This window comes from Lontra canadensis, unplaced genomic scaffold (genome assembly GCF_010015895.1).
Source record: "Lontra canadensis isolate GAN:19392208 unplaced genomic scaffold, GSC_riverotter_1.0 scaffold44, whole genome shotgun sequence".
In the NCBI taxonomy this organism is placed as follows: Eukaryota; Metazoa; Chordata; class Mammalia; order Carnivora; family Mustelidae; genus Lontra; species Lontra canadensis.
The window spans coordinates 191,918-256,759 of NW_022631038.1; the positions used below are offsets into that span (position 1 = coordinate 191,918).

General features: G+C 53.1%; 3 protein-coding genes across 4 annotated transcripts; 1 reads left to right on the forward strand and 2 right to left on the reverse strand.

The window, feature by feature from the left end:
* Positions 1-7,662: 7,662 nt before the first annotated feature.
* On the reverse strand, positions 7,663-19,739 carry RBFA (ribosome binding factor A). Its single transcript, XM_032872180.1, has 7 exons — positions 19,410-19,739; positions 17,206-17,248; positions 16,266-16,442; positions 15,673-15,785; positions 13,477-13,561; positions 9,269-9,342; positions 7,663-8,206 (listed from the first exon to the last, which is right to left on the reverse strand). The coding sequence occupies exons 1-7, from the start codon at positions 19,568-19,570 to the stop codon at positions 7,831-7,833; spliced, it is 1,029 nt and encodes a 342-aa protein (XP_032728071.1). The 5' UTR covers positions 19,571-19,739; the 3' UTR covers positions 7,663-7,830.
* A 9,944-nt stretch (positions 19,740-29,683) lies between these two features.
* Positions 29,684-43,351, forward strand: TXNL4A (thioredoxin like 4A). Its single transcript, XM_032872181.1, has 4 exons — positions 29,684-29,720; positions 29,997-30,181; positions 39,856-39,959; positions 42,989-43,351. The coding sequence occupies exons 2-4, from the start codon at positions 30,029-30,031 to the stop codon at positions 43,158-43,160; spliced, it is 429 nt and encodes a 142-aa protein (XP_032728072.1). The 5' UTR covers positions 29,684-29,720; positions 29,997-30,028; the 3' UTR covers positions 43,161-43,351.
* On the reverse strand, positions 42,032-59,415 carry HSBP1L1 (heat shock factor binding protein 1 like 1). Of its 2 annotated transcripts, none has more exons than XM_032872183.1 (4): positions 59,353-59,415; positions 58,346-58,412; positions 57,354-57,448; positions 42,032-42,241 (listed from the first exon to the last, which is right to left on the reverse strand). In XM_032872183.1, the coding sequence occupies exons 1-3, from the start codon at positions 59,401-59,403 to the stop codon at positions 57,357-57,359; spliced, it is 210 nt and encodes a 69-aa protein (XP_032728074.1). In that variant the 5' UTR covers positions 59,404-59,415; the 3' UTR covers positions 42,032-42,241; positions 57,354-57,356. The 2 variants fall into 2 exon arrangements, with proteins under 2 accessions (XP_032728074.1, XP_032728073.1); XM_032872182.1 differs by lacking the exon at positions 42,032-42,241 and adding an exon at positions 55,319-55,612.
* Between the last annotated feature and the right edge of the window lie 5,427 nt (positions 59,416-64,842).

A 64,842-nucleotide genomic window follows, 5' to 3' on the forward strand; every position in this document is an offset into this window, starting at 1 on the left:
ACCAGCTTAATTTCAGTAACACTCAAAAACTCTGCTCCTTTAACATCTCTGTCCCCAGCCCTTTCAGTTGCTGATGTCACAATACATAAAGTAACAATTATGTTAAATGCACTAGTCTCTCACATCCCGTAGAAAACAGAATGTGGAGATACCAACTGTTGTTACAATACTATGTTTTATGATCGGCTGTGTGCTTTTCTTTATGGAGATCTTTCTCCCCCACACAGCTTGCAGTTGCTGTCTACTGCCCCCCCTCAATCACCCTACAGGAGCCCTTCACGCACTTCCGGAAGGCAGGACTAGCGGTAAAAGCACTCCTCAGCTTTTATTTACTGACCAACGTCCTAACTTCTGCCTCACTTTGAAGGACATTTTGCTGAGTACAGAATTCTTGGTTGGACGTTTTTCTTTCTGCACTTTGCATGCATCAGCCCACTGCCTCCTGAGCTCCAGTTCAGATGGAAATCTGTTAACCTTACTTGTGACCCCTTGTATGTATTGACTTGCTTCTCTTGCTGCTTCAAGATTCCGTGCATTTGGCTTTTGTGTTTCTTACTGGGGGGTCTCTGAGTTCATCTTAACTTGGAGTTCATTGAGCTTCCTGGATGTTTCCTCAAACTGGGGAAACTTTCAGCCACTTCTTCAAATACTTGCTCTACCTCTCTCCTCCTTCTGGCACCCCCCATAATGCATAGATTGGTCGGCTTGGTGGAATCCCACAATCCCTTTGGTCCCATTTACTTTTAATTTTTTTTCTTTCTGTTCCTCTAACTCAAATTCCTTTGTCTTATATTACAATCCACTGTTTCCTTCTTGTGCTTAAAACCTGCCTCTGAATTCCTCTAGTGAGTTATTTCATTTCTGTTATTGTGCTTTTCAGCTCCAGAATTTCTTCATGGTTTCTTTTTGCTTTCTCTTAGTGGATGGTTCCATTTTGTTCATTGTTTTGTCGACTTTCTCCACATCTTTCGTTAATTGAGAGTCAAGGTAGTCGCTTTCAAGTCTTTGTCTAGTAGATCTGCCATCAGGTCTTTCTCAGGGACAGATTTTCTTTTCTTTTCAATGGGCCATACTTTCCTGTTTCTGTGTGCCTTGTGCCTTTTTGGTGAAAACTGCACGTCTGAATCTAACCATGAGGTAACTCTGGAAATCAGATTCTCCCCTTTCCCCAGAGTTTGTTTCTCCCTGTTGTAGGCAGTCTCTATGCCAAGGAGCAGCAAAATCTCTTCCCCAAGCCCTCTTTCAATTCTGACACCCTCATGGCCTCCATTTACCACAAATGCACAAAGACCCTGTAAGAGGAGCAGTGTTGTGACCCAGGGATCAGGAGAGACTCCAAACCCAACTTGTTACCACAGAGCCTGGGGAGGGGGAGGGGTGTCTAGACACTGCCGTGCATCAGAACATTTTCAACATTATTTCATTACAGAAAAGGGTTAGAACCCTCCGGTGTACTTCTACCCAAAAAGTACCACTTTTTAACAACAGAGGACCTGGTCTTCAAATCCTGCCTCCTCCCTAACCTTGATGGCTCTGAGACTTCTTAAAATGGAGCCAAAACCACAAGACAAATGGCAATGGCAATGGCCAGATAGCCCTGTTATGATGCTGTGCCTTAAGACCTCACAGCCTGGGACTCCTGGGTGGCTCAGTTAGTTAAGTGTCTGCCTTCAGCTCAGGTCATGATCTCAGGGTCCTGGGATCGAGTCCCATGTTGGGCTCCCTGCTCAGGCTCAGCGTGGGGTCTGCTTCTCCCTCTCCCTCTGCTGCTGCTCCCCCTGCTCACGCATGCTGTCTCTCAAATACTGGGGAGAAAAAAGACCTCCTAGCCTAATGGCTTGTGAACAGGCATTCACACATACATGCACTTGCACATGTGCAAAAAGAACTGCACACACAGGCCTTCAGACACGGGCACACTCACGCATGCACACACATTCAGTACAGTGCTGAGGCTGCATGTGGCACACTTCCCAGCTCTGCTGGTTTCTATCAACAGAATTCAGGCAAGAATCTGCCACAGACCTTCTGTCACTTCTCATTGACATTCCTAATGATTCTTCCTCTGCTCTTCTCCTGGTAACTAAAATACACTCAATTACTTTTGGCTTTGTGACCAAGACTAACATGCTCTAAGAACACCTGCTTTGAAGACCCAGGAGCTGAGCATGGGGGTAGAATGAGAGCCAACTGCCTCCTCACAAACCGTCCTGACCCTAATGACGCGTGTGTGATGCGGCCCGTGCACCAGTGTGCAAGCCCCAGGCCTGAGCAGGGACCAACCCCAAGAATTCAAAACAGAATCCGAACAGAAGGTCCAGCTCACAGAACGCGGACACCACCATCCCGTCAGGCACTCTGACTACTGGCTCATTTCTACAGAGCCTGCATTGGGCACCTTCCCAAACCCATGTGCGAGCCGCCTGCACACAGAATGGCGGCACGGAGGCAACTGTATGTTTGGGGCTGAGCCAAGAGGACTGACCGGACATCGGAGAGTTTCCTGCACACACTTTCTTCCCCAAACAGCCTACTTCAAAAGGCCGTGCCTCATCTCACGGCTCACGGTGAGAGATGCTATCCTAAGTGAACTTGAAGATACACAGAAAATGATGCTGCAGGGACACGAACTCTAAACAAAATGGTATAGGCTACAATGTTTTGTTCTGTCTTCGGTTACTGAAAACCTACTTTAAAAAATAGATGGAAGGACGACGCCTCAGTGGCTCAGTCAGTGAAGCGTCTGCCTTCGGTGCAGGTGGTGATCCCAGGGTCCTGGGATCGAGCCCCGCGTCGGGATGGGGGGGGGGGTCCTTGCTCAGCGGGGAGCCTGGTTCTCCCTCTCCTTCACTCGTTCTTTGTCTCTCATATACAATCTTAGAAACAAACGGAAACTAGACTGCTCCCCTATGCAGCAGGTACTCTGGGTTTGAGCTCAGTGGCGTCTGCGTCCAGACTGCGTGTCATCCCAGCTTATTCTGCATGAGACGATCACGTCCATCTCCCGGCACAGGCCGCGCTGAGCTGAGACAGGCAGTCGGATCCCGGACGCCGTCAGGGACCGTGTGCGCCCAGACAGGAGCAGAGTGAGACACTGGATGCTGGGAGCCACGTGTCTGCTGCGTGTGGTCATCCCAGCAGGTGCCTGGGTAGCAGAATTCGTCCTTTTCCAGGGAAAGCAGCAGCATGGAAGCTGTGGCTTTTAAGTTTCACGGGACAAGTCCTGGGGAACTGGGTGCACCCATGCCCAAGGGAGACAGAAAATCACTCCTGACATCTCACTTTGCCACAGTCTTGCCAGGAAACAGGCCTATTTGTAGGTTCCTGTTCAAGGATGGAAAAACCAAGACCCTGGCACTCGTCTCACCCAGATCCAAAGTTCCAGAAATCAAGGCTCAGTGGCAGGACGGCCATCAAGATTCCTGCAGAAACCACATAGACTGGCAGGGGCCGGGGGGGGGGGGGGGTGAAAAGGGAAGCTGCCCTGAGATGCAGGGAAGTCGGCTAGTGCAGACAGCTGGGGCGACCATGACTGCTGCAGAGGAGGGGCTCCCGGTGGGAGCCGCAAAGACCCAGCTCTGCGGTCAGGACCCGGAAGATCCAGCGTGCCCGTGTTCTCCCTGAATGCGTGAAACCTCTCGAAACCTTGACTTTCTGCTACAACCCCAGTGACCAATGGCTCCTTTGCAGTTCTGTTTCCGGCCCTGTGCTCTGCTTTGCCTCAGCTTTTCTCAGGCCCAGAGTGAAAAGGGGCCCCAGGCCGTGCCTTCGTTTGCTGTTCGTGTTCCCCCCTGAGCCAGCAAGAACACTTGGCCATGACCTTGGAGCAGACCCCAACAGTCCATTAGTCAGTAGAACAACACATGCCACATTCTGGCCTGGGAAACCTTGGGCGACAGGCAGGCAAGAGGCTGATTCAGCAGTCCGGCTGTGAGGCCTTAGCTGTGGGAACGCAGGGGGCTGAACCGAGACCTGGGGGTTCACAAAGACTTCCCCAGGTAAGGCAGGAAAGGGGAAGAGAATGTGCCAAGATCCAGTCCGAGGAACAGGACTGAGTGAGGCACGACACCAAGGAACGCCGTGGCACCTGTGGCGCCATCAGGGTCCCGAGAGAAGCTGGCTGGGAGGCTGGTGCGGCCGGGGGCTGGGGCTCGTGTCTGAAAGGGGAAGGGGCGTCAAGTGTGGAAGGGGAACGATTAGCAAGGAACCTCTGACTTGAACAGAAGAAACATCGCGACGCAAACGCACGGGGGCGAAGTGGACTCTGAGGGGGGGTAAGGGGTGTCCAGGCTGGGAGTTCGGGGGGGGCGGGCTGGGACTCTGCCCTGCGCTTGGCATCTGCGGCCTGGCCCCGGCTCCCTGCCAACACGGAGTAACCTCCCCACTGCGGGGGCCCTGCCTCCGCCTCCCCCACCAGCGCCCCCAGGGCAACCTTCCCCACTATGGGGTCTTCCGGGAATGCAGCTCCACAAACTGTGCATCGGGTGCCCGCCATGGGCACCTGAGTGCGGACTGGGACCAGGCCCCCAGCCACGCCCCTGCAGCCACACCTGCCCCCCCAGCCACGCCCCTGCAGCCACACCTGTCCCCCCAGCCACGCCCCTACAGCCACATCTGCCCCCAGCTCCGCCAGGACAGGTTTTAAGCCCCATCGCAGGAACTTACGCGGATCCTGTCAAACTTCACTTGGTTTTGGTTCTTCTCTCAATCTACCGAAAGGCAACTTGGAGTTCTACTTTGTCGTAGGACACGCTGTCCCCAGGGCTACACTTTACATAATTCCAGTGACTCTCAATTAAGAAACGAGCAAACTGGGGTGCCTGTTGGGGGGGTGGTTAAGGCCTCTGCCTTGGGCTTGGGTCATGATCCCGGGGTCCATATCGGGCTCTCGGCTGGGCGGGGAGCCTGCTTCCTCCTTCCCCCCTTCTGCCTGCTTCTCTGCCTACTTGTGACCTCTGTCAAATTAATAAAAAAATCTTAAAAAAAAAAAAAAGAAAAAAACGAGCGAACCCTGGGACACAGGATCTCAGCACCCAGTCCCCACGCCTCAACAGGCTGGTGCAGTGCCAGGAGGCCCGGGACCACACGGGGCAACTAGAGCCCTATTTCCCTCAAGAGCTCAGATGCGTCCCGTTTAGCTGCGGTGCCCTGAACTTGCTTTATGACAAATACTTTTTATGTTTTGAAAAATCCCATGGATCACAAACTCAACAGAAAAGATGCCATAAAAAAGCAGATTTCCAATTCTCCTGATAGGACCCAGAAGGCCAAGATGGCAGACGGAGACTGAGGAACTCCTGCTGGAGATCAGGGCGCTTCCAGAGGCAGACAAAGCTGTCCCTGAGGCCACCCTCCCATGGAAGCCTGTCACCTTTTCTCCCCATTAGGTGTTTCAGTTGCTTAACGGTCCATCATTTTCAGTTGCTCTCCCGCTACTCGGTCCTTTCTAGGATCTCCAGTCGCTCCGCAGCAGGTGGGAGGGTGGGGCTGTGGTCGTGGCCCGGAGCCCCCGTGCAGACCACTAGCTTCTTGTGGAGAGGAAACGGCCGAGACCAGCCAGAGGAAGGGCCGGGGAGGGCGCCGGGCAGCCACGCCCGCTCCCCAAACCTCTACACACACACCAACCCCGAACTCTGTGAACACATGTCAAGTAACGGGAACTCCAAGTCCTCTTAAAAGCATCAGAAGTGAGGGTCTCCTGGGGGGCTCAGTGGGTGCAGCGTCTGCCTTCGGCTGAGGTCATGATCCCGGCCGGGGTCCTGGGGTCGAGCCCTGACTCAGCGGGAAGCCTGCTCCGCCCTCTGCCTCTGCTCTTGCACTCGCGCTCTGTCGAGTAAGTGAAAGTGTTCTGAAACAACCGTGCAGAGGGCCGCATGCCAGCTACGTCCGAGTCCCTGCCCACCCCGTAAACCCAGTCCACGTGGCGCGCTGCTCCTGACAGGAAGTGCAGAGGCGGCCCTGCTGTCATGCTCCCTGGCCCTCAAGAACACAAGCGCTGGCACTGCAGGGTGAGGGTCTGTCCCTGGAGGGCGGGTCCCTAGAGGATGTGTCTGTGGAGGGCCAGTCCGTGGAGGACACCGGCGGGCTCGACACCGCCACAGGCTGCTCCTGGCCTGGAAGCTCTATTCCTTCCGTCTCTGCTCCAGCCCCGGCCCCCGACCCCGCGCACATGCTGCACTTACAGGGGACAAGGAAGAGTGTGGAGCTCGGCTTCCCACGTCTGAAAACGCACCTTCCAGCCACCAGTGACTTTTCAACAGAACTGAGCCCCAGCACGAGAGGGAAGAGAAAGACCATGCCAGCGCCCTGTGCCCCCTACCCTCCCTGTCCCCAGTTCTGAGATGTCGCAATGCCACCCTGACGTGTGCGCCACACAACTCACGACCTCACGATCCCGCTGGCCCTGGGGCCCGGGCACTTTGGGCAGCGTGGACACACAGCGGCCATCAGTAAGCAGGCTGCTGGGTGCCGCAGGGTCCTGGGTTAGTTTCTGATGCGCCGTGTTTGCGACGTTTTAACATCCTGGGGGCCTGCTGGTGGGAGATGCCCCGCCCTCCCAGAGCAAACTCCCAGGGACAGTGAACAGCTGACCCCAGAGCTCACCTTGGTATACGCGAACCCACCAACCCAGAGCCCACACTCCAGCCACCTCCTTTACCTGGTTCTTGCACACCAGAGAGCACTTCCTCTGCCCCGCGTCCCCCGGGCCCAGCACCCACCTCCACAGCCCAGAGCCTGCTGACGCTACGCTCCCCAGCCCACTCACTCCTGCAGAAGCCCCGGCTTCTCTCTGCATCCTGACCGGGCCTGGGTCTTCCCTGAGGAGCCCTGTGCGGTGCGGCACGTCTTCACCCCCAGGAAACACTGTGTGCGGCCCACTCTCCTCTCCAGGCAGCCGTCTCGAGGTCTGTCGCCCAGCACACCTGACTAGAGCCAAGCACACGTATTCTCAGACAGGTGCAGCTTCCTCTGCATGTTTCTTCTCAGGTCAGAACAGGAGCCAAGTCAGCAAGCGCACTCCCGAGTGAAATGCTCACTACGCGTGCCGTGGGACAGGTGGGCTCACGAAAAACCCACCCCTATACCACCATGCCCAGCGCTTCTGAGGTGGTCCTGCCTTTGACCTGTGATGTGTCCCTTCCACGGGGCCACTCTGCGGGCAAAGCCAGCACTTCTCGGTGCCACCTGCCTGTACACGGTGCACGGGGGGTGTGCCCGGACGGCTGGGGGACCGCACGGCTAGGGGGATGGCACAGAAGTGCAAGCTGTGCTCCCCAAGCAGCCAAGCCACCAGCGCCCTTGCCCCGTCTCACTCCCACGAGTCTGACTGTGTGAGCTCCGGGGACAACCCATCAGCATTTGACACTGAGGACACCTGGGAAAGGGAGGAGCCCCACACTCAGCTCAGACTCGGTAAGGATTTATTCTACATCCTTCCGACAGCACACATCTGACACGGCACGCCACGGGGCTCTTGCCCCGGGGAAACTGGACGTGGGGCCATCCTTCAGCAGACTGACCGTGAGGACAGCGTTTAGGGCATGAGCGGACACCCGTGCAAACACAGTGACGATGCTTGGCCGTCCCAACCACAAACCCATGTGTGGGGGGGCTGCATAACAGCCTTGAGTCCCCACGAGTCCCTCGCACATCCGTGCAGGGTGTGCATGTGCAGGCACTCGTGAGGAGGACCGACGGCGGCCGGCGTGCTGACGGACTGTCCCACGCTTCCCACGGCCACTGCCCTTCTCAATGCAAGGTCCAAGTGCACCTGTGTCGGGGGCAGCACAGCCCCCGAGGAGCCCTGGGTTCCGTCAGCACAGCTGACATTCAGGACCCACCCCCTCCCCACCTCCCGCTCTCTGCCCCTGGCCGCCGCCCGCCCTGCCGCTTGGGGCTGCTGTCCGCACCCCGGGGGCCCCCCAGGTCAGGGCTGGGGTTGCCGCCCGCCGCCCCCAGCAGGTGATTCCCGGGGCAGAGGTCCCCATCTGCACAGGGTGAGGCTGCCACCTTCCCCTCTCTCATCTCCGCCGTCAGATCAGCCGTCAGCCGCGACTCCTCGGGACTCACGGTCCTGTGCCCTTGCTTCCTCTTGTACTCCATGATTTGTTTGTTGAGCGCCTCATGATCGATCCCACACAGACTTGAGCATGTGGCAGAGGTCGGGGTGCCTCGCGGAGCAGGAGCGTCCCGGGCCCCGGGGCCGCTGGAGGGAGAAGAGGCACCCGGTGAAGCACGAGAGGCGTCAGGACCGTGAGGGCCTAGGGCCACTGCTCCTCCCCTTCCCCCTCCACTTGCCAGTGGGCTGCCCACGTCCGAGGAAGCTCCCCAGCCCAGTGCCCCTCTGCTGTGCTGCCGGAGCCCGCGGGCGGGGCAGGCCCACACCGTCCCACGCAGCCCTTCCGTGAGATGGGTCTTCCATCTCCTCCCCCAGTTAACCACAGCGAGTGTGCTGGGCCGGTTTCACAGAATTACCGCTGCGGCCCGTTTAGATCTACCAGGCCGGCTCCCCGAGAAACCAAAGGAAAATATCTGACCTGGTATGACCCTTTCAAAACCCAAATTTGGCCAAGTCATGCCTCTCACCCCTTTCCTGATCAGCTCCGGAAGGTCTCACCCCCACGGGCTGGGCTCCCCATGGCTTGGGGCCTTCACTCCTGCTCCATGCTCCTGAGGCTGGAGACTGGGAGCACCGCCCAAGGTCCTGACAGGACCCCGGACGCGGAGGCACCCGGCGTTAAGGAGCAGAGGCTGAGCGCCAGCTGGAGCTCTTCCCCCACCTGCGACGGCCCCCAACTCGATCGTCACGTCTCTTTCTCAGACCGTGAGGGCCTGACTGAAAACCAATGCTGCCCCCACCCACCCACCCACCGATCCGCCAACCAGACCTTCCAGACCCACGACCGTCTGTGGCTCCCTGGAGGCCTCGCCCAGCGGAATGCGAGCTCCGAAGAGCCCACTACGTGTTCTGTTCCCGGACGCTGGGTGCTAGGACAGGACATAGCGCACCCAAGAAAACCGTGCTGAGTGGACAGAGAGGCTGAGGGAGGGACAGCGGCCCTCCCTTGATGAGGCGCTGCGGCGACCACAAAGGCCTTCCCAGCCACCATGCTGAGGTGCCAGCAGCTGCTGCTACTGGGAACGGCCACAGGCCTCTGACAGGCTGGGGGCCTGGGCAGGGTCGGAGGGCATAATGCACCTGCCGCGGCAACCAGCAGCCCCACACCCGCACATCTATCCCAGGAACCAAAGTCCCGTCCCCACATACCTGATGTCCTCTTGCACAGAGTCTTCCTTCTCATCCCGGGGTCCCAGATCGGCCACAGCCAGCAACCGCTCAACCTGAGGAGGACGGACAGAGGGTGAGCCGGTGAGCCACACCGCCCCGCCCCGGGCATCAGAGCCCGGCTCCGGTGGGCCGTGTGCAGCCGCGCCGTGCTGACTCGGACCCGGGCCTCGGCCGACACCTCCCGGCGATGGTGCTTTCAAACACCGGCCACGTACAGTCACGTGTTCTCCGATGACCAACGGGTGCCTTCTTCCAACGGCACTTAAAGCCTGCGAACGTCGAACTTGTGAAAAAGTCAGGTAAGCGTTAGCTCAAATGCCTAATTCCTAAGGAAGCGCTGAAGAGTTCGATTTTGCACAGAATCTGTGTTTGCGGAAAGAAAGCCTCCCAGCCCAGCGACAAAGTCACAGTCACGCGACCCCCAGATCCACGGTGGCTGAGGGGACTCAGAGGAAATGAAAGCTCTCCTCAGTGGGGCAGCGCACAGAGCCCGGCTCCCTGGCCACGGAGGGCAGCTCACCCCTCACCCGCCGCCCTGCACGCCCAGGACGTGCGCCCGAGACCCCAGCCTGCGGCACGGCACGCCCAGGAGAGCCAGGGTCCGGGACCAGGGGCCGCCATTCCACGGCAGCCCAAAGCGCCATCACACACCGAGGACCAATAAAGCCCACAAATGTGGAAAAGCAGAACCAGGAGAAAACGTCAGTCCACAGAAAAGACCAGACACAGGTCCAACAAAGCCACAAAACGAGCACTAACTGGACGTCTCCTGGGCTACTGCTCGCACCTGCCAAGGGCCCTGCGCCGGACACACAGGCGTTCTGCACAACCCCACACGGCATACCTTCAAGAACTGCGCCAAGGCCTGGAACAGACCTCACAAAACAAAGAACAGCCGACAGGCGCGTGGCAAGACACTCCCCAGTGCGAGTCGTCACACACACGCACGTGTGGCCGCCAGAGGGGCCACCACAGACGCAGCAGGACTCCTGATGTCCGGCGGGAGCTCGCGGTGGCCCAGACAGTTCCGTCCGACCCACAGCTCCGAAAGTCAGACGCGCGCCGCTTCCACACACGGACCTAAACACGCAACGACGAACGCCGTGTACACACGGTTCCCAACACCTTTACTCACTGCCGCCAAAGACCAGAGAGACCAAGGTCCACGAAAGGTGAATGGGTCACTTAGCAGGAGGGAACCACTTACACGTGAATGACGCGACTCTCAGAAACAGCAGTAAAGCCCGATGTCTGCCTCTGTCTGCAGAGCTCCAGGAATCTGAACAGGAGAAACCACCTGACAGCCGCTGGCTGGGGGGCCCCCGCGGGCAGGGGTGTGGGGGCAGGGGCGGGGCAGGGCACAAAGGCACGCAGCCCCCATCCCTGCACATTGCCTGGAAATCAGGCGTCACTAAAGCTTCTCTTTGAAGCCTTTACCCAGCAGTCCATGTGAAAGCAACCAAATCCCGACGAGTCCCCTCAGGCTGTGGGGACAGGAGGCTCCGTGCGGACCTCTGAGACAGGACACGGGCTGCTGGGACGCCCTCTCCAGGGAAGGCTCAGGCCCGACGGAACAGGAGCTGGCAGCCCGCGTGGGCTCTCCTGATGGCTGCTTCTCAAGCCGGAAGACAAGCAAACGTGTAATAAATCACAAAGCCACTATCAGAGTTTACGTGTTTCAAGATTTTACGTTTTTCCCTTTGAAATCATGGTAAGATCAACCTTTTTTTTTTTTTTAAGATTTTTTATTTGACAAACAGAGATCACAAGTAGGCAGAGAGGCAGGCAGAGAGGGGGAAGCTGGCTCCCCGCTGAGCAGAGAGCCCGATGTGGGGCTCGATCCCAGGACCCTGGGATCATGACCTGAGCCGAAGGCAGAGGCTTAACCCACTGAGCCACCCAGGCGCCCCTAAGAACCTTTTGAAAACCCTCTGATTGGAATGAAAGACACGGGGAAGGACACCAGTCGTTACGTGCAGAGCCCAGTGACACTTCACCAGTGGACTGCACCCCCGGGCATCCCCAGCGTTCCAGAGACAAACCCCAGGAGCCTCTTCACGTCCCTCCCACTCACTCCCTTCCCCAGACGCGGCCACCAGTTTGACTCCCGTCACCAGAGATGAGCCACACTTGGCTCAACATCCTGGAAACAGAACTGCAGGGAACATGGCCTCTTCTCTGGCTCTGCATCACCTGCGAGGTGAGGGGAGCTCGTCCGCCCACCCACCTGCGCCCGGGGATCTGACTCGTACCCAGGGGTTCCGACACGCACCCGGGGATCTAACCTGCACCAGGGAGCCTGACGCATACCCGGGGCTCTGACTGAGGGACCCCGGCCGCCGGCACCCTGGGTGCGTCTCTGGGGCACACAGTTTAAGTGGCAGCGCGAGCGTGCCCTCGGCTCCCGCTACTAGCGGCTCGGCGCACAGCACGGACGGCGTCCCGCGGCGTCTCTCCGGCCTGCTGTCTGCTCACTAGTGGAGACGCCCCGGGGGAAGGGCGAGCCCAGCATCTGCGAGGTTTCCTGCTGGGCCGCTGCACGTGCTCGCCGGCACTGACACCGGCTCCGCTGAGGGCCTTGGGCCGAGCTCATCCCTGCTCTTCTCCCGAGAGTCCCAAGGAGGCAGAGTAAGCCGCCGCAACCACGGCCAGCCCGCGCCTCCGACCACCGGCAACTTTTCGACACGTGCAACCAACGCGAGACAGAAGCAAGCTGACAGGCACAGAACTCCAAGTTTCATCCAATACCCCCATTCCAACGGCACGTGTCTATGCAAACTTCTTTACTGCGGGCCGACTTTAATCCTTATTTCAAAACACGCTGCCCTGACTTATGCCAGAGCCGATCATGACTGTGCCCTCAGTGAACCACCTGCCCCGGTCAGAGACCCCCCACGCCCCTGACCAGCCTCTGCTTGCTTCTGACTACAGAACACAGACAACTGAGGACAAGACGAGCAGAAGGCCGCCTAACCTTCTCTGACCCCAGCACAGCGAGGACACGGGAGGACAGGCGCTGGGCAGGCCCAGGTGGCCTCCGTGGCAAACAGCCCACAGCACACTCTCTAGGGACAGAACGGCTCTGGGGTGCTCTGAGCACTCCCTGCACCTCCCTCCTTCCAACGACTTTTTCTACAAAGGGGCCCACAGAGCCAGACAGGCCCTACCTCCCCAGAGAGGGACCAGCCATGAGGGAGAGAACTCTCCTCGTCGCTGAGAGGTACCGCCTTTTGCCAGCTCCACCAACCGTGCCTGGGTGAGTCCCGTGCGCGTATGGACCCAGCGCACCCCGCAACCTGGATCCTGCCCGGCTCTCTGAAGCTGGCGCTGGCCACATCACTCTTCTCCTGAACAAAACCATGCCTCTGTCAAGGTCTTAACTTGTACGGTACCTTCAGTATTGGTTAAATAACGAATAACAAAAAATGAAAACATCCAGTTAGATTTGTTTTCCTCTGTGGATCTAAATACCACCTGGTCCTGGGGCGCCTGCGCACCTGACCCTCGGTTTCGGTCAGGTCGTCATCTTGGGGTCATGGGACTGAGCCCCGTGTCAGGCTCCGCGCTCAGCAGGCAGCCTGCTTAGGATTGTCTCTCTCCCTCCGCCCCGTCCCTCCCCACCCCAGCTCATATGCACCTGCCCTTTCTCTCAAATAAATCTTTAAGCTAAATAAAAAAGTAAAAACAAAGAAAAAGACACTATTTAGTCCTGTGGTGAGTAACCGCTACCTGGCCATACCATCACGACTGCTACTGACTGGGGTTTTCGTAAATTTTTTAAAAGTATAACACACCTTAGTAACTACCCAGTAACTACCACCCAGAAAGAAAGCACATGTCACCTTACAGCCTGTAACCTCATAATTAACTTACAGTTAACAGAGTGTAAATTCAGTGTAAGTAACGTAGCTCAAATCCGGAGAGAAAGGCAGTTTGTAAGTCAGGAAGCTGACACTTGGTTTCCTAGCTAGAGATTTAGTGGTAAACATTAAAGACCAGGAGGAGTGGTTATCGCTGCGGAGTCTGGCTGGGACAGGGGCCTGGGAGCCTCACTTTCCAGTTAGACTCCTGGAGACTGATCACTCCTTGTAACTACACCCATGATCGTTCCAGCATCTGAAGATGAACTACATCATCTGACTCGTCGGGTCAGCTTGTTACTCGCAGGGAGTTTCTCAGAGCCATACCTCCGCCAGAGCCGCGTTTCCTTTGTCCCGAATGAACACAATTGGCGGCACGCTCCTCAGGGTCTGCTGGGACATCAACAGGTGCCTGGAGAGAGACGGTGCAAGTGGTGCAGTTTAGCAGAGAAGAAAACACACGTTCACCTCGTGGAATAAAATAAGGGATCTGCTGTCACATTATTCAAACCCGAAAACGTCAGCACAAGACAGTCTTCCTTCGCCCACTGCCACACCACACCAGGAATACAGAACACATCATAACTGCTTCACTGCCCAAACGCAACTCCTGAGAGCCTTACGAGCACCTGATGTTGGCCTGGATGCCTCCTGGGCATCGCAGTGGCCATGGGCTGCGTGGTCTGGGCGCGGACAGCTGGCCCAGGCCTCATTCCTCCGCTTGGTGGACATTCCCTGGCAACAAGGCCAAGAAGTGCGCCAAGGACCTCAGGCTCCGAGGGGCACGCACAGCCCCGTGTGCACGGCCGCTCATGCAGGCAGACGGAGGCGAAGCAGCAGAATTAGCACCGGCGAGGACACTGCTGGGACAACCTCTCTGCAGTGCCCGCAGGTCCTGGAACGCAATTATAGCCAAGCCTTTAGTCTAAACCTCAGCTCAGCACAAGAGCCGGGAAAAGGGATGGTCTGTTCAGCTGGGTTTTCTGATGACCTAAAACTAATCAGAAAATAATACTGTTTTCACCAACACTTGGAAATCTTTCTCCTGTTACTGTTAACAAAGAAAAAAATCAAATGAGCACTCTTTGATGCAAGAGACTCCTCGGACCTCCTGGGATAGACGTCAGGAGAACTGAAGCAGACAGTACGTAAAAGAACACTGGTTCCACACAGGACTCATCCCCTTCTCTGAAAAACGGAGTACGATGGACAAAGGAGAGGTGAGAGGGGCAGAGAAAGGAGGGAAGCAGGGGGGAGAGCAGTAGTTCTGAGAGTGCTGGTTGGTTAGGTTTCTGCGTTTCCTCAAACTGAGGAGGAAACAGAGTAACCCTTTACTACCGCCCAGCTCCGAAGTTCTCCAGACGTTTGGTCTCAAGACCTCTTCATACCGTTAAAGATCACCGAGGACAGCAAGGGGTTTCTATGAACGTGCGTTGTATCTGTCCACGTCAAGCACACTATAAATTGAAACTCAGAATTTGAGGGACGCCTGGGTGGCTCAGTGGGTTAAGCCGCTGCCTTCGGCTCAGGGTCCTGGGATTGAGCCCCACATCAGGCTCCCTAGGGAGCCTGCTTCTCTCTGCCTCTGCCTGCCTCTCTGCCTGCTTGAGTGTGCTCGCTCTCTCTCACCAACAAATAAATAGAAACAAACAAAAAACTCAGAATTTGAAAAATATGCATTAGTTCATCTCAATAACAAGCTTACTAAGTGTTCACATGGATTTTTTTTAAAGATTTTATTTATTTATTTGACAGAGATCACAAGTAGGCAGAGCAGCAGGCAGAGGCAGTGGGAGAAGCAGGCTCCCCGCCGAGCAAGGAGCCCGACGCGGGACTCGATCCCAGGACCCTGGGATCATGACCTGAGCCGAAGGCAGCGGCTCAACCAACTGAGCCACCCAGGCGCCCCTCAAATAAGTAACTCTTAAAAAAAAGGGGGAGGGGGCTTGAATTTTATCACTGGCGACAAAACAGTCCATTGTTTTCCCTGAAGTGACAGCTTCACTTTGCTCATTTTAGAGGAAACGTCCGCCAGCTGCCCACATCTGAAACCACGCAGCGAGCTCACTTGCTTCCTCCAGCGAACGAGTGTCTGCTTCACTCAGGGCAACTGTGCCTTTTCCCGAGGCGACCGTGCCGTGCCAGCACAGGCTAGCTGGTGCTCGCTCTGCGTGACACAGGACACTGAGATGACATGTGCCCCACGGTCAGGACGGAAAGAATCCAGTCACTTCTGCTTATTCTCCAAGGATGTCCTTGCGAAAAACTGCGCCGCTTTTCCCCGCGAGCGGGTGGCAGGAAGCTACAAGGACCAAGGGGACATCGGCGGCCAGGAGCCCCTAGCGTCTGGGCCCACACCTTGAGAACCACTGTCCTAGGTTATGTCCCGCGTGAAGATGAAAATCACGCTTGGAAATTTAAGAGTACGCTTCCCAGAGTTTGCTCAAAAGCGCAAAGACTCGGGCACCACGGGGAGACTGGAGAGGCAAGCAGAAGCGAGCGGCTGAGGACACGGCGTCTCACCTCATGTGGGCGGCACTCCTCTGCAGGACGGCCTCCGTGCTTGCGTTCCGCTCGGCAGGGACCTCGGTCCTCCAGTACACGCGGCAGGCAGAGAAGTCTGCGGTCAGAGACACCTGAGCCCCCCCACCGCAGCCGCCGGTCACCTCCAGCTGCCGCGCCTGCCCACACCCGGCACGCGGGAGCGGAACAGCTTCAGGCACCCGGCAACCTCCGCCCCCCCGCAGGTGCTCCAGCCCGTCCCCTCGCCGCAGGCCACCGGCTCCTGCCGCCCGAATACAAACCCTCGGTGTCCCCGACCCGCTCCCACAGCGCACATCAGAAACGCCTGACCTGCGGCTGCTCCGCCTCCGTGGGTCCCTCTGGCTAAACTCCGAGCGCAGGAAGGCAGGCACGGAAGCAGCCACCCCACGCACCCAACAACACTGTGGGTGCCCGCACCCCACACCCGGACACGCGCACCCTGTCTACACTACGCTAAGTGGTGACACTTAACGGGGCTCCTGAGCTCTCAGACCTCAGGACCGACGTGGGGCCTCCTCCCCAGGCACCAGGCCGCAGCCTCGCCTGGTCCCCGCGCTCCGGCCCGAGTCTACCTTGGACAGCTGCACGTTCAGGTCACAGATCTCCTGGCTCACTTGCGGGGTGCACAGCAGATCCGTGAGCGCTTTGTAGAGGAGGCCGTTCAGAGCCCGCAGGCGCACGTGCTCGTCCCTCCTGGTCTTCTTCGAGGTGCTCTTCGTTAGGAACTCCAGCCGGGACGGCTTGTACATCTCCGCGCAGAAGAGAAAGGGCAGTGTCACGCCTGCGCACGAAATTTGCTCTGACAGGAAGGGGGCTGGGGAGGACTGCACACTGGCATCAACGACAAGCCGGCGTTACTCTCAGCCGTCTCAGCTCATTACGATGCAGTCTACAGACCTGGCTCCTAGACGTTACCTAGCGTCCCCCCAAGTTAAAAGTACTGTCAGTACGTGTATCTGCACCTAAAAAATCTTACATAGTAGGACATTCTCCTTCTTAAACAATTCAGGGTTAACACACAAAAGCCACTTAGTACATAAACTCCCACAGTCTATCCGCACGCACGGATGCTAACACCAAGCGGACATTTCCATGTTACTATTTGGTACCACAGACGACATTCCAGAATACTGCAGAATAATTTTCTTTAAAGGGCACCTGGTGACTTGGCTGAGCGTCCGACTCTTGGTTTTAGTTCTGGTCATGACTTCAGGGTTGACATGGAAACCTGAGTTGGGCTTGATGCGTAGCGGGGAGCCTATCTGGGATTCTCTCCCTGTCTCTCTCTCTGCCCCTGCCCCTGCTCACTCACACACTCTCCCTCTCTCTCAAATAAATAAACTCTTCTAAGAAGTAAAAATTTACACTGGCAGTGTCTCTAGTCCCACCCCTGCAGACCTGGAGTCCTCAGATGTGGAAATGGAAGGACTGCTAGGCTGGGGCTCTGCCCACTTCTGGAATCCTACACCCACCAGAGCCTGAAGCAGCCCCTCGAAGCCGCCCGGCACTTACCAAGTGAGAGCCCAAGGAAGGACCTTCGTACCAAAACTTCTTTCTATGGGGAGAAATAGAACGATGACACTGGTGGCAAATTGAGGAAAATAAGTCTCAACTCAAGAGTATGATACCACCATCCTTCCTAAAGGGCTAAACTTGGGCACAGAAATAGATGTTACCGGAGGACTAAGAAATTCCGAATTCTAATCAACAACAGGGGCTGTGGGGGAGATGATTTTAGAGATAATTTTAGTTCAACCTTCTAACGTTTACTCAAGGTCTACCTCCGATCCCAAAGGCGGAAAGAGCACCTCAGAACGCCTGCGAAACCACAGGCGAGCCCCATATGCGGGGTGTGCGGCCCCACACTGGCTGGGCTGCACGAGGACAGCGGGTGGTGATGGGGGAGCGGTCACTGCTTCGCTGAGAGATTACAGATAAGCAAGGAAAGCTAGCTGCGCGAGCCCTGGGGTATGGACTGGGGCTGGACATCAGTGTGGACTCCAGTGTCCCTGAGTATCTGACACATACAGAGACCTTTGCAGGGGAGAGTACGTGCAAAGTTAACAAAAAAGCAATTTCTGCTTTGTCAGCTGACAAGGCCTAAGGGACAGACACCGCAGCTCTCAGGTTATCATTTTTTTTTTATTTAAGATTTTATTTATTTATTTGACAGACAGAGATCGCAAATAGGCAGAGAGGCAGGCAGAGAGAGAAAGGGGGAAGCAGGCTCCAGGCTGAGCAGATGCGGGGCTCGATCCCAGGGCCCTGAGATCATGACCTGAGCCGAAGGCAGAGGATTAACCCACTGAGCCCGGCAGGCGCCCCCAGATGATCATTTCTGATGACATCCAGCAATAACAGAGCTTCTCACAGAACTGCTGACTGCAGGGCTGGGAGAGGAACTGGTAAAAAAAAGTTTTTAGGGGCGCCTGGGTGGCTCCGTCAGTGAAGCGTCTGCCTTGGGCTCAGGTCAGGATCCCCCGTCCTGGGGTGGAGCCCCCTCGGGCTGTCTGCTCAGCGGGGAGCCTGCTTCTGCCTCTGCCCCTCCCCACCGCTGCCGCTCGCTCTCTAACAAACCTTAAGGGAAAAAAAAGTTTTTAAACTTAAAAGCCACCACAAAACCCCGAAACGATGAGTGTGGCAGAGTAGAGACCCTAAACAGAGAGCTCCTAGAGGTCAAAGACAACCCCAGCGCAGCAGGATTACTGGCTGGACACGCGACGTCCACGCGCACGTAAGCACCCGCAGGACAAGACCCTCTCCGAGGTCGCAGACCCGCACACACGCCGGAGCACGACCCACCACCCTAGAGCAGACGGGGAGCCACGGGCTGGGGAGCTCGACAGCGACCGCCCGAAGCAGGCTCCGTGGCAGGGGCACGAGAAGTCCTGCAACCCCACGCGGCGCGCGCACAAGCCCCAGGGCCGCGGGGCACCGAAGCCGGGTCCAGAGGGCCTGACAGCCGGCTCGGCGGGACGCTCCCGGAGGGGCCCTGCGGCGGGAACAGGGCTCCAGGCACCAAGCGGGTGCGACCCCGGCTCGCCCCTGGGGCCAGCTGCCGCACAGCCCGCCACAGAGCGGGCGCGGGGCCCCGGGACGCTGCTCCCCGCGCCGCCGCGGCCACCGGGAAGCCGTCTCGGAAAACCGGTCTGCGGCGGGAGAGGCCGCAGACGGCAGCGCAGGGACCCTCTCCCTTGGGACCCCCGCGCCAGGCGCTCCGGCGCACAGAGCCGCTCCCGGGCTCCCCTACGACGAGCCCCCCTCCCCAGAACTGCTCTCGGGAAGCAGGCGGGCGGGAAACCGGACTCGCGTCCAACAGCGACGAGCGCCATTACTGGCAGCTCTTCGGCCACCGCGACCCAACGAGCAGGAGCGGGGCTGCCGACGTGCGGCCGAGCCGACGCCGCGACGGGGCTCCGGCGGGGCCGCACAGACCCCGCCCCCGCGGACCCGCCCCCCGCCCGCGGACCTGCTCCCCCCACCGGGAACCCCGTCCCCGCCCCTGGGCCCCACCCCTTACCGCGGGAACCCCGCCCCCGCCCCGCGGACCCCGCCCCTTACAGCAGGAACCCCGCCCCGCCCCGCGGAGCGTCCCCCTCCACAGTGGACAGATCCCCCGTAGCTGCGTCCTGCCCCCAACCTGAAGTTAGTCGCCTTCCGCCATAAGGGCACCGCCCCCACCCCCAGCGCCCCCGCGCGGACTGGGTGCGCATTACTTGGTTTTCGAAGCGAATTTCTTGAGTAGGTTCTTGCCGCAGGAGACCGGCGAGCCACGCAGGGCCCGCGCCCCGCCCGGAGGGAGAGCCGCGTGGCCACCGCGGAGGAACGCCCGGAGCCCCTCGCGAAACCCGCACCGGCGGGGCGTTACCGCCCACATGGCTGCGGCGGCAGAGCCGGCAGGGGCGACGCGGGGCGACGCGGGGCGACGCGGGGCGGGGCTGTGGGACCAGGCGGAAGCACGCGGCGGGAGGTGAATGCGGCGCGCCGGGTCATCCGGCACCGGGCGACCCGCGTACGCAGCGACGTCGGGGCGGGGCGACGTCCCCTCACGCGAGGTGCGCATAGGCCAGGGCGGGGCAGGGTCTAGAGGCCGGGGCCCGCGGGGCGACGTCGGGGGGCGGGGCCTGCAGGCCGGGAGGGCGGTGGGAGCTACGGCGGGTCCGTCCGACGCGCGGGGCGGGGCGGGGCAGGGCGGCTGCGGATGCGGAGGGCGGGGAGGGGAGGTGCGGGCGAGCCAGGGCTCCCGGAGCCTCAGCAGCCGCCCGTGCGCGCCGGAGGGAGGCAGCCCCGGGACTGCGGGGCCCCACCCGGCTCGACGCCCCGCGCCGCTGCAGCCCGCACCCCCGGGGCCGCAGGCCCGGCGCGAACGTGACGCGCGGACGCTGGCGCCGGCGGGTCGGAGGGTCAGGGAGCTGGCGCCCGCGGCAGGAGGGAAGGCGGCCCCGGGAGGTGCGGACCAGCCCGGGGTTCACCCAGCGGCGGGCGTGGGGACGGGACGCCGGCCGCCGGCTCTGCGGGGCGACCCCTCGGAGCCGCCCGGAGGCCGCCGCGGGAGCGAACGGCGCGCGGAGCAGGCTCTCGGCGGACCGCGCTCCCGTCCGCTTCCGTGACCCGCGCTCCCGCGGCGGCCGGCGTTACCGCCCTTTCCGTGACCCCCGACGGCCCCGACAGCCTCCGACCGAGCCCGCCGGGCCCCCGCGGCCTAAAAAAAACCTAACGGGGCTGCGCGCCGGCTCCAGTAATGGCGCAAAAAAAATTCTCCCCATCTGAGCCGACCGCGCACTGACCAGACCCGTAGAGCTTCGGCAGGCCCGGGAGGGCCACGGGGACGCTCTCGGCGCCCACGCGCGGCCCTCGGGGCGCGGTTTCACCGAAGGGCGCGTCCCTGGTTCCGGGTGTCTCGACTCCACGTTCTGGTCGGACGGGAGACTGTGGTGGTCTCAGGGCACCGCCCCTCCTCCAACCCCAGTACGTGGGGGCGCGGCCCGAGCGTCCCGGCCACACCCGGGCTCTCGGCACGCAACAGCTCGCCACGGGGCGGCTCCCACGACACCGGCCCGGCCAGCAGAAGGGGCCCTCGGGGTTCCGTGATGCAGGTGCTCGTCCCCGCAGCACGGGCCGGGCTCCCTGTGACGAGTAGCGGTGTTCCTGGAATCAGACCGCGGAGAAGGGAGAGGAGGGGACTCAGCCCAGAGAAAGAAGGAAGTGTTCGAAGGGCGGCAGGGGGGTCTCAAACACGGACGCTGACCCTAGCCACCAGCAACCTGACCCGGCAGAGCCTCTTGACTTTTTTTTAAGATTTTTAAAAATTTTATGTATTTGACAGAGAGGGAGAGATCACAAGTAGGCAGGGAGGCAGGCAGAGGGAGGGGGAAGCAGGCTCCCCGCTGAGCAGAGAGCCCGATGTGGGGCTCGATTCCGGGACCCTGGGATCATGACCTGAGCGAAGGCAGAGGCTTTAACCACTGAGCCCCCCAGGCGCCCCACCTCTTGACTGTTTGAATACAAAGGCCAAAGCCCTCACGCCACAGTCAGCCTCCATCCTCTAGGAATCTTAGGGACCCCAAACCTGCAGAAATTCTCTGGGGACACTTGTAATTTGTCAATGCGCCATGACTGTCCTTGCCCCCAGGCCTGACCCAAGTGAGGCAGAGCCTGTAACACCCTTAGCAAGGGTGGGAACTATTCAGAAGAACACTCCTGCCCTGCCCCTGCCAGCGAGGAGGTGGGCCCTACCATCCAGCAGCACTAGCGGGACACCAGTCTCAGCAGGAGGTGATCCCCACGACTCAGACTCAGAAACAGCAGAGTCCTGCAACAACCCCGCCCACAGAACTTGGTGTCCAGGCCAGACGAACCTGAACTGCACCAGCACAACATTGCAACAGCAGTGTTGTTGGTATTGAGGTAACAGGATGACACTGACGACCTTTGGGGTAGACCCCTGGACTTGCCCTGTGACTTGTTAGTGAAGCCACCAAAAAAGCTCACTCCGCAGCAGGTGAGCCCCGAGCTTCTAGGTTTCTGAGTAAGTTGACAACTGTCTAAAATGCTCGTGCTTCTTACTGGATACTGACACTCTTCTGTTCTACACTAGTGGTTCTCAAACATTTGGTCTCAGGTACACTCTTAGGTCAATCTTTTTTTGTTAAATTTTTTTTCCTTTTTTTTTAAAGTAGTCTGCATGCCCAGTGTGGGGCCTGAACTCAAAACCCTGAGGTCAAGAATTGCACATACTACCAACTGAGCCAGCCATGTACCCCAGGACTTCTTTACACCCTTCTTTAAGTTTTTTAAGATTTTATTTATTTGTTTGGGAGAGAGCAAGTAAGGGGGAAGAGGGAGTAGCAGACTCCCCACTGAGCAGGGAGCCCCACTGGGGCCCAATCCCAGGAGGCAGATGCTTAACTGACTGAGCCACCCAGGCACCCTTCTTTACACTCTTAAAACTGAGAACCACAAAAAACATTGTTTTTATGGGTTTTATCTGTCAACATTTATTGTATTGGAGATTAAAGAAATATTAGTACAGCAACACGCATTGCATTAGTTGTCAGCGACACTGCCCGCAGGTGCACTGAGCCATCCGTGAGGAGGTAGCACATACGTTCAGTGAAGATAACGTCGACTGTACAGACCCCTCAGAGGGTCTCCAGACCACATTCTGAGAAAGTATGTTAAATAAACTTTTTTTTCAGAAATGTAAGTTCTGTGGTCAGTCTTGGTAAAGTTAGATATTAAATTTGGTTGTAATGTCAGACTTCCAATGGACAGTAATTTGCTTACTAGACACAAAGCTGGAGGAATCAAACCTGGGAACCATCACCTTAATGAACGACACCAAGACTCAAGATAAACGACGTGACGAAGACCCCAGTCCCCGGATCGATGGGTCACAGAAACATGAGCGCCTGCGTGGCTCCGTCAGTGGGCCCTGTGTGTACGTGATGCTCCCTCTCTCTCCCTGAAAAAATAAACAGGGCGCCCGTGTGACTCAGTCAGTAAACTGTCTGCCTGCAGCTCCGGTCACAGTCCTGGGGTCCTGGGATCGAGCCCCGCGTCGGGCTCCCTGCTCAGCGGGGAGCCTGCTTCCCCCCTGCCCACCCCTTGCTTGTGCGTGCTCTCGCGCGCTCTCTCTCTCTCTCTGACAAATAACTAAAATCCTTAAATAAAAATAAAATGTCCTTAAAACAAGACACAGAAGCAAATTGGGCAGAAATAAATGTAAAATTCCACACATAAAAGACAATTGAGGGAATAATTTCGATTTTTTCTAACTAAAAACCCAACTAACACACTGCGCGTGAACCGGCCTGCCACCAGCGCAGGCCGCGGAACGCGCTCGCGGGCTCAGACCACAACACGGCCCGAGCGCGGGTCCTGCGGGCACGTCCTCAGAGGACCTCCCGAACCAGAACGCTGGAAGCCGGGCGGGGCAGGCGCCGGAAACGCTGCCGTTTGGGCTGTGACGGAAGGACCTGAGACAAGCTCAGACACACGGAGCGGGGGCGGCGGCTCTGAGGCTCCGGGAGGCAAACCAGGGCCACCGGGTAAGGCGAGGGTGCTCTGGCTGGACAGGAGCCAGGCCGGCCCGCCCCCCGCAGGGGCCGCCGCCCGAGAGCCGGGAGCCCCCCCACGCAGACGTCCGGCCTTCTGCAGAGCCCGACCGGCTGGCGGAGGCCTGCCTGGGCCCCTGCACGGCCCAGACCCCCCGGTCTGTGGCTTAACGGCTGCGAAGGGGCGGAGAGCAGTGACTGCGGAGCGGGCTGAGCCCCGAGAGAGACGGCCATCCTGCCCGCTCGCTCGCGGGGCAGGGGCTGCAGCGCGCCGCGTCCAGCGCCACCGCTTTGATGGCCCCTGTCTGGAGAGCTTCCACCAGCGCGTCCTGATGCACCGACAGACCTGAGTTAAGGGGACGAGGCCTCTGCATCACTACGGTCGGGCAGGACGGGAGGGACGCTGTGGTCACCGTCGCTGCTACTGCAGGCCCGTCTCGATCATGCCAGAGGCTGACCAGGAGCTTCATTCTGTGGGTTCCTCACCAGACGTGCGGAGCCGGCCCGGCCAGGCGGAGCGCTGAGCCCCGCGCACAGCGAGCCCCGCGCACAGCTCGCCCGCTGAACCCTCCAAGAAGCTGGCAAAGCCTGTGCGTCTCACACGGGAGGAACTGAGGCCTGACGCCAGGCCACACAGCTCCTAACCGATCAACCCAGGTTCATCTATCCTCAGGCCCGGCTGGTCTCACGCTACACAGCGCCTCCCCAGGTCAGGGACCCAGCCCCAGGCTGCCGCAAACACACTTTAAAAACGAAGCCACCACAATCCACAACTGTCATTTCAAATTCAGAAGGGCAGAAGCTGAGAAGAAAACCTTTCCTCGAGGCAGAGACCAGCAAGGAGCCTGACGACCGGCCGCTTGACGGCTGACCGTCGGGGCAGGCCCGAGGGTCAGGACACAGAGCATCCCTGGTGTGCGGGGGCTGCGGCTGGAGAAGCCGCGTCCTACACCCTTTTCTGGGCTGTTTTCCCGGCATCTTGAGCACACTCACCAGCCTCTGACGTTGCCGAAGCTGGTCCTTCCTGCTCGCCTAGAGGGTCTGAATTTTCATTGAACCCTCAAGCATATTAGCTCAGCCCTGTGCGGTCTTCTCATGTTCCAGCACCAGCTCTTTTAGGGTTCCCGGACCCAGTTCCTGCGTGGGGTAGAGAGAGAGAGATTCCCACATGTTCAAGGCTAAGCAGTCCTCAGGATACCAGCAGGGTGTCAGAGAATTCAACTCAGTTCTGACACTGTCTACCTTGGACACAGCATCTGATCCCACAGGTTAAGGACTCAGTCCCCTAAGACGGCCTCCTGCCCCCGAATTCAGACACTCTTCGGAAGTCCCCGGCTGGGACTCGGGCTTCTGACCGACCAGCTGCAGACTGGCTGTTCCAGTGACCTCCTCAGCGGCTCACAGAACGCAGGAAGGGCTCACGGTGACCTGCTGGTTAAAGGGTGAGAGTCAGCAGCCAGACGGAGAGGTGCCCGGGGACAGGTCCACGGGAAAGGGTGTGGCGTTTCCATGCCCTCTCCTGACAGCCGCTCATCCCGTCTCCGAGAGTTTGCCAGCCCAGAAGTTTCCAAACCCAGTCGTTTTGGGTTTTATGGAGGCTTCTTTGCATGGCCACGATGGATTAAATCATTGGCCACTGGCTGACTGAATGCCCAGGCCCTTTCCCCTCCCCAGAGGTCAGGCGTGGGGTGGAAAGTTCCGACCCTCTGATCACATGGTTGGACCTCCTGGTAGCAGCAGCCCCCGCCCTTGAGTGACGGGGTTCCAAAAGTCACCTTCATTAGCAAAAGACACCTTTGTCAGTCTCAACACTTGGGAAGTTTGGAGGGTTTGGGGAGCAGAGAGCCAGGAACTGTGGATGAAGACCACAAGTGAATGACCAAATACGTATTTCTTATAAATTACAATTTCAGGTGGCAAACACTGTTCTCCTCATTTTACGGATGAGATGTGGTGGCTCTTGGTAGCCCCAGGTGTCACGTGTCTTCTGGCCGAGAGCCCCACAGAGGCACCTGGCTTGCATGTCTGACAGCAGCACGGATCCTCGGTTCTTTACAAACACACACCTAACAACCTACAGCACATGCAACCACATCTTGTATGGAAGCACAAAGCGCTACATAAATGTCAAAAACCAAACTAAGTTACTTATTTTTTAAAGTGAAGGCTTAGAAAATTCATCTCCGTAAATCCTGCTTAATTACACCTGGAAAACCAAACTGTAATGCCTCTCCCCGGAGGTGCTGTCCAAAGCAGGCTGTGAAAGCCATGACTGTATCATTCTCATCCTCTTGTTACTAATTCGAGTTTCAAAATGATGTGGAAACAAAAATCAGAAATACCTCTGAACAGGAAGGAGACTCCCTCGCATTAGAACCCTCTCCGCCCCCACAGTGTACGTGGACTTTCGAACGCCGTGGCCATCAGGAGGAAAGCAGATCAGAGGTGCTGACAGCCAGGGTGTTTCTTCCCACATGACCGTCCAGCCCCGCGGCCCGTGCTCAGCAGAGACCTGTACCTTTGCCCACGCTGATGACAATGGCCATGGGCTTTATCAGACTCAGCTCCCTCTTCCTAACCAGCCTCTGGGGCTGGGATGTCAGGCTCATAGCCAACAGCACGGAGTCCAATCGCTGAAGCAGGTCATCCAGACTCTTGATAAGTGGCACCAACAGCTCCCTCCTCCTCTAATTTCCTATGAAGGGAACAAGGAAGAAAAACCATGTTCTCTAATCAGAAATTCATCACGTCGCCCCAGGAAGGAGTTTCTGAGAGAGCCAAGGATGCAGCCTGTCGCTGCTGGGTCCAGGATCCATGGGAACCCTGTGGGCATGTCTGGGTTCTCTGGGGGCAGGCCGCGGGGCCTGTGGAATTTCATACCACACTGGGGCTCCCTGAGGCCAGGAGCTGCTTGTCCCTTGAACCCCCAGAGCCTGGTACAAGTCCGATGGTCCATCAGACATATACTCGGTGACGACAGGACATCGATGAAGGGAAGTAGGTCCCAGTCCAAGTTAGAGCACAAGCACCTGCTTCTGGGACCACAGAGCACCCCAATATGGGCAAACGCATCTAGGTTTCCCAGAAAACATACCAACAGAACCGGAGGGTGCCTGAGAATGCTGCTTCTCACACAGGGAGCAAGGCCCCCAGGGTTTGATAGAGGGAACTTTTGTGTTTTGCTTTGGTTCAGTCCTAACCCTGCTCTGGTCCCCAAACAGCTGGCTGTTCAGAGGGATTCCAAGGCCCAGAGGTTATGGGTTCCCAGGCAGCTGCCACGGCGGTACAAACACAGAATTCCAAATTACCCAAATTCTCCCCTAACGTGTTTGGGTCAAGGGACAGCCCCGAGGAAGGATGGATACCGTGCCCACATCACACACTCCATCACATAAGAACCCTGGCGTCTCTCTCTGTGCCTGTGTTCATCGCCCCGAAGTCTCTTCACTGTCTGTGGTGCAAACGCTGGCTGGACACACCATCTCCCAGCTCACCAGGCCTCCACGACTTTCTCACCAGCTGGGAATGTGGTCCACAGGCAGTGGGAGGCCACTGAAAGGTTGTAAACAACGTCCATCATCTGGCTGGTTTGCAAGGGGGGCCAGAGGTTAAAGAGCAGCAGTGAGAAGCCCCATAGAATATGTATTTCAGGTGAGAAAGGACAAAGGACAGGGCCGGAACCAGCGGCATCGAAGAAGTGAGAGAGAGAACAAGCAGGTCTGCCGCTGTGTGGAGGCAATCGTAAGCCCGGGCATCGACCGAGGAAGGAGCCCGCACACGTCACGGAGGGCCGACACGACCTTCCGTACTAAAGGGATCAGGCAAGTTGCCCGGTGCTATGGACAGCTTCTCCCTTTCACTTCAGAAATTAAAGCCTCTTTTCTGATTAATGTTTTCAATTTAAAAAAAAAAAAAAAAAAGGTCTCAGCCACATTCCCAGGTAAGCACAGCCGCTTTCTCGACCATCATTCTTATTTTTTGGAGAGAAAGAGCAGGAGAGTCTTGTGACTGATGGGGGGATCCTATATCCAAGCCATAGGGAAGGCAGGGATGGTATGTTAATTTCAGGTCCATTTTCTGAATGTTTACCTGCATCTCCTGTTGCGGTAGAGAATCCTCGAGTCGAACGCTCTGGCTCTCTGAGTCATCTTACAGCCACTGCTGCCCACGCTGACGATTCCCAGAGTGGCCCCTGTCACCTCCTGACCCATCCAGTTTGTAGAAAATGTCTCTGTATCTGGTGCACTGCCCAACATATGACCTAAAATACACAGGGGACAGAATGAGCAGTGGGGACGGCACCACACACAGAAAGCCACCTTCCCACACCACAGACGAAGGCTTCTGCTAGGCTGAAGGGAGGGACAGATGGAAGTTTCCTCCTAACAGCACCGGAGCGTCCTGGTAGAGAGCTTTAAAACACCAACTTCTTTTACATTAAGGAAGGCCTCCTGGTAGAAATGTGTCAGTGTCGGCACGTGTGTGCACACAAAGAGCCTGGTTCTCGCTTCCTCTTTCCTCAAGCGCCTTCACACCCAAGCTCACCAGGAGGATGGGGCACCCTCCCAGAGATGGCCAGGGTGTGCAGAGGCCCGGTGCTGCCTTCTCACTTGGAGGCCTTCACCCCAGGGCAGCATGCTGATGGACCAAGGAATGACCCCAAGGGCATTTCCACAGAGATGCTGAAATTACTTCAGCTGTCAAGGGAACGCGTGGAAGCTTGTGGGGGGCGGACATGGTGGCTTTTGGAAAGACTGCCTGTGCCAGGTGCGGGCGAGCTGGGCTCGAGCCCCGAGTGGGCTGCCGAGAGTGGCTCCAGTTCCCAAGTGCAACAAAGCCCTGAGTTCGGTGTGAAGAAGTCAGGCCCCGCGCAGACTTGCAGTTTGAAGACAGGAGCACGTCATTGCGCCTGGTATGACGTGTCTGTCATGCGCACTCCTTGGAAAACCAGCAACTCCAGTGGCCGTTTCCCTGCCGCGACTCTGCGAGCTGCCCCCAGCAGTAAGGCCATCCCCATGTCCGCCGTGGGGCTGGACACGGCCAGTGGTGTGTCGGCCACCTTCACACCAAAGCTGGCCGCGAGCTTCAGGTCCAGGGGATCCAGACCTACCCCGTGCACTTCCGCCCCAGATATACAAAACTTGGATCTTTGGGCCAAACTGCATTTCATTTTCCAAAAATTCTTGCCCGGTAATGAGATTACAGTGTTTCTGCAGATGTCCAGCACGATCTTCATATACACCGTAGGGCCCTTCCAGTGCAGAGGGACAGGCCAAGCACGTCCTGACCCACCACGGCCTGCCAGAAGACAAGCGCACGTCTGCGTCCAGCGCGTCTTCAACAGAACAATCAGTGCTCCTCGACGGCCCTTTTCGGGTTCTGAGCGCCCAGTTCCCAACATGGTCTCCCCCCACCCCTCAATTCCACGCCGTCCTCAGGGTCCCAGCTGAGTGTCTGAGTGTCCAAGGGTTCAACTCAGTTGTGACACTCCCTGCCCAAAGAGGGCATCAGCTCCCGCCGAGGGCTGAGTCCTCCACGGCTGCCCCACCCCCACCTCCGTCGCCCCGCACAGGTCCCAGGCCGCTGCCTGGGCTTCCAACCAGCTCCTCCGCGGCTCTCGGAACTTGCGAGAGCCGCGCACAGAACTCAGGGACGCGGCCTCCCAGGTCCTCAGGGGCTGTGACAGCGCACAGCGAGACTGAGACGCCGACGACCGAGCTTCTGTCCCCGTGGAGCTTGGGGCCGGCTCCCCGAGGAAGAGTTCTGGTTCCCTAAGCGTGGAAGGTCTCCAGAAAGGACCCGAAAGCCGACCTCTTGGGGTTTTATGGAGGCTTCGCTGCGGAGCCGGGACTGATGAAATCACTGGCCCTCGGCTGAGTCCACCTCCAGCCTCTCCCCGGGGTCGGCGCGGCGGTCACGAGGGGCTTTACCCGACCTGTCGTCGGTCCCAGGCAGGCCCCGTCAGCCTCACCGCGGCGCCACGGTGCCCCGGCGGTGCGGAGGGTGCAGCTGGCTGGGCGGACCAAGGAGGTCCCCACCCCCGTCCCAGGGGTCCCCTCTGTCCAGTCCCCACCCCCGTCCCAGGGGTCCGGTGAGTTCGGACGCGAACCCCACCTCCTTGGTCCGCCCAGCCAGCTGCACCCTCCGCACCCCCCGGGACACCGTGGCGCCGCGCTGAGGCTGGGTCTGTACGACGGGGCCTGCCTGGGACTGACGACAGGTCGGGTAAAGCCGGGCCCCTCCTGCCCACCGCGGCGCCTCCGAAACGCGAGCCCGCGGGGTTCGCCCCCAGACCGCCTACCGCACGCGCGCCGCCTGGAGCCTGGGGCCTCGGGTGTCGCGCGCCTCCCAGCGTCGGGCGCGCGCCCCCACGTCGGCGCGCACGCGCACGCGCACGTCGGCGCGCACGCAGCGTCCGGCACGCGTCCACGCCCGGAAGGACTGCAGCGCGGGACGCTCTAGTCGGCAGAGGTGCGAGCGGCGGGAGCTGGGGGGCCGGGAGGGCGGTGGGGCGGGGAGGGAGGGGGCGGGAACCGAGGGGAGCAGCCCCCACGGGTTCTCCGCGCCGTGGCTGGGGTCCGCGGGGCGTCCGCGAGGTCCCGGCGGCCTTCCAGGGGTCGAGCTCGGGGGTCCCGGGGGGGAGCGGGGTCCCGGCCGCCCGCCGTGGGACCGAGGGCCGCGGGCGGCGTGTCGCGCGGCCCCACGCCCCCGTGCCCGGCAGCCCGCGGGAAGGAGCGGTGCGCGCAGTTCTCCTCGCAGGCCCCCGGACCCGCCCCGAGATGTCGTACATGCTCCCGCACCTGCACAACGGCTGGCAGGTGGACCAGGCCATCCTGTCGGAGGAGGACCGCGTGGTGGTCATCCGCTTCGGGCACGACTGGGACCCCACCTGCATGAAGATGGACGAGGTGCTCTACAGCATCGCCGAGAAGGTAGCGCGGCGCCCCGCGGTCGGCCTGGGACCCGGGCGCGGCCGGTCCCCCCGCTTGGCCCGCTGGCGGGGGTCTTGGAGGTGCGGTGGTCTCGTTCGCGCCCCAAGTTCGGGCGCGGTCGGCAGAGGGAGGAGGAGGTTCCTGGCCGCGTTCTTACCCTGCGGCCCCCGGGGGTGTCCTTATGAGCTTCTGCCTTTCCCGGGAGAAGCTTCGTGGTGTCCCGGTGTCGACGGGGTTGACGGGTCCTCGCCGCAGGGTCGCGAACAGGACACACCTGGGGACTAGTGAGCTGGGTAGCTTCGCGGACGAGGACTGTGCGTTCCTGGTACCTTGTTTCCTGGTGTGGGAGCCCCCGCCCTGCCGGAGCATGAACCCTGCCCCCTGCTCCTGGCCCTTCCGTCCACCCCAAGTGACGCTCTGCAAGTCGCTTGGCTTCTGTCTCCGAGCGAGCGCGTTGCAGGAGGTGACAGGAGAGGAGAGAATCGGGCTCCGGGTGTTTCGCATCAGGACTACGGCTCGTGGGTGGTGGCGACGGTGCCGGTGCCGGCCCGTTCTATAACCGGGGCTCCGTGCTTCTCTGTAGCTTCTTCATGGTGGTTTGGAGGTCACTTTAATTTGGGTTTTTGCAATTGTAGCAACAAGACAAAGAGCCAACATTAGGCTGTTAATGAGACACCTAACTTACCGATATTCCAAAAGTAATTTGAGAGGCCACTTGAACGAAGAGTGAAAGTGATGGAAACATTGAAGCCATGTTTTCTCTCAGAGGAAAAGGGGTTAGAGGAACGGATGTAAGAGCGCATCTTGCATTGAGGACAGGAAGACTGTCTGACCTTCTGGGACATCTGGTGGGCTCCGTCCGTAGAGTGTGAGATCCTTGCGGTACTGCATTCAAGCCCCACATTGGGTTAGTTTACTTAAAAACAAACAACTGACCTTCCACTGCTCATTTTTACTATCTCTTGCTCGGTAGGAGAGGCAGACCGCAGCAGGGGTGGTGGCACTGGGGACACTGGAGACTGTTCTGCGTCAGTCATCATGAGTGTCCCTTGGAATACTTGCTGAAGTGCGTCTCCAAGGTTCCCGTTCTGCTGGTCTGGGGTGAGGTCCAGAAACAGCCCTTTTCAGAAGCCGTCCTGGCAGTTCTGATGGGACTTTCAAAACCCCTCAGCGGCAGTCAGGATCAGAGTAGGTGTGCTGTGGTTGCCAGCCGCTCCCTTCCTCCTCCTCCAGCAGCTTGAGAGCGCACCCTGGGAACTCGGGAGAGCAGCAATTTCCTGACATGGGAATCCTCCCAGCTGGGGTCCGAAGTCATCAATGAGGTGATGCCAGGACATCTCTCTTATGCCTTTGCTTAGGTTGTGGTGATTAAGGGCAGACGCAGCCGAGGTGGTGCTGCCTGGGAGCACCTCTCTGAGGACCACATGGCTGTAGCCCGGCTGTGTGTTCTGAGTCCCGTGTTGCAGCTGCTGGTGTGAATACCAGGTGGTGACCAGCTCCTGCTGCCCTCAGCACAGGGTCAGGGTACTGAGAGATGGCAGGGTCGCTTCACGTCTGAGCAACACCAGCAAAATGCTCTTAGCTAGGAGACAGATTTTGTGTGTTAATATAAGCTTTTAGGGACTTCCACAGTTCTTTTCTCATCCCTTCCTGTCGGTTATAGACTGAATTCCTCTATCAGTGGACGCTCTCTTTTTTTGGTATTGAACCTATTGACAAGAATAGCTTAACTGGGCTCACTTTGAGTGTTTTTCTTTGTTTTTTTTAAGATTTTTCTTTTTTGTCCAAAAACTTGGATTTCTGTTTATATTAATAAAGTTTTAGTAAAATATTACATAGTACAGTTATTAAAAATGCAAACTTAAAACGTATCCCAAGATTATTGCTTTATTTTTTTCTTAGTATAAAGGCAGAATATGAGTTTATGATTCTGGAAGCCCTTTTTGGGGAAGCTCAAGGGGAATTTTTGAAATTTAAGGTTTTAGTACAAAGAACAACTTAACTCTCCATTTAAAAATCTCCCTCTGGGGGCGCCTGCCTGGCTCAGTGGGTTAAGCCTCTGCCTTTGGCTTGGGTCATGATCTCAGGGTCCTGGGATCGAGCCCTACATCGGGCTCTCTGCTCAGCGGGGAGCCTGCTTCCCCCTCCCCCTCTGCCTGCCTCTCTGCCTACTTGAGATCTCTCTCTCTGTGTCAAATAAATAAATAAATAAATCTTTAAAAAAAAAAAAATCTCCCTCTGCAGAAATGGTAGAGAGTGGGGGATCTTCCTCATCTTGTTACAAGCCCTGTTTGGATACCCCAGCTGTTGTAGAGTGAGTAAAAGTTCCACAGTTTAGGCTGGACTTGATGCGATCGTTTATCCTGGAACGTGGTGCGTTGACTTCCCGCCCCCCACCTCGTGCTGGGTGTTTTGAGCCACACTGAAAACACAAGAGATCTGTGTGACAGTTTCACAGACGCCTGGAGTTTGGTAGAGTGAGAATAACAAAGTTTCCTGTTCAGCTGGGGTTTTTTTTTCTTTAAGATTTTATTTACTTATTTATTTGTCAGAGCGCACAAGCAGGCAGAGAGAGAAGCAGGCTCCCTGCTGAGCAGAGAACCCGATGTAAGACTCGATCCAAGGACCCTGGGATCATGACCTGAGCCGAAGGCAGCCGCTTAAGCCACTGAACCACCCAGGCATCCCTGTTCAGCTGATTTTATGCACAGCCTCAAAGAGAGACTGTTTTGTATACCTCTGTGCTGTCTTGCCATTTTGTACTAACAGTTTGTCACAGCTCATCCCGTGATGGGAAAGAATAGTTGGGACATTTAGATTTTTTGTGTTAAAAAAACTCATACAGATGAGTTTAAAATATGCAAAACCTCAATGGTATCATTGATTCATGATCATACGTTCTCATGAAGTTGTAAATAATACAAATATATGTATGGAACTTTTAGAAATGATTTTAAAGGATCATTCTTAAGCCTTGCATAAAGTAAATTGAACCTTACTGGAAGTCGATGTTCAGTCAAATGAGATATCTTATGAGTCAGGAAGAAGCTTATGTTTGCTGTGGATTTGCATGTCTGGGTATTACAGCCTTGAAGCTGGCAGCAAGCTCTGAGGGGCGGTGTGGAGTCTGGTTAGGAGCAAGGACCAGGCTAGCTCCTGCTACTTACTCCCTGTGTGATCTTTAACTTGTCTCTGTGCCTCATTTTACTCGTCTGTAAGAAAGGGACAGTAGTGTCTAAGTAGGGTAGTTGTGAGGCTAGAATTACTAGAACGCGCTTCTGGAACACTTTGGTCACACAGCCAGTCACGTATTCAGTAATTATGCACCGCTCTTACGGCATCATCGTGCGCATCACAACATTTGCAGGAGTTGCTGTGATAGAGCTACTCAGGCAAATAGTTGGGGAAAGTAAAGTTATCATGCAGGTTTTTAATGGCTTCTACATGAATGACCTAAGAATTGGTTCCTCGGAAATAAAATACAGAGTGGCAATTGACAGTCTAGAACATGTTTTTCCAGCATTTTACGTGGGTTCTTAGCTGGAGGAGGAGCTCTCTTAGAAGGCTGGAAGGGTGGTTGGTCTCCTGTGCGGGCCTTCAGTCTCCCTGATTCTAACGAGTGACTTTCACTTGTAGACGCATCTTGTAGAAGGGCTGCTGGACAGCTGAGTCAGTGACCTGCTGGAGGAGAAGGAGATGTCCGGCAACAGGACAACTGTTACACATGATCAGCAGAATATATACATTAAGAAACAACTTGAGAGTAGAAATGAAATTTGTACATAGAGTTCTTAGCTTTTAAAAAATGCTAGTAACAACCAATTAAAATTATTGCAAACATAGCAGGCAAAATATTATTTCAGATCTAGAAGACTTATGCAAATAAGTTTGAAGTACCATTTGAAAAGATGACTCCCATGGGTAGAGAGGCAAAGAACTTTAAAAAGAGGAAATTCTAATGGTTAAGTGAACTTGAGAGCCATGCACGTGAAAATAGTACGCACTGCTACTTGGACTTCTCAGAGATGAGAAGGTATTTACTGTGGCATGGGGAATGTTAATACTGATGATATTCTTTTGGAAAGCAGCTTGGCCTTGTTTGAAAAGCCTTAAGAGCTCAGTCATCCTACTTCTTCAGTAGGCAAAGTTTTATGCTCCACAGGACTTTTGGTATCATTTCTAGCAAAACTGGGAGCAACAACCATGTCTAACGGTAGGAGAGCATGGTGATGACTATAATCTCTGGTTTTTGAACATTTAGACCAGTCACCTTGTCTGGTGGGAAACAGACCTCAGCGTAGTCGTTGTGACGACCCATGAAGTAGGTGTGCCAAGTAATTTGTCCAGACTCGGAAATGGAGAGTTGGGATTTGAACAGGGAATGTCCTCTTCACCAGGTGGAATATTATGTGGCCATTAAAAATGATTTTCTAAGCTTTTTAAATACCGTGGGTATTTGTTGATGACGTCAGCTCGAGAAAGCAGAACGTATGTGATTTCCTCATGAGTGAACATGTGGGTCTGGGGAAAGGGAAACACTTTTCACTGTAAGACACTCATACTCTGTTAATTTTATTTGTCATATATTTTTAAGTTACATAACTTGTTTGAAGAACACTGGGCTGGAGCACCTGGCTGGCTCAGTCAGAAGAGCACGCGGCTCTCAGTCTTGGGGTCGTGAGTTTGAGTCCCATGTTGGGGGTAGACTTCACTTAAAAAAAAAAAAAGTGGGCTGGTCACGTGGCAGTGGATTTTCCCTTCCTTTTGTATATTTCCAAAGTGAGCATTTTTTAAATGGAGAGAATATCCTAGCTCCTTTTCAGTTTTCTAAAAAATACACAGGGTTGTAGTTAAGCACGGATTCCTTAATGGGTGCGAAATGTTGAGTAGAAATAGTTCAGCTTTGACAAGCGGAGGCTTTTCCAGAGGAGGGAGACTGCAGGGAGGCAGAGGGTCGGCGGAAGGCCCCTGGGCGCCACCCGGCTGGGCCGTGGTCCCCGCACGGCGATTCCTCGCCCGCTTGTGTCAGGAGGAGGTGCCACCGCACCGGCTCTGAAGGCCAGTCTCTCCAAGCCCAGGGTTACATAGTTAAGCTCACGCTGTCCCAGAACACATTTTTAGTGACAATAATGTGTTCCTTGCATTTCAAAATACGAGTTTCTTGTTTGAAGTTCATGCAGCGAACATGACGTGCTTGTGAGTCAGGCTCTGCGTCTGAGGACACGTCGGTAAAGACAGACACGGTTCTGCAGGGCCATCGTGTAGTCCACACGGGGCAAAAGAAGAACTGAGTACCAGGGCACCACTTGGTTGTCTACTATTGTTTTGAGAGGGCCTGTGAGGGAGGGGAGGGACGGGGGCATTCTCAGGCAGACCCCGCTAAGCCCTGAGCCTGCCGCGGGGCTCACAGCCTGAGTGAGATCAAGAGTTGGAGGCTCAGCCCAACTGTGCCACCAAGGCATCCCCGTCCCTTTTACTTCAGACGGAGCTACAGTTTTCTTACTCATCATGGGAGGCAAGAGGAAATTGGGCCTCTCCTAAAGTCTCACTGTAAAGACCAGCATTTACAGTGTGAAAATTGTCTCATCGAGTTGGGGTCGCTGCGTGCCCTCATACGTAAAATAGAAGCGATGTATCTTGATCACTTTTAGGAGGATGTGGTTTCTGGTGTCAGTCTCTGCTCTAACTTGGGAGGTTTGGAGGTTCCAGGAACCAGAACCCATTGGCTGAAGAATCCACGTCGAGCCAGAAAGGCACCCGGGCAGGCGCTGGCTTGGCTACTGGTGCTGCAGGAGGCAGATGTGCGCTTGGTTACGCCGGAACGTGAATACTGTTCCCTGTAAGTTACGGTGCCGCAAGGAGCACGGCTGCCCCGGGGGCCACGGGGACGTGGCGGGAGCCATCTCGCACAGAGGCTGTTTGGACCAGTGCCGCACGGCGCACGTCACCGCACAGCCGCCTTCTCTTTCACCCGGAAACGCGGGAATTGGCAGTGGCAGGGGAGGACCTGCCTCTCCACCTGAGACCCTCGGTGACGTCCCTCTTTTCACAGCCAGGCTCTCTGCGGGGCCTGTCCGTCCTTCCTGCCTTGTGCGGGTTTTGCACGGTCACTGATGACCTTCCAGTAGCCAGAGTCGCAGAACCACAGGCTTCGTCTGACATGAGCTCTCTGGTCCCTGACCCAGCTCCCTCTTGGGTGGTCCCTTGACTTGGTTTGTGAGTGTGCCTCTCTGGCCACCCCTGCTGCCCTTGGCCCTCCCGTGGGGCGGCTGGACTGGCCGCTGTTGGATGCAGATGGCAGTGGTGCCCAGAGCACAGCCATGCCAGCGTTCCTTGTAAGTAAGCCCTCCTCCCTAGATGCTCCTCAGTTTTCCCAGGTCCCCAACCCCTCCTTGCTTGGAGACAAACAAGTAAATGACCTGAACTTGGGCCTCGAAGGGCCCTGTCTACGTTTCCAGGCTCACGTTCCACCTCTAACCCCGCATCCCGGGTGTTGCTGCTGCCCTTGCCTTGTCCTCTCCGGCATCTTCATCTCGCACACGCCGCCTTTCTAGCCTGGCCCATTCCCCGCCCCCCTCAGGGCCTCCTGCCTCCTTTGGGCAGTCGAGACTTGGGTAGGAATCCCATCTAGAAGTTGCGCTCTGGAGCCAGACGGGGTGAGTCTCAGCTTTGCCGCTTGCTTCCCGTGTAGCTTACAGTCTTTCTGACTCATTTCTTAGAGTCACTCTGTCTTCCTGAGTCTTAACTTTCATTAACTGCGTCTTCATTCGGGGGTTAGAGTTAGACGTAAGGAGTGAGGAGTACCTTGTAAGTGAACTGACATACTTTGCTTCTGCTAGAACTCAGAGTGGGGGTTTAGATAGATGAGATAGAAGGCAAAGGAGATTGAGACTTGTATCTTTTTTTTTTTTCTTTTTTAAGATTTTCATTTGTTTGATAGAGAGACACAGCGAGAGAGGAAACACAAGTGGGGGGAGTAGGAGAGGGAGAAGCAGGCTTCCCGCCAAGCAGGGAGCCCGATGCGGGGCTCGATCCCAGGACCCTGGGATATGACCTGAGCCGAAGGCAGAGGCTTAATGACTGAGCCCCCAGATGCCCCGAGACTTTTCTTAGTCACCTTCTGATTGTGGAATGTCCATTGCTGCGAGTCCTTATGTTTTTAGAGTTTTTTGCGCACAGCAGTTTGTTGTGGTTCCCGGATTTGCCTCAAGCCCTAAAACCTCGCCCAGCGCTTCGTGCGTCCTGAGTGCGTTGACGGATGCGTGAGGCAAGAGAACTTTGGAGTTTGCTGTAGTTTACGTCGTGACTCAGGAAGTCCATTGTGTCGCGGGCGGGACTTCAAGTCCACACACGATACTGGGAAGTCAGTGAAAACCAGGCAGTAGCCAAAGTTCCCATCCTCGGGTGCTTGTGTGCTGAGGCTGACAGACCCTGGAAATGCAGTTTGAGGCCTCTGGGAGGGGCAGGGAAGAGGACGCCTGAATTTGCAAAGTGGCAGAGCGAATCCGTGGGACACAGATGCCAGAGTCATCTTGGAGGGAAAGTTTTGGGGACTGTGAAGTGGACGGCAGTAATAATTTGTAAATTATTACTAATCTTTTGCGATTCTTGGTTTCTGGAGAATTATCAGTAAAGCAAAACAAAACAAGATTTTTTGCATACAATAAAAAGGACAAATTTATGATTTTACTTTTCTCTAAAGTACATAATTTATAGCCCTGCCCATCTGATTTTTAGACTAATTGAATATTTACATGGCGATTCCCTAAGTTAATATTTACTCACTGTTACTGGTATCTGTTTTGCGCATCAGTCAACAGAGCAAGGCATTGAAGGGATAAAAATGGGTCAGGGTTACTGTCTGACCACTTTGTGTATTTATACACACTGACTGTTTTATAGTCTGAACTTCTGTGCTGCAGTTTCTGTTTTATTTTTAAATAAAATCAGAATATAGTTGATGAGTTAACCCAGAAAGTAAAACTGGGTTCTGGTGACGTGACCAGCACGTTCCCACTGTTGGCACAGGAGACCAGAGTTGCAGGACGGGGCTCGGCCACAGGAAGGTGCTGCTTTAGGGCTTTCAGGACACAGTGTGTAGACCACAGCGCATGGCAGCGTCAGAGCCCTCGGGCAGAGAGCCGGGGCATGACGGTGTTCAGGGTCTCTCCCGACCAGCGCTGGGACCGAAAGCAGTCCTTGTGAGATGCCAGCTTTGTTTGGTGTCGGTAGCTTAATTTTTGGTGTTAACTATTAGTTAATAGTTCCAAAGCAGAGGAGGGTTGTAGTGACCCCTCTGAGCCTCTCGCTCAGGTCCAGCAGTCCCCAGTACCTTTCAGTCTTCCGACGGCCCCGGCCATTTTTTACACTGCAGTATTTAAAGCAAATCCCAGATACCACATCATTTCATCTGCAAATTTTAGAATTAGTTTTATATGCATTTCCTGGGGCTGCAGTAACAGAGCCCACAAACTGGGCAGAGAAACGAATAGAAGTCTGTCATCTCACAGTCTGGGGGCCGAGAGTCCCAAGCCAGGGTGTCCACAGGTGCAGCCTCTGAAACCTTCTAGGGAGACCGCCTGGCGTGTCTTCCTGCTCTGGGGTTGTCTGCCGTCTTCGGTGCCCTTGTCTTGTGGGTATCTCCCGCCCTAAAAGTCAGCCATAGCCCCTTCTCTAACGACACCGTCTGGAATGGCCAGTCTGATCCTAGCAACGACATCTGCAAGGACTCTCTGCTGAATAAGGCCCCATTCTAAGCACTGGGGGTTAGGACTGCAGCGCATCTCTTTCTGGGGGGAAGTAACTCAGCCCATAACATACAGGGTTGTCTAGCTTCCCGGAAGGCACCGAGACAGCACTTGTAAGTGTTTAAAATGTCATGTCCTTTGTTGTAGAGATTACATTTTAGGAGTCTATCTCTGGAAATAATGAAATATGTACACAAACTTAAGGGTAGCAATGTTCACAGGTGAATAATTGGTATTAATGAAAAAAATCTGAATTATTTTCATGAAAAATCAGAACATAATAGAAAACGTAAAATAATGACCTAACCGTTTGATAAAGCAATTATGTAGCTGTAAAAATTGTGTTTGGGGAAAATGTATAATTTGTGTAAGAGACTGTCCATAATTAAAGCAGGATATAAAGTACTGTGGTATGACCACATTTTACTTAAACAGCAAGACACGTGTATGTGTGTAACAGAAAAAGTGGTAAAGAATTTACTAAAGATCTACTTGTAGCAATTAACTCTGGTCGTTGGGATTGGAAGTGATTCCATTTATTTAGTTAGTTAGTTAGTTAGTGGTTCTGTTTTATGGACTCTTAGCACCGGCGGGTGTGCGGGGCCACGTGGTAGGAGCGCCCGGCCGACTTCTCAAGGCCTGTTTTCCCGCCGCTCTTGGCGGCGCACACGCGCTGTCGGGAGAAGCTGGTGTAGGTGGTTGTCGCCGCAGGGGTGGCGGAACCTGCTTTTCCGGAAGGGGTGCAGGGTTAGGGTTAGGGTTAGGGTTAGCGCCCGTGTGTCGGCGTTACTGCGGAACAACGTGGGGGAGTTGGTTTGGAAATTGGCCTCTTCCACACAGATTCTTGCGCTTGCTTTTCAGTGTGCTTTTGCAGAGTAAAAAACTGATGTGTTACTTTATAGGGCTTTTTCAATCTCTTACTTTTAGGTTAAAAATTTCGCAGTTATCTATCTTGTGGATATCACAGAAGTGCCTGACTTCAACAAGATGTACGAGTTGTACGACCCGTGTACTGTCATGTTTTTCTTCAGGTACGTTCTCTTAAAGCTCTCGTCTCAGTTGGATATTGTTGGTTCGGAAGTTTGATGTAGTCCAGATGGCGTCACATCCGATGGCATTTCTGTAATAAAGTTGGGTAACAAGACTCCAAAAAAAGTTGTGGAGATTTAATTTGGAAAGAAATCACCATTTGGCGTTGTTTCTACTTGTCAAAATTTCTGTTTATTGTTAGTAGAAAGGCTGGTAAATGGCAGTATTAAGCCTTAGACATCCCCGGTGCCTGACAGGTGAGGAATGTCTGGGTGGGTTGTACGGGGCAGGTATTGGCTTATATCCTGTGCAACAGGTAACGCCATGTGAGTAGCTAAAAGCCACAGTGATGAGCTCAGTGTTCTGTTGCTCCGAGTTTGGGCTGGCTCAGTGGGTTTCCTCTCGGGGTCTCACGAGGCCACAGTCACGGGCTGGGCTTTTTTGGGGCCGTCGGTCGGGGAAGAAGCCAATGGCTCATTGGGTTGTTGGCCGAATCCCGTTCCCTGTGGTCACAGGCTGGGGCCGCTGACTCCTGGCGGGCTGTGTGCCGGGCCCTCCCTGCTGCTTGAGTCCCTTCAGTCTGCACAGCCTGCACCATCTCTGCGGTTTCCTGCTCTGCTTCCCCGAGGCTGTGACCAGAATAGACCCACCAAATAATCCAGGATTATCTCCTTACTTTAAAGTCACTTGATGAGCAACCGTGGGGCATCTGCCAGTCTCCGTCGTCTGCAGCGTCACTGGTGGCTGGCGTCTCATCGCAGCACCGTCCCAGGGATGAGGGCAGGAACTTTGCAGGGTTGGGTTCAGGGTCCTGTCTTCTGCCCTCTGCCCTCCGGCTCCAAAGACCCACATCCTTCGGGTGTACAAAAGCAGGGATGCATGAGGCTGCTTAGGCTGGTGGACACCCCTTACCTGTGGCCCCGTCTCTGGCAGCACACATCATGGGCCAGCCTTGCAAACAGGTCTGCTTTCTCGGGGCAGGTGAGGAGGAAGGGAATGACTCCCCAGCCCTGGGACGGTCTGCCCAGGCTTTCCTGCCTTTTCCGGGAAAGGCGTGTGCAGCCAGGCCATTTTCCGCCGACTTCAGCAGGTAGCATTTTGGGGTTCTCCCGCCGCCTTTCTCTGCACCGTCGTCCTCTGCAGCCCGAGTGCCTGTCCTGGGCGTCCATGGAGACCCAGGAGACGCGCCGCTCCTCACTTGCGACTGAACATTCCGCCTGGGCTGCAGCACCAGGTCGTGGCCTCTTCCGTGCCCCCCGCGCCCTTCTGCGTGGCAGTGTCTTCTGCCATCTGGAGGGGCCAAGAACTCCTTCTCTCTTTCCGCGGCTCTAACCCCGCGTCATCTGTCGTCACCGTCCACAGCAGGGAGAAAGCAGGTGGCCGCTCCAGGGCTCAACAGCTCCTCAGGTGCACGTCCAGGCGCATCCTGATGACTTCTGCGGGACCGTGTCCCCGAGGAACAGGGGCCCTTCCCTCCACCCCGGCGGTGTGCTCCTTCCTTCCTCCAGCACCTGCCCTGGCCATGCTCCTCCAGTCCGCGAGTCCACGAACAGCCGCTTCAAGGCAGTCCGGGCCTTTCCTGTCGTGCTGCTCCCAGTGCTCCCCACACCCTTAGGGTGCAACTCATGAGGGCCGTCTTGGGGCCAGCCTCCCGCCGCCAGTGGCTGGCCCGACCAAGGCACAGAGGACGCTGTGGCGGACGGGGCCGCAAAGAGGAGGATGCTGGGGTGGATGCCGGGGCGCTGGACTGAAGAGAAGACGAAGTGCCTTCCGCTCTTTCTGCGACGCCGGAATCCAAGACGGGGCGCCCCTCTGCTTGAGTTAATGTTTTCACCAAGTGTGTGTACTGAGCCCTGCCAGGTTTCGTGGTCTGCTGCCCGGACGTTAAGTCAGACAAGACGGTTCCTGCCGTCACCGGGTTTCGCGGATTGGCAGCAGCGGAGTAGATGAGCGAAGGCGAGCAGGTGTTTGTAGAGACACAAGTGCCGGGTCGGGGTGGCGGGGAGCTGAAGGACAGCCGGAGGAAGTCTAGAATGAGCTCGTACCTTCGCGGGGGCGGGCAGGCGGGCGCGGACGGTCCGGCCATGGTGGGGAGGCTGTAAGAGGCTGACAGGTGATGGGACAGGGAGGGACAGGGTCCAGGGTCCAGATTCCTGGGCCCGAGTGCGGATGTGGAGAGTTACCCTGGAAGTAGATGTTTGCAGCAAAGGAGAAACGTTGCGTCTGCCTTTTGGATGCTCCCTGTGGTTGGACAGATGGAGACTTGAGGTGCCGCTCTTCATTCCTGTAGAAGTGAAAACTTGAATAAATGAAAACTATCTCCAACAAACTTGGAGAGATCAGTGCACCAATGACAACAAGGGTTACTATCTCTGTAAAGTGCACATATCAATTCATTTTTGAAAGTAGCCTCTTAAAAATAAATCTGTAAAGTATCATCTACTTCCCTAATTATAGAAATGCAGACATACTAATTTCACAATTAGGACTTTGGATAAAGTGTACGCTAGGGTCAGGGTATTGTGTTTCCTTGGTAAATCGGTACAGCCCTTTGGGAAACAGTGTCACTTTCCAAGTGACTCACACTGTGTCCTGTAGGACGTTTGTCCCGAGGGAGTGGCTTAGCCATGCAGAGGGCGCTTGTGCCCTGCATGGTGTGTGCTTTTACACTAGTGTTCAACTGGTTCTCGTCTTCTAAATCGCGGTAGAGCCTCCTGACTGTGTGTGTTTTTGTCTTAACTGATTTTCTTTTTAAGATTTTATTTATTTGACAGAGATGACAAGTAGGCAGAGAGGCAGGCAGAGAGGTGGGGGGGAAGCAGGCTCCCCGTTGAGCAGAGAGCCTGATGAGGGGCTCGATCCCAGGACCCTGAGATCATGACCTGAGCCGAAGGCAGAGGCTTAACCCACTGAGCCCCCCAGGCGCCCTTAACTGATGTTTAACAAGAGCTTGTGATGGTGGGAAACAGAAGGCATTTTTTTCATGGAACTCTTAGGAGACTGTGAACACTGACCCGTCTCCTCTTTGCAGGAACAAACACATCATGATCGACCTGGGTACGGGTAACAACAACAAGATCAACTGGGCCATGGAAGACAAACAGGAAATGATAGACATCATCGAGACTGTGTACCGGGGCGCGCGGAAAGGCCGTGGCCTGGTCGTTTCTCCAAAGGATTACTCCACAAAGTACAGATACTGAGCTCGGCCTGGTCTCTGTGCACAGGAGTGGCGTGGAGTCGTTTTCATGTGGAAATATTGGAAACTATTTAAAGCCTTAGGGCAAGCGTTTGGAAGAGGATATGAAGATCACAGGGTTGGTTGGAGGGTCCTTTCTGTAGGGGTTGCATGGCCTCAACTCTCCGCCTGCCTGGCTGTTGTATTTTTTTTTTTTTTTTTAAGATTTTGTTTATTTAGTTGACCCAGGGAGAGAGAGAGAGATCACAAGTAGGCAGAGAGGCAGGCAGAGAGAGGGGGAAGCAGGCTCCCTGCCGAGCAGAGAGCCTGATGTGGGGCTCGATCCCAGGATCCTGGGATTATGACCCGAGCCGAAGGCAGGCACTTAACCCACTGAGCCACCCTGGTGCCCCTGGCCATTGTATTTTTATATTAGCAAATATCTGTAAATATCTAGCTGAAATAAATAAAATACTCAGTGATGGGGAAGTTGTAATTGCTTGGTTCTTACAAATTTGCCATGCAGGGGTGCTTGGTGGCTCTGTGGGTTGAGCCTCTGCCTTCGGTTCAGGTCATGATCTCAGGGTCCTGGGATCGAGCCCCGCATCGGGCTCTCTGCTCAGTGGAGAGCCTGCTTCCCCCTCTCTGCCTGCCTCTCTGCCTGCCTGTGATCTTTGTCAAATAAATAAATAAAATCTTTTAAAAACAATTGCCGTGCAGGTTACTGATTTTGGCAGTCAGAGTTACTGGACTTCTTTCCCATCGGAGTGGAATTCAAGTGTATATTTTGTGGGACCCTGTGTTTGCTGCGCCCTGTTGGGGGGAGGGGGGCGCGTGTAAGTCTCCCAGGGCTGCCATAGCAAAGTAGCCCAGATGGGAGTGACAGTGGACATGAGCAGTCTTCCAAATCTGAAGGCAAGAACTCTAGATCCAGAGGTGGTCAGGGCTGGGTCCTCTGGGGCTGTGCTGGAGAATCTGTCCCCTGCCCCTCTCCCAGACCCTGCTGCTTTCTGGTGATCATTGCCTGCTTTGGCTGATGCTTCCCCCGATCTTGGCCTTCATCTGCACGTGGCCTTCTCCCGTGTGTGTGTCTGTGTCCACATTTCCTCTTCTTATAAGAACACTGGTCACTGGAGAGGGCCATCCTATCTCCAAATAAGGTCACATTGTACTGGGGATTGGAACTCCCGACGTAGGCAGGGTGCACCTGGGCAGCTCTGTCGATGTGAAGTGTCTGCCTTCGGCTCTGGTTGTGATCTCAGGGTCCTGGGATCGAGCCCCGCATCAGGCTCCCTGCTCAGCAGGAGCCTGCTTCTCCCTCTCCCTCTGCCCCTCCCCCTGCTTGTGCTTTCTCTGTCAAATAAATAAAATCTGTTTAAAAAACTACCGACATGGGAATTTATGAGGAGGCACAACTCAACCCACAGCAGAATCCGAAGGCTTGAGTTCAGAAAGAATACACTTGAGGAAGAAAGTGTCTTTTATTCTGGTTATAAGAACAGTGCAATAAGATAATGATTCTAGGAGTCCTCCTTTTAAATACGAAGATTAAGTTGTTCCTCCTTCCTCTGAAGATGGAACCTCACGTACTCAAGCAGGCTGCATCTTCTGTGGAAACCGCGGTCCTGCCCCACGTGCAGCTGGTGTCCTCATCTCAGGCTTGCGCCTCTCCTGCCCCACAGCTCGGCGGTGGGTGGGCGGTGGGGAACGTCCCCGCACATCTCGTCCATACAGGCTCTGCTGTGACAACTCCGTTTTCTCTCAGGTGAGGAGGTGGCGGTGTCTGCTGTCCCGCGTGTGTCTCAAAATAGAGCCTGGTGGGCCTCAGTGTGCGAAAGCCATGGCCAGATTCACCGTGCTTGAGACACGAGTGCAGACCAGCACATGCACACGAGGCGCGCTTGAAGTAGATCTAAAACTCCAAAGCAGATTTACTGCATTGCTCCAGCCTTAATTTCCCACCTATGAAATAGGGAGTACAGTGCCCTGACAGATGAGGGGTGAGTGGAAAACTCATCGTGACCCCAGGTACCTGGCACACAGACATTCAGTGTTCTACTTCTGATGTTTCTTCAAGAGAGAACAGCCGAGGATCCCATGACAAACTCACTTTTTTGGCATCAAGGAAATGCAAATCAAAACCTGCAGATGCCACTTCCCACCCATTGGGGTGGTGTGACTAGATCCAAAGGGTCTGATTTTTTTTTTTTTTTTAAGATTTTATTTATTTATTTGACAGAGAGGGGGAAGCAGGCTCCCTGGCGAGCAGAGAGCCTGATGCGGGGCTCGATCCCAGGACCCTGAGCTGAAGGCAGAGGCTTTACCCACTGAGCCACCCAGGAGCCCCTAAAGGGTCTGATTATTGAAAGAGTCAAGGACACGGAGAAACTGGATGACTCAGACCCTGCTCGGGGAGAGGAGTACGGGCAACCCTTTGGAAAATGAGGAGATGACTTGCATGTCCATCAGCTGCAGAATGGGTAAACAAAATATCCATCTGTATAATGGGATGTTATTTGGTGCTAAGACATGAAGTACTGATGTACAGTATGTTGAACCTTGAAAACATGAGGGTGAGAGACTAGGCACCACATATCGTATGATTCCCATTTTTATGAAATGCCCGGAATAAGCAATTCATAGAGACAGAAAGTAAATTAGTGGTTAGGGGGAGGGGGACAGAGGGAGGTGATAGCTGATGGGTATGGGGTTTCTTCCTGAGATAATGAAAACGTTCTAAGAGTGGTTATGGTGATGGTGGCACACATCTGTAGATATACCAAAAACCACTGAATTGTGTTAATTGGTTAATTGTGTAGCATGTGAATTACATCTTGTTGATAAAGCTTTATTAGCTGCTGAAAAATAAGCAAAGAAAATTACATCCCACATTTGTAAACTTACCCTGTAGTAGTGCTGTAAATGTGTTGTTTTTATAAGTTTATGTCTTATTTTGTACCTACTGTCTACCTCAGCCTGAACTAAGTGATTTACAAGCCTTTTTCTCAAATCCTTCCAACCACCTGCCAGTAGCTAGTGTGCAGAGAAGGAAAGTAAAGGTTAGGTTGCTCAGAGTCCTGTCTCATCCAGAGGACGTGGCTTCAAGGCTGGATCTGTGCGGCTACCGGACCTGCCTCATTGCTGCACGCATTGCTTTATTCAAGTGGAAATTAATTAGTGCAGAAGGTGCACCAGTACCCCCGGTTCTCTGAGCAGTGAATGATTTCTGCTTCTCATCCTCCCCAGGGCAGCTTGTGCAAAGTCCAGGAGCATCTTGGCAGCTTACACAGAGGCAACAAGCCTAGAAGGTACGGCATATATTCAGGGAGGCAGTAAGTAATCAAGTACCCCGAGAAAACGGACACATAGGAGATAGGAAAGACTTCATTGCAGCATGACTGGAAACAGTCAAATGGAAAACAGAACTCAAAGGGTTACCACACAGCTGTCAGTGACTGAAGCAGAGCTACACACACCAGCGTAGACAACTGTCCCAAAACAGAGCCACTAGGTATGGCAGGGCACCACGGCATGACAGCATCTACTTACAGCTTTCAGACATTTGAAACACAGCTCTGCAGCATCGAAATAACCAGAAACCGCGTGTGTTTGCAGTAGATTGTTCTGTGTGGGTCCCTGGGGTAGACTGCCTCTTTCCTACTATTGTGAGCAGAGAAGCAAGGCGTTGGGGTCACTGATAGAGTCAAAACTACAACAACCCTAAAAACCGTCCCTGGATTTTAACAAAAACTGGAGTTTGGTTCCTCGGGTGGCTCAGTTAAAACGTAGGCTATCGAGGCACCTTGGGGGGCTCAGTGGGCGAAGCATCTGTCTTCGGCTCAGGTCATGATCCTGGGGTCCTGGGATGGAGCCCCACGTCGGGCTCCCTGCTCAGAGGGGAGTCTGCTTCTTCCTCTGCCTCTGCCTGCAGCTGCCCCCACTTGTGCCCTGTCTCTCTCTCTCTCTGTGTCAAATAAATAAAAAAGAGGAAGAAAATACAGGATGTGTCCATGGCCTCACCAGGTTTCTGATCTGAAAGTTGAGGTGCTAGTTGGGAAAGTCTGATATCTTGAAAATCAGAATGGGGAACTTTGGGAGAACTCACTTATATGGTTGCCATTTTGAATAGTTTTTCTACATCATCTTTACTAAAGGCTTTTAAAATACATCTAGTTTTAGTATTCTTTTGTGGCATTTTTACATTTATCATCAAAAGCTATACAAGGAACACTAATGGCTTCTTAATGAGACTTGTACTGTCTTGCACACTGTGTTGGGGTGACATCCCACTAGTCTCCCCAACCACAGCTATAACCCCATCCTCCAACTGGGCTTTGATTTTCTTGTTTAGTAGAGTAGTTAAGCGCTCACACATCTCCATGGACAAAAAGCACCATATAAAGGATTGCAAAATTATTTTGAAACTCTAGCAATTCAATTATTAATTTATTTAAAAAAAAATTTAAGTAGCTCCTGGACCCAAGGACTGAGCAAAATCAGTCTGGTTGCTTGCTGCCTTGTGAAGATAACCAAATGATCATGTAAAAAGTGAAATTACGACTGTGATAGTCAATAGCAGAGTGCCAGGAGATCATATACCGAGTAGATCTGACCCAGATGGGGATTCAGGGAGAGAATCTCTGAGGAGATTATTTTCAAGCTGATATCAGATATTAAAAAGCTAACTATGTGGGTGTAGGGGTAATTGCATTCCAGAAGGGGACCTGCAGGAACAAAGGCCCATGGTGGGAGGGAGGCGGGCTCATCTGAGAACTGTGGTGGCTTAGGTGGAGTGGGCACAGGTGGGACACTTTGCCTTGGGAACCAGGTGTAACGTGATCAGATTTTAGTTCTGAGATCTTTCTGTCCCCTTGGAAGAGCTAAAAGGGGATTGGGAAGAGAGTTGAAAGTCTATGGTGATAGATCAGGCAAGAGACTGTAAAGAACGGAAATTAAACGTGAGAATTTAAAACTTCACACAACTGCTTCTAGAGCTGCTGACTGACAGATTTAGGCCTTTATTATTAAACTTGAGGTTTTCATAAGTCCCTAATTTTGAGGTAAATGAGTTTTAAGTTACAAGTTTATGAATATAACATTTGATATTGAATTCACAACATTTACTTAAGTATTCTGTGAGTAAATTGCTTGCTGCTAAAAGTCATGTTTGTCTAGTTTATGTTTGAATAAGTGTGTTTAAGCACATTTAACTTCATCTACTACTTTCCCCCTTTTCCTTATGGAAGCATTTTGACTTCATTTAAATATATGTAACATGGAACTGGAAAATACCAATCCTTTAGGAATATGTTAGGGAACTAGATGAGAAAAATATGCAGCTAAGAATATTATATCCAGCTAGGCTGTCATTGAAAGTAGAAGGAGAGAGAAAAACTTCCAGGACAAACATAAACTAAAAGAATTTGCAATCACCAAACCAGCCCCACAAGAACTACTGAAAGGGGTCCTCTAAGCAAAGAGAGAGCCTAAAAGTAACATAGACCAGAAAGAAACAGAATACACAGTAACAGTCACTTTACAGGCAATACAGTGTCACTAAGTTCATATCTTTCGGTAGTTACCCTGAACATAAATGGCCTAAATGCCATTTATGGCACAGGGTATCAGATTGGATAAAAAACACAGGGTATCAGATTGGATAAAAAACAAGACCCATCGAGGGGCACCTGGGTGGCTCAGTGGATTAAGCCTCTGCCTTCAGCTCATATCATGATCTCAGGGTCCTGGAATTGAGCCCCGCATCGGGCTCTTTGCTCATCAGGGAGCCTGCTTCCCCCTCTCTCTCCTCCTGCCTCTCTGCCTACTTGTGATCTCTCTCCCTCTCTCTCTCTCTCTCTCTCTCTGTCAAATAAATAAATAAATTTTAAAAAACAAAAACAAAAATAAGACCCATTGATATGCTGTCTACAAGAGACTCGTTTTAGGCAGAAAGACACCTCCAGATTGAAAATGAGGGGAGTAGAAAGCAGTTTATCATGCTAATGGATATCAAAAGAAAGCTGGGGGGCACCTGGGTGGCTCAGTTGTTTAGCTTCTGCCTTCGGCTCAGGTCATGATCCCAGGGTCGTGAGATTGAGCCCTGCATTGGGCTCCCTGCTCAGCGGGAAGCCTGCTTCTCCCTCTCTCACTCTCCCTGCTTCTGTTCCCTCTCTTGCTGTGTCTCTCTCTGTCAAATAAATAAATAAAATCTTAAAAAAAAAAAAAAAAAAAAGCTGAGGTGGCAATCTTCCTATTAGACAAATTAGATTTTCAACCAAAGACTGTAAAAGGAGATGAAGGACACTATATCATAGTTAAAGGGTCTATCCAACAAGAATGTCTAACAATTGTAAATATTTATGCCCCTAACATGGGAGGAGCCAATTATATAAACCAATTAATAACAAAATCAAAGAAACACACTGACAATAATACAATAGTACGGACATTAACACACCCTTCACTGCAATGGACAGATCATCTAAGCTAAGGATCTACAAGGAAACAAGGGCCCTGAATGACACACTGGACCAGATGGGACATCACAGATACATTCAGAACATTCCATCCCAAAATACACATTCTTCTCTTCTGCACATGGAACATTCTCCAGAGTAGATCACATCCTGGTTCCCAAATCAGGTCTCAACTGGTACCAAAAGATTGGGATTATTCCCTGCATATTTTCAGACCACAATGCTCTGAAGCTAGAACGCAGTCACAAGAGGAAAGTTGGAAAGAACCCAAATACATGGAGGCTAAAGAGCATCCTTCTAAAGAATGAGTGGGTCGGGACCCCTGGGTGGCTCAGTGGATTAAGCCTCTGCCTTCAGCTCAGGTCATGATCACAGGGTCCTGGGATCGAACCCCACATTGGCTCTCTGCTCCGCAGGGAACCTGCTTCCTCCTCTCTCTCTGCCTGCCTCTCTGCCTACTTTTGATCTCTGTTGGTCAAATAAATAAATAAAATCTTTAAAAAAATAATGAATGGGTCAACCAGGAAATTAAAGAAGAATTGAAAAAATTCATGGAAACAAATGATAATGAAAACACAACGGTTCAAAATCTGTGGGATGCAGCAAAGGCAGTCCTGAGAGGAAAGTATATAGTGATACAAGCCTTTCTCAAAAAACAGGAAAGGTCTCAAATACACAACCTAACCCTACACCTAAAGGAGGTGGAGAAAGAACAGCAAAGAAAGCCAAACCCAGCAGGAGAAGAGAAAGATCAGAGCAGAAATCAATGAAATAGAAACCAAAAGAACAGTATCAACGAAATCAGATCAACAGATCAGTTGATCAACAAATCAACGAAACTAGGAGCTAGTTCTTTGAAAGAATTAATAAGACTGATAAACCCCTGGCCAGACTTATCAAAAAGAAGAGAGAAAGGACTTAAATTAATAAAATCATGAATGAAAGAGGAGAGATCACAACCAACACCAAAGAAATACAAACAATTACAAGAACATTTTATGAGCAACTATATGCCAACAAATTAAGTAATCTGGAAGAAATGGATGCATTCCTAGAAACCTGCAAACTACAAAACTGAACCAGAAAGGAAGAACTAGAAAACCTGAACGGAGCCATAACCAACAAGAAAATTGAAGCAGTCATCAAAAATCTTCCAAGAAACAAGAGCCCAGGGCCAGATGGCTTCCCGGGGGAATTCTACCAAACATTTAAAGAAGAATTAATACCTATTCTTCTGAAACTGTTCCAAAAAATAGAAATGGAAAGTTTCCAGACTCATTTTATGAGGTGAGCATTACCTTGATCCCCAAACCAGACAAAGACCCATCAAAAAGGGAAGTTACAGACCAATATCCCTGATGTACATGGATGCAAAAATTCTCACCAAAATACTAGCCAATAGGATCCAACAGTACATTAAAAGGATTATTCACCACGACCAAGTGGGATTTATTCCAGGGCTGCAAGGTTGGCTCAACATCTGCAAATCAATCAATGTGATATAATACATTAATAAAAGAAAGAACAAGAACGATAGGATCCTTTCAATAGATGCAGAAAAAGCATCTAACAAATTACAGTATCATTTCTTAATCAAAACTCTTCACGGTGCAGGGAAAGAGGAAACATACCTCAATATCATCGAAGCCATCTATGAAAAACCCACTGTGAATATCACTCTCAATGGGGAAAAACTGAGAGCTTTTCCCCTAAGGTCAGGAACATGGCAGGAATATTTACTATCACCACTGCTATTCAACATAGTACTAGAAGTCCTAGCTTCGGCAATCAGACAACAAAAAGGAATGAAGGCATCCAAATGGGCAAAGAAGAAGTCAAACTCTCACTCTTTGCAGATGATACGATACTGTGGAAAACCCAAAAGACTCCACTCCAAATCTGCTAGAACTCATACAGGAATTCAGTAAAGTGGCAGGATTTAAAATCAATGTAGGAAATCAGTTGCATTTCTTTACACAACAAGACAGAAGAAAGAGTAATTAAGGAGTCGATCCCATTTACAATGGCACCCAAAACTGTAAGATAACTAGGAATAAACCTAACCACAGAGGCAAAGAATCTGTATTCAGAAAACTATAGAATATTCATGAAAGAAATTGAGGAAGACACAAAGAAATGAAAAACCATTCCATGCTCATGGATTGGAAGAATAAATGTTGTTAAAATGTCTAATGTACCTAGAGCAATGTATACATTTAATGCAATCCCTATCAAAATACCATCAATTTTTTCCCACAGAAATGGAACAAATAATCCTAAAATATGTAGGGAACCAAAAACGACCCCAAATAGCCAGACGCATGTTGATTTTAAAAAAAAAAAAAAAAGCAAAGCTGGGAGCATCACAATTCTGGACTAAAAGCTCTATTACAAAACTGTAATCATCTAAAGACAGTATGGCACTGGCACAAAAACAGACACACAGATCAATGGAACAGACTAGAGAGCCTAGAAATGGACCCTCAACTAATCTTCAACAAAGCAGGAAAGAGTGTCCAATGGAAAAAAGACAGTCTCTTCAACAAATGGTGTTGGAAAAATTGGACAGCCACATGCACAAGAATGAAACTGGACCACTTCCTGGCGCCACACACAAAAATAGACTCAAATTGGATGCAAGACCTAAATGTGAGAAAGGAAGCCATCAAAATCCTTGAGCAGAACACAGGCAGAAACCTCTGACCTCAGCCTCAGCAACTTCTTCTTAGAAACATCACCAAAGGCAAGGGAAGCAAGGGCAAAAATGAACTATTAGGACTTCGTCAAGATCAGAACCTTATGCACAGCAAAGGAAACCGTCAACAAAACCAAAAGACAACTGACAGAATAGAAGAAGATATTTGCAAATGACATATCTAGATAAAGGGCTAGTATCCAAAATCTATAAAGAACCTTTCACTCAACACAAAGAACAAATAATCCAATCAAGAAATGGGCAGAGGACATGAACAGACATTTCTTCAAAGAAGACATCCAGATGGCCAACAGACACATGAAGAAATGTTCAATGTCACTTGGCATCAGGGAAACACAAGTCAAAACCACAGTGAGATACCACCTCACACCAGTCAGAATGGCTAAAAATAACAAGTCAGGAAACGACAGATGTTGGCGAGGATACAGGGATAGGGGAACCCTCCTACACTGTTGGTGGGAATGCAGGCTGGTGCAGCCACTCTGGAAAACAGCATGGAAGTTCCTCAAAAAGTTGAGATAGTGGTGCCTGGGTGGCTCAGTGGGTTAAGCCTCTGCCTTGTGCTTGGGTCATGATCTCAGGGTCCTGGAATCGAGCCCCGAGTCAGGCTCTCTGCTCGGCAGGGAGCCTGCTTCCCCCTCTCTCTCTGCCTCCTTGTGATCTCTCTCTCTCTGTCAAATAAATAAATAAAATCTTAAAAAAAAAAAAGTTGAAAATAGAGCTACCCCATGACCTAGCAATCACACTACTGGGTATTTACCCCAAGGATACAAACGTAGTGATCCGAAGGGGCACGTGCACCGAATGTTCATAGCAGCAATGTCCACAATAGCCAAACTATGGAAAGAGCCTAGATGTCCATCAACAGATGAATGGATAGAGAAGATGTGATCCATATACACAATGGAATATTATGCAGCCATTGAGAGAAATGGAATCTTGCCATTTGCAACGACGTGGATGGAACTAGAGGGTATCATGCTGAACGAAATAAGTCAATCAGAGAAAGACAATTGTCATATGATCTCCCTGATACGTGGAATTTAAGCAACAAGGCAGAGGATCACAGGGGAAAATGGAACAAGACGAAACCAGAGAGGGAGATAGACCATAAGAGACTCTTAATCTCAGGAAACAAACTGAGGGTTGCTGGAGTGGAGGCAGGTGGGGGGATGGGGTGGCTGGGTGATGGACACTGAGGAGGGTATGTGCTAGGGTGAGTGCTGTGAAGTGTGTAAGCCTGATGATTCACAGACCCGTACCCTGAAACAAATAATATACTCTATGTTAATAAATTTAAAAATCTAAAAAATTAAATAAAATTGAAAAAAATGTTAGGAAGATGTTAAAACAGGAATGATATTATAAAATGCCAAATAACCTCTAAAGGCAGGTGTCTGTGGTTTGAGTAAATAATTGAAATATTAAATGTCAGACTATGAAAGGGGATCAGCTTGGAACTTTCCTTAGAAAGAAGTTAGTGTTTGGGAGAGCATAAATGTTTCTTTTTCATTTCTTAAGTAGGCTCCACACCCAATGTGAGGCTTGAACTCGTGACTCTGAGATCAAGACTTGCATACTCTACCAGCTGAGCCAGCCAGGCACCCCTAATGTTTTTATTTTAGTTATTAACTAATAGAAGCTTTCTCCCACCCCCTTTTTAAAAGATTTTCTGTATTTATTTTGAGAAAGAGTGTGAGCAGGGGGAGGGGCTGGGGGAGAGGGAGAGAGAGAATCTCAAGCAGACCCCCCTCTGAGAGCGGAGCCCATCTTGGGGCTCGATCCTGTGTCCTTGAGATCACACCCTAAGCTGGACTCAAGAGTCAGACGCTCAACCGACTGAGCCCCCCCAGGTGCCTAGAAGCTTTCTTTTCTACGTACTTAAAAATCCTGGATTTTGAATTGTGGTCTATGTTATTAATGAGGACTCAGATCGGTTTGGTTTACTTCAAATATCCACTTTAATTTCTGCTGAGATCATGACAGGAGCCGAGATGCTTTGAGACTGTTCACATACTCCAACGGAGCTACTATGATTTTAAACCACCAAGAATACTGAATCTAAATGATGCCATTTTAAAACTTTGGGTTAAAAAAAGAAAGACATGGGGACGCCTAGGGGGTTCAGTCACTGAAGTGTCTGCCTTCAGCTCGGGTCATGGTCTCGAGGTCCCGGGATTGAGCCCTGCATCGTTCTTCCCGCTGACTGGGGAGTCTGCTTCTCTCTCTGCCTGCTGCTCCCCCTGCTCGTGCTCTCTCTATCTCTCAAATAAATAAAATCTTTTTAAAAAAATAAAATAATAAAATGAAAGACATGCACCCCTTTTGGGAGTATAACATGACGCTCCCTTTCTTAGATGCGTTTGACTAAATGTACTTCTGACCCCAAGGAAATGTGCACAGAATTCATGGTAACAGCGCTCCCCACGGCATTATTTATAACAGCGGGAGAGTGGGGAGCAGCCTCAGTGTCCGAGGGGTATTATAGGAAAGTTCAGATTATTACATACAATAGAATAGTAGTCAGACATTTAAAAAAAAAGGTATGAAAAGTGTATGAAATTCTCACAAAATGTTTATGATATGAAAAGAACAGGATATGAGATTATAAACAACATGATCAAGCATATATAAAATAGTATATGCACAGAGAAGTGCTCACAGTGGTTAATTCTAAATTGTAGAATTCTGGGTAATTTTGACTTTTATATGAAGAATAAGTTTTATTTCATATTCAGGTATAAGGTTATTTTATACAATGAGAGCCTATTATCAACCCTTTTTAATTTTTTTTAAAAGATTTTGTTTATTTATTTGACAGAGATCACAAGTAGGCAGAGCGGCAGGCAGAGAGAGAGGAGGAAGCAGGCTCCCCGCAGAGCAGAGAGCCCGATGCGGGGCTCCATCCCAAGACCCTGGGATCATGACCTGAGCTGAAGGCAGAGGCTTTAACCCACTGAGCCACCCAGGCACCCCGTTATGATGCTTTTTAAAAAGATCTATGTAGAACTTAATTCAGGAAAAAAATATTGACCTAATGTAGCTTATGCTTTTTTTCCATGATTTATAAATACAAGGTATGTATTGAAAAAATTTTACAACCATCTTTGTTAATCATTTTCTGAATTATGTTATTCCTGGATTGTTTATTCTTTTAATCTTTCTTTTTATTAGAATGAATTTTTAAATTAAGTAGTAAAAGTCAGAACTCATGCAAATTATTATTTTAAAAGTACAGTTTTGACTTTATCACATTTTCAAGTGACTGGTCTACCATCCTCAGGTCTGTAAGAAAAAAAAATTGAAAGAGGTAATGGTTGATTTATATACCAATCAATGTACAGTTAAGTAAACAGGAAGCCAAAGCTTTCAAGAAAAATGCCTTAATTTCCTATAATTATTAAAGGATTTGTAGATAAGAAAAATTCAGTATATAGAAGAACGAACATGTTAAATGCTTTTCCTTTTCCGCTGATGGAGTCAGTGGGGTTCACGACGGAAGGTGAGGAAACAGTGTGTACTCTTGAAACAACACAACACTGCTTCTCATCAGTGTCCCACCGCCGTGACCGACTCCCCAGGCAGCCCGGACAGAAACCCCGTGAGGTACACTGTGTCTCTGCATGGAATTAACTGCAGGAAGGGGGCCACGGTGTCGTGCAACGGGGACACTGACAAACTGAGAACGTCTCCGACATTTTGGGTTCACTGACTCTGCCTCCTCCCATCACCCTCCCCAGGAGAGCAACACGGGTTCAGAGGTGTGCAGAGTCCCCCCAAGTGTCCGGCACAAGCCCTCTGTGAGCCCTGACCTAGTGCAACCAGCAGACCCAGATTTATCCAAACATCTCTGTTTAGGTCTTTCTGTTCGTCTCAGCAACAGGACCCCTTTGAAACAAACTTGGGCATCTGACCTCTCAGGCCGCAGGAGCCTCCAACAGGGAGGCTTCCACGTCTACTCAGTCATTTAACTTGATGCCTAATAGTTCGTGGTTTTGACTAAATTTAAAACAGCAGCTGGATCTGGGGGACGAAGGGAAGGACCTGGGTTCCTGGGCTGCCATCCCCAGCCTGCAGCGGGCAGTGTCCTCACTCCCTGTCTTACTACCAACTCAGCCCAGCGGGAGGAGGGCTTGGCTGGGAGGCTGGGGGGCAGATGTGCCCTGAGTGCACCCTGCACACCTAGCGCCCCCTGCAGTGTTTTGCACCCCTGGGCAGCAGGGCACGGTGTCGGGTTACCGTTTTCCCCAGAAGAGGAGACACGGGTATTTCTAAGTCACTGGGAGCTGAACCGGCCCTGAGTCAGCAGGTCAAGTACGGATCATTTGCCAGCCGACTGAAGATAACAATTGTTAAAGAAAATGGGAAAACAGAGGCACCTTAACTATTCAGTCAAAATTGGCTCGATTAATCAGAATATTTTGGAAACAAAATATGGGTCAGTATCTTCATAAAATAAGGCTGTGTCTGTCCCCACGTCACATGGGCATAAATCTAGTCTGAGCCCTGAGGTCAAGCACAAGTTTGCATCTGCAGGTTAAGTGCAACGTTTCACTGGACAAGAAATGTTTGCATTGTGCCAGCCGGCGTGGGACCCTCAGGAACCACCATGAAACTGAGGGCTTAATGCACATGCATTTTCTTTAAATGGTCATAGAAATATATTGTCCCAACAGAAACTACTAGTTCTACGCCCCAGCCTCTACTCCGTCCTAACTTGTGCTTTGATTGAAGACTAATTTGAGGGGTACTAGGGAAAAGTACTGTAATAAAAGCCAACTGTTAAATAATAGAGCCTGTGATTTAAAAATACACTTTTTAAGGAATTATGATGAGGAGCATTCCAGTTGGTCTATTTAGAAAAGAACACTTGTAAATGTCTTTTATTATTCCTGAAGGTTTTCTGTGTAGGATAAAGGCAGTAATCCCCACAGTGAACAAATATAGGATCGTATTTTTGAAGATGAAAGCAATCAAAAGATAATGCAAAAGGCAAACATATTTACTTTCTTAATGATGACCTTACCATTTATTCTTTAACAGAATTTTCGATCCCAGCTTGCACCATTAGGTCACTGACATTCTTCTGTAGATCCTCAATGCGATTTCCCATTTCTTCCAGTACAAGGTCAAGGAGACTTCAAACCACACCTGCTCATCATGGCGACTGAAGAAAACGCCCAAGGCTACTGATGCAACTTTTAAACCGAAGGAATCACCTCTGGGTCAGCGCAAATTAACCATTTCCCTAAGGGTTTCGTAGTGTGTCTTTACCCTTCGAAGTGTGAGCTCGGTTCTGAAAACTTGGCTCCCTTTGTGTGGACACAGACTCAGACACATGAGATGGTCTTGTAGGTTTAACTATGTTTTAACCAAACTCTAATGAGTATGTATATATAATGGAAACTAATTCTCTTTAAAACCAACTTTCCTACAGTTTAATTTTACCATGTTTAAGGATTGTTTTCCCCTATGAGAACCCATCTACAGAATCAGAAGTTGAAGTAAATGGTTCCATATGCAAATACCTTACATATAATTGCTAAGGAATGACCTTAATGTTATAAAATGATCTCTAGCTCCCCAAGTCTTAGGGCAGAAGTTACCATTATTCAGGTTTGCTTGAAGTGGAAACAAACTTTCTATCCTAATTGTTTGAATTCATGTCTTAACAAAGCAGTAAGCTGACATTCCCTATTATGTTTGCAAGTTTCTGATTGGTGGAGTACAGATGTCATTCAGATGTATTTAGGGCTCAGGTGGAAAGCCCCATCTGGGCAGTATTGTGCGTTGTGTCCCTTCTATCATTGTCATACAAAATGCCCTGTTTTGCTGGTCAGGCAGGAAGTAATTACCCGTGAGTGGTAATTGCTACATCAGGATACCAGGGAGAGGCCCGAATGTAAACACCAGGCAATGCTAGGTCAATTATCCATTAGTAGCAGACAAAAAGATGTTCCATGATAATTTTAGAGTTCAAAAGCATCGCAGTATTTGTCATAAGATAGAAAAGGATATTTCTGAGGTTTAATGTTGCAGTCAGAGCTTGAAAATGTTCTTGAAGTTCCTGAAATAGATTTTCTGCCTGAAAAAATGAACCACAAAACTGAATGTAATATATATATGCCTCTTGATGTCTGTAATTAAATTAGATCTATCGCCTTCCTTTTTTAAAGAATATTTACTCTAGATGTAGGACATTTTAGCCTCATGGAATAGAATCATCCTTAGTTAGTTCGTTAGATTTTTGACAAGGTGCCGAGGACTTTCGATTCAAACGGTAAGGGAAACCTTTCCAGATGGTGCTGGGACAAGGAGAGAGCCCAACGCGTAACAAGGCCAAGCAGGCCTGCCCTCACCTCCCACTCCCCACATAAACTAGCTCGAAACGATCATGCACCTGAATGTAGGCGTTACAACTACCGATGGGCAGCAGGGGACGCGGGAGAATGTGACAACTCGCCCCCCCGCCCCCCCCGCGAGTCCCCGAGGAGCGCGGAAGCAGCGGCCGCAGCACCTGCCCGCGGCCTCCCTCGGGCCGCCCTGAGCCGGGGCTGCGGACGGTGTCCACCCGCGGCAGAGGCGCGGGTGCGTTTACTGAGACAAGCCCTAGTCCTGCGGGCTCCGGGGCTTGCAGACCTGCGTGCGCAGTGCGGGGCGCGCGTGACCTCCGCGCGGGGACGGGAAAGCCCGGGCGGGGGCCGTCTGGACTCTGCATCTGCAGGTGGAGACGCTGCGGCGCCTTCCCTGCGGACGGGCTCGCTTTTGTTCTTCCTCGCGTGGTCAGGATCACGCGGACAAGGAGGCGAAGACAAGCCCCCGGGCTGTCAGCCTGGCGTGGCCGCGCGGGCTTTCCCGCGAATAGGGAGCGGGAAGGGGTGCGGCGGGAAAGGCTTGCAGGGAGGGTGCGGGGGGAGCCTGCCCGAGTCCCCTTCCGCCACGCCCACCCAGGACCCGCCCTCAGTCCCGGAGGCGGTGCAGGTGCGGAGGGACGCGGAGGAGCGAAGGGAGGGGACCCCACTCACCGCGTCGCCCAGCGCGTCCCCGCCGGGGGTTTTGGGTCCCCGCGTGTCCATGTCCAGTGGGTCCCAGTGGGCCAGATGGTTCCGGGTGGACCCAGTGGGCCGGGTGGTTCCCCGTGGGCCCGGCGGCCCCCGGGCGTCAGCTGCGCTACACCCCGACAGGTCCCCGCGGCGGCGCAGGGCTGCTTGGGGGGCCGGTCGCCGAGATGCTCAGGCTGCGGGGGGGCGGGCTTGGGGGGCCCTGGAGGAGCCCCGATGTAGGAGGCAGCGCAGAAGCTCGGGTCCCCAGAAGTGAGTTCCAGGGCCGGCGCGGCCGCCTGTGCGGGGACAGGCAAACAAAACCGGGGCGGCACCCGGGAGGCGGCACCCGGGAGGAGGCCCGGCGAGGTGCGGCCTCCTCCAGGCCGGATGGTCAGCTTCCCCGGGGAGGGAGGGGCCGCCTTGTGCAGGGAGGGGCCTGTGCACCTGCTAGGCCGGCGGGGCCAGCCCGGCCTTCTGGAAGACAGGACGCACCTCCCGTGCAAGGGCGGGTCCCCTCGTGCAGGCAGACAGCCGCAGGGGGCCGGCTGTGCCCCCTGGGCACTGCTGACACCCTGGCCTGCTGACCTGGGCGGGGGCCAGGCAGGCCTTGCTCACCCTGCCAAGGACTGTTTGCTTTGTTTTCATTGCATCAGAGGTGAAAGAGGAAGACAGAGGGAGCGCAGCCTTATTACTATGGTAAAATGCACACAGTATCAACTTTACCATCTTAACCCGTCTGACGGGAGTCCGACTGGGGGTCCGACTGGGGGTCCAACTGAGGGTCCAACTGCGGGTTTGACTGAGGGTCCGACTGGGGGTCTGACTGAGGGTCCAACTGGGGATCCAACTGGTGTCTGGTGCGGCGGCCCTGAGCACATCCAGGTCATATTGTTGTGCCATGGTCCCCACCGCCCGCCTTCAGGGCCCCTTCAACTCCCCAAAGTGGAGCTCTGCCCCCACTGCTGGTGAACTCCATGTCCCCCTCCCGGACCCCTGGCACCCACCATCCTCCCTTCTGCCTTTATGTTTTCTGGTCACCTTTCTGAGGAGCTCGGGGACGTGCTAGGGTAACTGAGCTGCTGACCACACACAGTCCAAGTGTTGCTCCCCCCAGCCCATAACCCCCCACCAGGGGACAGCCATCTCTTTACGTCTTGCCGTTCCTGTGGTCAGCCTTAAAACTGAGACTGTGAGCAAGTCCTGGCACACTGCCAACACTCGCATCCCTGTTCTGATTTGATTGAGGGGCTGGAAAGATCTCATGACCCATTCCCTCCTTCCAGCGCCTGTCAGGCCTGTCTGGATTGTGGCTCATGGGTCACTTCCTGGGTGACCACCCCCCCAGGACTCTGTTTTTAGCCGCTCCCTCAACAATAGGTGAACACCGAGGTTGTTGACTGTGTGTGTGAGACACGGTGTGCAAAGATGCCCAAAGTCATTAATCATCAGGAGAATGCACCTAAAACCACGGTGAGATCCCACTTCACACCCACTGCTAGGCTAGGATTGAAACAATGTCGGGTGTGGGCGGCAGTGGAAAGTTCCAGCCCTTACAGGTTGCTGATGGATGGCAGCCAGTGTGGAGTTAAAGTTACTGTGGAACTTGAACTCCGCCTCTGGATATGTGCACAGGGAAATGGCAGCATACGCGTAACACGGATGTTCACAGCAGCACTGTTAGCAATAGCTAAAAAGTGGAAACGGGCACCTGGCTGGCTCAGGCCGTGAAGCATGGGACTCTTGATCTCAGGGTTGTGAGTTCGAGACCCCAATTCAGTGCGGAGATTTAAGCATAAAATCTGAAAAAAAAAAAAAATGGAAACAGCCCAAATGTCCACCAATACATGACGCACGGACAAGCAGAATGTGGTCGATCGTCCAACGGGCTGTTACTGAGCCATGAGAAGGATGCTGGATGGTAAGCAGGGATGAAGGTTGGGCACGGTATGCTGAGTGACAGGAAGCAGTCACAAAAGGTCATGCACTGTAGGGTTCCAATTCCATGAAATGTCCAGAATCAGTGAATCCGGGGAGAAAGCAGACTGGTGGTTGCTGAGGGCGGGAGAGGACGGGCATGGGAGACACTGCTCGGTAGTTAATGGGTATCTTTGGGGGGGATGATGTAAAATTAGCTTATGGTGGAGGGCGCATAACCCTTGCAGTCAGCTACAGCTCGCCGAATCGTGTACATTAAATGGGTGGGTTTATGGTGTGTGTTCATATCTCAGTAAAGCAGGTATTAAAATACAGCTTTCTAAAAGCATGGCTGTTTTGCTCCTTTTCATGTCTTTCCAAGCATCTTCCCTCTGAGAGGGGCTGAGGAGGAAAGGTGTGCAGTGTGAACACTGGGGTGTGGGAGATGGGGGGGCACTGTCCGGGCTGCTCCAGGGGGAAGAGAGGGCGCGGCAGGGAGGGTCGAGGGCTAAGCCCTGCGTGAGGGCTACACCGCTTCCGGCCTCTAGTTTCTCTTGGAAGAAGGCAGAGGTGGGGAACTGCCTGCAGAAGGAGGGGCCTCGTGCAGCGTGATCTGTGTCCCGTCTCAGCCACTGAGCACCCAGCAAAAACCTGCTAGGCCGGCGGGGCCAGCCCGGCCATCTGGAAGACAGGATGCACCTCCCATGCAAGGGCGGGTTCCCTCGTGCAGGCAGACAGCCGCACAGGGCGGGGCTGTGCGGCGCTGGGCACTGCTGACACCCTGGCCGGCTGACCTGGGGGCGGGGGCAGGCCTCGTGAGCATCCTGGGAGTGTGGATTGGGGGTTGGGGACTCTGGATGCTAATAACCGGTCCTACCTGAGGTTCGTGTTCCTGCGCACCCCACACTGGCTATGCCTTCCTTGCTTTTAATTACTGGCAGTAGACAGAAGGCAGTGAGCTTGGCCTGGCCCACGGGAGCCTGGGATGGAAACACAGACAAGCAGAGGCTCTTGTCTCTGAAGCCACTGGCCTGTCTCTCCCCTGCATGTGCTTCTCTTCCCCAAGGAGCCTGTCTCTGAGTCTGCCCAGCCGGGCCTTCGCTCATCTTTCAGTCTAAGCTTCCAGAACCCACTGACGGAGGCAGTTAGCACCCCTGTGCCCTGAGGCCCCTGGGGAAGCAAAGACAGGGGAGGGGTCCCCTGCCTGACGGTGGCTGGAGGTCTGGGGGGCGGGTGGACCTGATACAGGTGGCCCGGGACCACCCCCCAACAGGAGGTAGAGCCTCAGAAACTCCCATCTGAGTCCAGGGTGTTAGGCCTGGGAACCAGTCTCCTCACTGAGCTGGGAATGGTGAGAAATGGTGTGAGGTCTCCAGGACAGAGAATCCCTAGGGTAGGTGGGAGGGTTCTAGAAGTGTAGCTGGTAGGGGGGACGGGTGGCCAAGAATCGAGGCAGGAGTAACGGGTGGTGGGCGTTCAGAGCACACTCTCGGGTGGCCCTCCAGCCACAGCACCCACAGCCCGTGGTGCCCTTCCTGAGCCCAGGAGTCTGCGTTTCGGCAAACACATCAGTAATTCTTCTGTGCACCCGTGATGTGTGTGGTGTCGGGCCAGGATCTGAGTGGCCTCCACGGCTCCGGGACTTTTGGGGAGATGAACAGGAAGGCTTAGTCTTGAGGGGAGGGTGTCATAAACACTACAAAGTCCCCGCTACTTTCGGGTGTCAGCAGGATGCAACTGAGAGACAAAGCTGTGTCTGTGGACCTAGGAGGATAGGAGAAGCATGATAGAAAGGGGACTAGCCAAACACTTTCTGGAAGAGATACTATAGAATATAGACTAAATATAGAATATTTAATACATAATATAATTAGCAATATAAAATAAATATAATATATAATAAGTAATAATACTTATTATTTCCACTTTTGTTCATTTCCCCGATAACCCACACAAGGCAAATATTGTTACCCATTTCACACATGACCCTAAACTTCACTAAGCTGTTTGAGATCGTAGCACATGGTCAGGAGCAGGGTGTCCGCACTGAGGACACATCAACAGAATGAAAGGGCAACCTAGAGAATGGGAGGAAATATTTGCAAGTCAGGTATCAGATAAGGAATCGATGCCAGAATATTTACACGGTTCCTAAAACTCAGTAAGAAACAAGCCCCCGACAGACATGGGCATGGACTTGAGCAGACATCTCTCCAACAAAGATGTGCATGTGAAAAGATGCTCCACATTCCTGGTCAGAGGGAAATGCAAATCGAAACCCCGGTGAGGTCCATTTCATATTCATTATGATGGCTATTAGCAAAGACAGAAATGGCACATGTCAGGGAGGACGTGGAGAAATTGGAACTCTTGTGTGTTACTGGTGAAAACTTAAAATCGGACAGCAGGTCCTCAAAAGATGAAAACCAGAATCACCATATTAATCAGCAATTGCACCTCTGGGCATCTACCCCCAAAAGTGAAATCAGGGACTTGGAAGAGTATCTGTACACTGTGTTCATAGCAGTGTTATTCTCAACAGCTGGACAAGGAAGCAGCCCATGTGTCCATGGACGGATGAGTGGATACAGAAAATGTGAGACACACCTGGGGAATCTTATGCGGCCCTGAAAAGGAAGGGAACTCTGACACAGGTGCCACATGGGTGAACCCAGAGGGCGTTATGCTCAATGAAAGGAGCAGTCACCACAGGGCTTGGCACCATGGGTGTCCCCTTCTGTGAGGCGCACAGACTGTTCCCATTCTGATGGACAGAAAGCAGAGTGGCGGGTGCCAGGGGCCAGCAAGAGGGAGAAACGGGAGCTGACGCTCACTCCGGACCGCATTTCGGTTTGGGAAGATGAAGTTCTGGAGACAGACGGTGGTGATGGCCGCCCAGCATTGTGACTGTCCTTCCTGTTAATGGAGCGCTTAAAGATGGTGAAAATAGTAACATTTGACATTATATATATTTTACCACGATTGTTCTTTGCAGTACATTTTGCCAGCTTCGGGGGTGCCTGTGTGGTACAGTCGGTTGCGTCAGTGGGGGGTCTGCTTGAGATTCTCCCTCCCTCTGCCCCTTAAATAAATAAATAAGTAAAATATCTATTAAAAATATGTAAGAAAAGAAGGGTTCTTTTGGGGTATAGACTTGGGTACACAGATTTGAGTATAGAATTTTTTGCTTTTTATTCTAAAATAGTTGCAGTGTTTTCATAATTTTATTTTAACTTTTTAAAAGATTTTATTTATTTACTTGACAGAGAGACACAGCGAGAGAGGGAACACAGGAGGGGCAGTGGGAGAGGGAGAAGCAGGCTTCCCACTGAGCAGGGAGCCTGACATGGGGCTTGATCCCAGGACCCCAGGACCATGACCTGAGCCAAAGGCAGATGCTTCACTGACTGAGCCCCCCAGGCACCCTTCTTTCAGTGTCTTTAAGACAGTTGCTCCAAGGGGATGCCTGGGCGGCTCAGTCGTTAAGCATCTGCCTTTGGCTCAGGTCATAATCTCAGGGTGCTGGGATCGAGCCCCACATCAGGCTCCCTGCTCAGT

Coding starts and splice junctions, on each gene's coding strand:
- RBFA (XM_032872180.1), bottom strand. CDS start 19,570: ATGTGGGCGGTAACGCCCCGCCGGTGCGGGTTTCGCGAGGGGCTCCGG. Junction 16,443..17,205: donor CTTCCTTGGGCTCTCACTTG/GTAAGTGCCGGG, acceptor TTCTGCGCGGAG/ATGTACAAGCCGTCCCGGCT. Junction 9,343..13,476: donor GAAACGCGGCTCTGGCGGAG/GTATGGCTCTGA, acceptor CGTCCTCCTCAG/GTTGAGCGGTTGCTGGCTGT.
- TXNL4A (XM_032872181.1), top strand. CDS start 30,029: ATGTCGTACATGCTCCCGCACCTGCACAACGGCTGGCAGGTGGACCAG. Junction 30,182..39,855: donor TCTACAGCATCGCCGAGAAG/GTAGCGCGGCGC, acceptor TCTTACTTTTAG/GTTAAAAATTTCGCAGTTAT. Junction 39,960..42,988: donor ACTGTCATGTTTTTCTTCAG/GTACGTTCTCTT, acceptor TCCTCTTTGCAG/GAACAAACACATCATGATCG.
- HSBP1L1 (XM_032872183.1), bottom strand. CDS start 59,403: ATGGACACGCGGGGACCCAAAACCCCCGGCGGGGACGCGCTGGGCGAC. Junction 58,413..59,352: donor GGGACGCGCTGGGCGACGCG/GTGAGTGGGGTC, acceptor TCATTTTTTCAG/GCAGAAAATCTATTTCAGGA. Junction 57,449..58,345: donor TGCAACATTAAACCTCAGAA/ATATCCTTTTCT, acceptor TTGACCTTGTAC/TGGAAGAAATGGGAAATCGC.